At 45.7% G+C, this 72,089-nt stretch overlaps 1 long non-coding RNA gene across 1 annotated transcript; it reads left to right on the top strand.

Annotated features, from left to right (window-relative positions):
* The first annotated feature begins 16,516 nt into the window (after positions 1-16,516).
* On the top strand, positions 16,517-70,406 carry LOC146867017 (uncharacterized). The gene is made up of 3 exons (XR_014961060.1): positions 16,517-16,600; positions 57,601-57,682; positions 68,135-70,406. It is a non-coding gene; the product is annotated as an uncharacterized LOC146867017 (long non-coding RNA).
* The last annotated feature ends 1,683 nt before the right edge of the window (positions 70,407-72,089 follow it).

Genomic DNA, 72,089 nt, shown 5'->3' with positions numbered 1-72,089 from the left:
GGTTCCTCGCTAATACCAAATGATTTGCTGAGTAGAGAACTTGCACTGCCATTGTGGTCAAGCAGCGTGGCCTGAAGAGGAGGCTAGAGTCTGGAGAAGCGTGCCACAGAGCCCTGTACTCCCAGGAGATGGAGGCCCCCTCAACCAGTCTGAGGGGTCAATGGCTATGCTCAAGTTTGAAGAACTCTTTGGGGCTATTAGAGACGTTATGTCTATGCTGGACCCTAAGTTGGTTGCACTAACAGTTGAGATGAATCGGACTGATCAGGCCAAGTTAAGACACAAAGTGGAAATCAACAATGTGGGTTCGTGGGTGAATGTGGGTGTTGTTATGCTGGGGAATCGTTATGAAACCAATCTCCTGACGCCCTTCCAGGATCTACGGGTGAGATATGAGATACATGAGGGTCAATTCCGAACTTATAATGCTTTGGTAGTGGCCATTAGAGCTACGTGGGGATCGGACCATGCTGAACCATCGACGTCCTTGGCCCTACAAATGTTACTGGTGTATGGTTCTAGCTGCCATGCAATTACATTTCTTTATGTTGGATTATTGGAACACTGGGTGCCCACCCTCCAGAATTTAAGAGACAAGTGAACACAGCCCACGGGCTGGGAGTTGACGGACAAGTAGTGGGCATAAGCGTTAGAGGAAGTACGTGGTACCTCTAGGAATGCCTACCTGAAATATACCCAATTTAACTATATCCACCAGACCTCCTTGACCCTGGTGTGCCTGAATCGCATTTTCCTGGGTTTCCCCCTGAGATACCCCCACTGCCCCTACGTGGAGGTCAATTCCGATCATATGGTTGGGGCATGCCCGGTGATTGCCCTCTTCTGGAGGGAATAACTTCAGGCACTATCCGAAGTTATGGACCACCCACTGCAGTGCTTCCGTTTCACTGCCTGCTGGCATTGACTACCCGAACACGCAAGAATAAGTATGTTGTCAGATTCATAGACTTGGCATTCGTTCTACTGAAGTGCTGTATTTCTATGACGTTGAAATTGGCTGCAGTGCCATCGCTCTTTCTGAACGTTCTTCTTACATGGACCTTTGTCGAGATAACGACTTGGCGATCAATGTTATTGACACATAAAGAGGCACCTTCACTGAATGCCTGGGTCACATACATGGTTGAGTTGTTGGCCAAAATGGATGAATGTCCTCCCCGAGGAGCTGTTTTTTTTCCTGCTCAATGGCCACCATGCGGTGGCAGGTGACGTCTATGCTTGGCTTCCTCCCTCGTAGGTTCCAGCTAGGGCCCTTTACCTCCACTGCAGCCCACACACACATTCGACAACACGGGCGGGGGCAGTGGCCTGGCCCCTTTGCGCCTCCCTAGCCCCCTGGATTGGTACATTACATGATTGGGTTGCCAATTTCCTCTTCCCACACCACCTGCTACAGTTGTGCACATACCTGCATGCCCCACTAGGTGCCATCAACTACTTCACAGACATGGACTATTTCTTCTTTTCTTTAGTTATTGTTGCTCCATTAGAGCTCCTGAAGCTGTCGGTTAACACTCAAAGATACCATGCACTTCTTAAAATCCCCTTCAATGGGATGCTATTCATAGTACAAGTAGCGGCCGGCACAGGGTGAGGCGGGTGGCGGGTAAGTTGACATATAACGGGAGAAGTAAAATTAATTAAAAAAATTAATAACACCACTTAGCATGCGCTCGCCACATCGACGAGTCGGCGATGCGACGCACACAGGCAATACTTGGATGTACCGTTGTCTACTGAAGGAATTATATCATTTATCCAAGGTGTGCCATGTGATAACGCTCATGGTGCTGAGAACCTGCTGTCGAATTCTATAAAGAACAAGCAAAGGCATCCTCCCCCTTCACTTTGAAAGGCCCTAATCATTACAATCCTAAACCCTGACAAACCACCTCAGCAGCGTGACGCCTACCACCATTATCAAAGATTAATATAGATTACATAACATATGGATTTGTAAAATGCACGTTCACCCAAGGATATCTTGGCCGTGAATAACAGTTCTTTATTTTTACCCAACTAAATGGTACACATTTTATCGACATCACAAGGATGAAAGGTCAAGTGGACCCACCAGGATTTGAACCTGTGACCTTGAGGTCGAACACAGGCCCCTACAGTGTACGCATTAGTCCAATAAGCCCCACACCCGATAAAAAGACTCTGGCCAAACTTATAGCCAGGAGAATACTCCAACTACTTCCCACAGCTTATCTGACCTGAGCAATCAGCCTTTGCACCTGGACAAGCTACACCCTTCATCCTCTGTACCATTTTTGCATTTCGGTAGCAGTGTTTTAGATGTTACCAAGGCCTTGACTAACTGGAGTGGAGCTATCTTTTTATGCTGGAGAGCCTTGGCTTTTGCAGGATCTTTATTGCATTGATTAAATTACTGTATAGCAAACATAATATGATGATGGACGTAGCGCTGAAACTTTCCAGACACTCACTGCCAGTCACTATGAGATCTGGGTTAAATCCATCATCGTTCTTCTGCTCACTTCGCCACTCCATTTCAGACCCAGCCCTATGCAAATCAGTCTTCACCTTGTTCCACATGGGAACAGTCCAGTGCGAACTGCCAGGCCAGGCCCTGCCCTCCATAGACCAGATCAAGCATCCTGGGACCGGTTTTGGTGTAACATCCCTAATCAGCCAAATTATTGTATAACTAGATAGCTTCACGCATTCAAAAACATGGGATAATGTTGTCCCCTTTTCAGATCTCCACGGGAACCAGACATGGTTTCCCCTTATCCCCTATCTTTTTCCTAATTGCAATGGAATCCATCACTGCCAGGCTTTCGCAACACCATTCTGCAAGAGGCCTAAGATTTATGGCTTGACATCTGATAGTTTTGCTATGCCTAAAGTGTCAATTTATATGTACGTGACCCCAAGACCAGTACCACTCCGATGATTTAAGAGAGGTTCTTAGATTCTGTTATCTCACCGGTATAATAGTTCATTGGTATAAATCCCTTTGACCACCATCACAACTGACTCGTCACATGAATACCCATTAAACTTGAACACATCCTTGAGGAAATACTTAGCAATTTGGGTCAGTAGAGATGTTGAAACTATCCGACGGAAGAAATACAGTATAGCAATGGACAGGCTGGAAGAGCAAGTGAATGCATGGAACAAGTTTCCCTTAACAATACCTGGCAGAATAGCAATAGCAAAAATGATTGTTCTCCTCAGGTTTCTCTCTCTGTTCATAAATATCCCCCGCGGACTCACTAGCTAATTTTTAATGGACTGAAAACATATATGACTAACCATTGGTGTGAGCTGGAAAACAACCTAGACTGAAGTAGCAGATACCGATGCTCCCCTTCGAGAAGGGTGACCTCCTGCCACCTGACTTCGAACTCCACTGTTATTGTGCCCAGGCCCACTACGGACAGTACTGGTATCCTTCCAGCTTCACATGCCTGTGAATCTGACATCCATGTCCATGCAACACTAATTTGTTCCTCCACACAATGCCTTAATGTAGAGATTAACACTGTTAAATGTACAGTCTGGGCATGGGACAAACTCTACCACAGACTGCACTTGGTTCACACATATGCACCAAACATTCCGCTTGCGCAGAACTCCATTCTGTCCCTGAGTCGACCACAGGTTCTGCAGGCAACTTAAACCATCAAAGTTCCAAAAACTCAGTAGCTTATGCTCAGATGATACATTCCTTCCTCTTGCAGCTACTTGAGAAATACCTGACTATCCCTCTCTAGATATATTCTTATATTTCATACATCTGGTCACTTATAGAGAGATTAACAATACATTCCCTACCACCCCACGACCACTTGCCACATAGACAGTGATCCTAGACTCCCCTTACTCAAGGAGACTTGGATTCACATTATGAAATCCTCAGCTCAGTTCTGGTAGTTTGGCAAAGAGCAGTCAGGCTTTACTAGAGGAACATATGTTGAGCATTTCAGAGTACCAACATGAACGATAAGCAATTGACACGACTTAAGAGAAATCCAACACCAATTTACAAAAATAGAGGGTGTTTTTATCTTAATTTAGACAACAAAACAAACAAAATAGCATAAATATAACTGGAATTATAGATTCTTGAAGCAATAGAAAATCAGTGCAAAATAATACAGTAAAAATTTAACATTGCGGTTAATGGGAAATACCTCCAGTGAGAATCATTCACTTGCAGGACGAGTTGCGTTGTACCCATGCAGGGTAAAGGTGATGCGGGTCCCAGCGTCAAGCCATGACAGTCAGTTCAATTTTTACCTGGCCAATGGAGCCCAAGGGCAGAGTTGTTCTGGCTGTCCTTGGTGCTGAATGGGAGCCACAGTAGAGCTGCTTTTACCACTGAAACAGTGCTCTTGGGAAAAAAGATGCAACAACAAAAAAACAACAGTGTGGTTGATGACATCGGTGGAAGGTTGGATGAAATTCTCTCTTAATGCAGTGTTGAGTAAAGGGGTCAGTTGACGAACTGGTGACAAACAAGCCTTGGCATCTGTAAACAGTGCTGAAAGTGACTTTGATGTACGGTGGCCCAGGGTAATGTGGTAGCTGCCTGTAACCTCGTAGAAGGCAGGACTACAGTTCCCATAATGAACTGTCTTTAGACGATCCATCGAAGGGCCCAATGGCGAGCGATTCTTTGGATCTGTTGCATTATTTTATTTGGAGTTTGCAGGCAATTTGTACCACTAGTCAAGGGGATTCTGAGGGTGCTTCAGGCTTCCACAGGGGTCCCTCTGATTGGGGGAACTGAGAGATAGCCTAGGACAAGACTCAATCAGGCAGCTCCAAGAGCGCTGCCGCAGGTGGAGGGTATCTCTTTTTTGCTTTAGGTAAGTCTTGTCCTTGCTGGTGTGGGGCTCTTCTTCTGTCCTCTTTGATGCAGCTTGTTCAGAACTCAGGTTCTGGTGTCGGGGGGGGGGCTCCCTTAATTCCTAGATTTAGCTCTACTAGGGGTGTGGGAGCTAGTAACCAAAGGGAAGCTAGTCCATGCATCTAGTCCGCCCCTGAGGTGGGTCACCTTTTCTACCCAGAACCCTCTATTATGACACTCCTAAAGATGACAAAATCAACTTTTAGTGTACAGACCAGAGTACTAACCCCTGGAGGCGTGGCTAGCCTTTTGAGGGTGCACACCTTCATGCATAACTAATTTCCCACCTGCTCACGTGCTCAAGTGCAAATGTGCCTGGGGCTGTTTGCTCCACTGGAATTCCTCCCTGATGCATATCGGAGACGGTGCAGCCTTTGAAGCTCACCACCTTGATCTGCCACTTCACCAGCCTGTAAATTTGTAGATTTATACAGCGCAGCTAATCACTTGTGAGGGTATCGAGGCATTCTCCATGGGCACAGGGGAGATTAAGTGATGTACTGAGAATGACAGGATGTTGAGCCAACGCCGAGACTAGAACCTGGATCCCCAGCTCCCGAGTCAAAAGCTCTGACAGCTGTGCCACATCCTGTCCCTGCTGGGGAGGAGGGAGGTGAGACATCCTTCCTGCCGAAGGCTTTGTTCCTGACTCTTGAGAGTGATCACACTGCCTAGCAGGAGGTCTGAATCCCTTGCAGCAGCAATCGCAGGAAGTGCTGTCCAGTCAGTCAGAACACAGAGAAACTGGGGCAACCAGGTGTGAAACCTCTATGGTAGCCACCTGGGTGTATGTTCCATTACTTAGGGCATGAGATTTGTGTGGGGTGAGAAGGCACGTTGTTTGATATCAAACATGACATATTTCGATGGTATCATAATAGAGCTGCCAACCTCGAGAATGCCCGGGGGCAGCCCATGATATCCTATGGACCGCTAACACTTATAGTAGTTTCCAATGGGGAACGCCACTATAAGGACATATAGGCTTACACTTATATGTCCTCACCTTTAATATACTGCACCCTGCCTTCTGGGCTTATGAGGCTTTCCTTATGGATGCCTGACATATATTAAAAATAGTGTATTGACTGTGCCACAGAAAGTGGCATATGTACAAGCCCCTGTTGCTACAGGAATGTCACTTTTTCCAAAGTTCCTGTGGCAATAGGGGCTTCGCCTTATTTACAAGGCAGCTTTAAGCCACTTAACATGGTTTGAAGCTGCCTTGCAAATAAGGCCCCCTTTCACTATATTCTTAGCATGAAAGGGGTGGGCAGTGAGTGTTGCAGTGGGCGTTTCACCACAACACCATTGATTTTGACGCTGCTCCCTATTTACAAGGGTGGCGTAAATAGGAGGCAGTGCCAAAATTAAGACCAGGGAAAACCTGGTCTTAACTTGGTAAAACGAGGAGAAATGCTTTATTTATCCTCGTTTGTGCTTTTTACATGTGTGCTGCCTTTTGCAACACATGTAGAAAAAGCAAAAAACACCTTGGATTGTTTATGAGTAGGAAGGTGTCCCTTCCTGCACATAAACAATCTTTATAATAAAATTACATTTTGTAACTTCCATGTGTGCTGCATTTAGCAGCACATAGAAGTTACAAAACGGCATTTAAAGATTGTTTATGTGCAAGAAGGGACACCTTCCTACACATAAACAATCTTCCCCTGCATGCAGACACCCTTGCACTATGGTGCAAGGGTGCCTGCGTTGGCGCTAAGTGGCTACACTTAGCGCCAGCGCAGGGGGAAGCGAAAGGCTGCACCATATTCTTGTACATATGGTGCAGCCTTGCGTTTTTAGAGTGGCGGAGTGAGGCATTAGGCCAAGAAGACCAACACCTCACTCCTCCACTTCTTTGTACATATGGCCCATAGTGAAGGCCCAGCCGAGTTCGAGCAGTTTGCACTGCTCCTGCAGTCTTCAATGACAGGCCTGCTGTCAGTAGTGTACGTGGGTCACTCAGGGTGGCACAAAACCATGCTGCAGCCCTGGGTATCCCTTTACCACCTCTTTTTATGGGGGGAGGGGGGAAGAGGAGTTGGCCTAACGGCTAGGGCGTTCGACCTCGAATCTGGGGAACTGGGTTCGAATCTCGGCAATGACGCTGAACATCCTGTGCTTCTGGGCAAATAACTTAATCTCCCCCTGCCTAACAAAATTGAATGTGTCCTCTTGTAACGCAACTGGTGCTATGTAAATCACTCTGATACCCCTGGTACAATATGCTAGTTACTACCATGTAGAACATAACAGTTTTAGGAGAGAGCACATACTCTGGAGCCTGGATATCAGGCTTCAGTGCTCTGTCAGAGTCGAAAACCAGTATCTAGCAGTCCAAAGAGGGGCAAAAAGGGGAGGGGGTACGTCTGCAAAAGAGCCCAGTTTTTTTACACCACCCTGCACCCTCAGCCAAAACACCCAGGAGACTCAGCCCAACACTGGCTTGTCAGCGAGGAAGAATGTAAAGAAAACTGGCGCCACTCTTGCAGGGCTTACGCTGCCTCACATCCTCCTGTCAAGGTCACTGCCTCTGGGCAGTTGACCCATGTCAACAGTAACAGGACCTATTTTAAATTGAACTTTAACTGCAGCTGTATATTTTTCTTCCTCCCATTTTACCTTCAGAAGTGAAGTGCCCCCCTCTTCTAACCCTATCTTTGCTAGGGCAACACATAGCCTACCCATAGAGTTCACCCAACACTTGAACAACCAACCCCACCATGACTAGCAGGGTCATGGGGCCTACTTTACTTTTGGCTATGGTTGTCTGCCTCCCATGCCAAATGCAGTACTGCCATGAAGGACAGAACCCAACAGAGGCTACTGACAGCTGTCAATATCCAAAACCAAACCCGGAGTTCTCCACTAGCAGATGTGGGCTACCTTGGGGGCAACTGTGGGTTCTTAGAACATCCCTTGCTGTTTAGAGTGGGAGGGGTACCACTTCCTTCTTCCACTCTAGCTTCTGCCACCTCTGGGGTGACACCATGATTCTGAACAGCTGACTGTCTTTTCAGGACTTTTTTAGGGTCTGGAGAGGCCTTACCAGTACCAACTTTGGGGTTCTCTCTTACTGACGTAGAATGCCCTTGGCTTGCTAGATCTCAAGTTAAGAGTGGTTTCTCGTTCCTTTTCTTGCTCTTTTTCCCTTTCTGTAGAGGCCTAAGTCTCCTAACTTTAGGGACAGGATGCACAGGATCCTTGGGTTGGACCGCCCCTTCTGGTATCAGATCACCTCTGGGAGGTAATTGCCTAGGTCAGGACCGACTATCACCCTATGCCAGCTAAGAGTACCCTCCTTTTCTAGGGGCACTAAGGCTACCGATCTGACTGTGACCTCCCCTGGGACTACCTTTACTCCTCTTGCTTCTCCTGGCACATACTGATCTGGAGACACTAACCTGAGAACCACTATGGTATGACTGGCACCTGTCTCTCTCAGGCGAGTGGTAGGGATCCCATTCATCTGAATGTAGTGGAAGTGTTTACTACACCCTCACGGACCACCAGCTTACCGTCTTGACCCTCCTCCTAGTTAAAAGCTAAGAGGATCTCCACATCTGAGGTGTCCTGCTCTTTGGCTACACTAGACAGCCCAATGCTAACCACCCTTTTGGGGGCATGCTGCATCCTCTCTGTAGTGCCCTGCCTGTTAGCAGTCAAAGCACAACCTGTTTTAGTCCTGGGTCCCTTTGCCACTGCTTGCCTGAGTTTTGTGGGTTTTGACTCCTCCTTTTTAGGATTATGGGGTCCTGAGGGAGTCTCTTTAGTGGGCTTACCACCTCATTCCTTTGCTTTTTGTGGGCCTAACTCCACTTTCTATAGTCACCTTATGAGATTTCTTGGGTACTTTTGTCCTTACCCACTCATCAGCTTTCTTTCCCAGCTCTTCGGGGCTAGAAAGATCTTCATCTACCAGATGCTGGTGTTACTTGTCTGAGGTACAGTTTGTTCAAATGTGCTCTTTAATAATTAAATTATACAGCCGATCATAAATGTCCATCTTTATTGCCTTTTATCCAGCCTTATAGTGCTTTGACTGAAGAATCCACAGAGCCGACACATGTGAGTCCAAATCCTTCTGTCAAGGTCTCCTTTACATGCTGATAGGACTCTGGTAGAAAGTTCCACTACTTGTGTGCTGTCCTCCTCATCTTGCAGGCCCTTACAAATGCTTCAAAACATTTGTCAATATAATCCCTGACACTAAACACGGCTAGAGCGGTCCACCTCGAAGCGGGGGAACCGGTTTCGAGTCTCGATTGCGACGCTCAACATCCTGTGATTCTGGACAAAACACTTAATCTCCCTTGCCTAACAAAAATGAATGTGTCCTTCTGTAACGAAACTGGTGCTCATGTAAAGCACTCTGATACCCGATTCGGGTCTAGTTCGCGCAATATAAAAGTCTATAAACTTAGGGACGATCCCTTTGGAGATCTTAGGTTCAAAGGATTCCTCCTTCTCCCTGGTACTATTGTTGCTGCCACCATCTGTGGGCCTAAGGCCCAACTTTAACCCTTCTTTCCTCGGGGTCTAGTCTCTTCTCTTCAAGTTCAAGCTTTTTCTCCTCCAAGGAGAGTAGGTCAAGCTCATCCTCAAGGGTTGATACTACCTTACCATTGGGGTGTCTACTACAGTGACTACTGTTACTTCCAACTAGTAAAGGGGGTCTAGGAAAAGGTGGAGAGCTTTGATCTTCACCTTCTTCCCTATCATCTCCAATCTGGGCCAGACCCTCATCCTCACCTTCCTCAAGGTCATCTTCGGAGGTGTGGATCTCATAGGATCTGAGGAGCATCTCAAGATCTTCCTTTTTAGCTGTTGCCTTGCAGCTAATGCCTCTTGCTTTGCACAAGCCCCCTTAGATCCATGATCCTCAGGACTGGGGTGACTGCCAGGTCGAGATTCTGACCAGCCTCAATTGTGCCTACCTTTCTACTTAGTATTTGGGACCATTTTAAAATGTAGAAAAACGTTTAAAACTTTTCCTAACTCAACTAAGTCTTTTTGATGTACTATTGGAATGGGGGTCTACACACTAACAATCCAATTAGAACAAGCATTTGCAACGCAATAGGTCTCGCATTTATAAGAGTTTGAGCTATTGGCATTGTAAAATTACAATGCCTTTTATTTAAGTTTTGGTTTTAAAACAAAAGGCATTGTCATTTACAATGTCAGCAGCATAAACTCGCATGAAAGCAGTGTGTGGAGTGCAGCAGTGTGCGGCGTGCAGCAGTGTGCGCCGTGCAGCAGTGTGCGGCATGCAGCAGTGTGTAGCGTGCAGCAGTGTGTGGCGTGCAGCAGTGTGAGGCGTGCAGCAGTGTGCGGCGTGCAGCAGTGTGCGGCATGCAGCAGTGTGTGGTGTGCAGCAGTGTGCGGCATGCAGCAATGTGTGGCATGCAGCAGTGTTTCGTGTAGCAGTGTGAGGCATGCAGCACTGTGTGGCGTGCGGCGGCGTGCAGCAATGTGCGGCGTGCAGCAGTGTGCGGCGTGCAGCAGTGTGCGGCGTGCAGCAGTGTTGTGCAGCATGCAGCAGTGAGTAATGCAGCAGTGTGCAGCAGTGTGTGGCGTGCAGCAGTGTGCGGCGTGCAGCAGTGTGTGCCATGCAGCAGTGTGTGGCGTGCAGCAGTGTTTCGTGTAGCATCGTGCGGCGTGCAGCAGTGTGTGGCGTGCAGCAGTGTGTGGCGTGCAGCAGTGTGCGGCGTGCAGCAGTGTGCGGCGTGCAGCAGTGTGTGGTGTGCAGCGGCATGCAGCAGTGTGTGGCGTGCAGCAGTGTGTGGCATGCAGCAGCGTGTGGCGTGTAGCAGTGTGCGGCGTGCAGCAGTGTGCGGTGTGCAGCAGTGTGAGGCGTGCAGCGGCGTGCAGCAATGTGCGGCGTGCAGCAGTGTGCGGCGTGCAGCAGTGTGCGGTGTGCAGCAGTGTCGTGCAGCATGCAGCAGTGAGTAATGCAGCAGTGTGCAGCAGTGTGTGGCGTGCAGCAGTGTGCGGCGTGCAGCAGTGTGTGCCATGCAGCAGTGTGTGGCGTGCAGCAGTGTTTCGTGTAGCATCGTGCGGCGTGCAGCAGTGTGTGGCGTGCAGCAGTGTTTCGTGTAGCAGTGTGAGGCATGCAGCACTGTGTGGCGTGCAGCGGCGTGCAGCAATGTGCGGCGTGCAGCAGTGTGCGGCATGCAGCAGTGTGCGGCGTGCAGCAGTGTCGTGCAGCATGCAGCAGTGAGTAATGCAGCAGTGTGCAGCAGTGTGTGGCGTGCAGCAGTGTGCGGCATGCAGCAGTGTGTGCCATGCAGCAGTGTGTGGCGTGCAGCAGTGTTTCGTGTAGCATCGTGCGGCGTGCAGCAGTGTGTGGCGTGCAGCAGTGTGTGGCGTGCAGCAGTGTGCGGCGTGCAGCAGTGTGCGGCGTGCAGCAGTGTGTGGTGTGCAGCGGCATGCAGCAGTGTGTGGCGTGCAGCAGTGTGTGGCATGCAGCAGCGTGTGGCGTGTAGCAGTGTGCGGCGTGCAGCAGTGTGCGGTGTGCAGCAGTGTGAGGCGTGCAGCAGTGTGTGGCGTGCAGCAGTGTGTGCAGCGTGCAGCAGTGTGTGCCATGCAGCAGTGTGTGGCGTGCAGCAGTGTTTCGTGTAGCATCGTGCAGCGTGCAGCAGTGTGTGGTGTGCAGCAGTGTGTGGCATGCAGCAGTGTGTGGCGTGCAGCAGTGTGTGGCGTGCAGCAGTGTGCGGCGTGCAGCAGTGTGCGGCATGCAGCAGTGTGTGGCGTGCAGCAGTGTGCGGCATGCAGCAATGTGTGGCATGCAGCAGTGTTTCGTGTAGCAGTGTGAGGCATGCAGCACTGTGTGGCGTGCGGCGGCGTGCAGCAATGTGCGGCGTGCAGCAGTGTGCGGCGTGCAGCAGTGTTGTGCAGCATGCAGCAGTGAGTAATGCAGCAGTGTGCAGCAGTGTGTGGCGTGCAGCAGTGCGCGGCGTGCAGCAGTGTGTGCCATGCAGCAGTGTGTGGCGTGCAGCAGTGTTTCGTGTAGCATCGTGCGGCGTGCAGCAGTGTGTGGCGTGCAGCAGTGTGTGGCGTGCAGCAGTGTGCGGCGTGCAGCAGTGTGCGGCGTGCAGCAGTGTGTGGCGTGCAGCAGTGTGTGGCATGCAGCAGCGTGTGGCGTGTAGCAGTGTGCGGCGTGCAGCAGTGTGCGGTGTGCAGCAGTGTGAGGCGTGCAGCGGCGTGCAGCAATGTGCGGCGTGCAGCAGTGTGCGGCGTGCAGCAGTGTGCGGTGTGCAGCAGTGTCGTGCAGCATGCAGCAGTGAGTAATGCAGCAGTGTGCAGCAGTGTGTGGCGTGCAGCAGTGTGCGGCGTGCAGCAGTGTGTGCCATGCAGCAGTGTGTGGCGTGCAGCAGTGTTTCGTGTAGCATCGTGCGGCGTGCAGCAGTGTGTGGCGTGCAGCAGTGTTTCGTGTAGCAGTGTGAGGCATGCAGCACTGTGTGGCGTGCAGCGGCGTGCAGCAATGTGCGGCGTGCAGCAGTGTGCGGCATGCAGCAGTGTGCGGCGTGCAGCAGTGTCGTGCAGCATGCAGCAGTGAGTAATGCAGCAGTGTGCAGCAGTGTGTGGCGTGCAGCAGTGTGTGCCATGCAGCAGTGTGTGGCGTGCAGCAGTGTTTCGTGTAGCATCGTGCGGTGTGCAGCAGTGTGTGGCGTGCAGCAGTGTGTGGCGTGCAGCAGTGTGCGGCGTGCAGCAGTGTGCGGGGTGCAGCAGTGTGTGGTGTGCAGTGGCATGCAGCAGTGTGTGGCGTGCAGCAGTGTGTGGCATGCAGCAGCGTGTGGCGTGTAGCAGTGTGCGGCGTGCAGCAGTGTGCGGTGTGCAGCAGTGTGAGGCGTGCAGCAGTGTGTGGCGTGCAGCAGTGTGTGCAGCGTGCAGCAGTGTGTGCCATGCAGCAGTGTGTGGCGTGCAGCAGTGTTTCGTGTAGCATCGTGCAGCGTGCAGCAGTGTGTGGTGTGCAGCAGTGTGTGGCATGCAGCAGTGTGTGGCGTGCAGCAGTGTGTGGCGTGCAGCAGTGTGCGGCGTGCAGCAGTGTGCGGCGTGCAGCAGTGTGCGGCATGCAGCAGTGTGCTGCGTGCAGCAGTGTGTGGCGTGAAGCAGTGTGGCATGCAGCAGTGTGTGGTGTGCAGCGGCATGCAGCAGTGTGTGGCGTGTAGCAGTGTGTGGCGTGCAGCAGTGTGCGGCATGCAGCAGTGTGCGGCGTGCAGCAGTGTGTGGCATGCAGCAGTGTGTGGCGTGCAGCAGTGTGTGGCGTGCAGCAGTGTGTGGCGTGCAGCAGTGTGTGGCGTGCAGCAGTGTGTGGCATGCAGCAGTGTGAGGCGTGCAGCAGTGTGAGGCGTGCAGCAGTGAGGCGTGCAGCAGTGTTTTGTGTAGCAGTGTGCGGCGTGCAGCAGTGTGCGGCGTGCAGCAGTGTGTAATGCAGCAGTGTGTAATGCAGCAGTGTGCGTAGCAGTGTGTGGTGTGCGGTAGTGTGCGGCATGCAGCAGTGTGCAGCGTGCAGCAGTGTGTGGCATGCAGCAGTGTGTGGCGTGCAGCAGTGTGTGGCGTGGTTTGTAAACAACAAGAAAAGCGGACATCAAAGGAAGGGTGGGAGGGAACGAGCATATGGGGTGTGAGTTATAACGAAAGTTAATTGTTGTAAGAGGGGATGCAGGAAGTGAGGCCGAGCGCGCGCTGGCAAAAGCAGTCTGCTGCTTTCAAGTCCGATGCCAGATGCCAGCTTCGCGCTTGAATGCCTCACATGCACTGGCCATAAACCGCATTCCCAAGGTCTTGTGCCCCTTACTAAATCTCTCTGAATGCGTGAGGCGGCGCATGCGCAGGAAGTAGCTGGTGGCAAATGGAATGCGCGTGGTTGTGCGTGTAACCTCCACCCGATCCACCTGGGAAACCTTTGGGAGCATTTTCTGAAGCCCCTACATAAGTCTCGCTGAGCACTCGCTTACGCGATAGCCAGGCGAGACCTAAAAATTGGTAAAATTCTGAAAAAATATTTTTGATGCTAAAGTCAATTAAGTGGATCGCTCATGCAAGATCACTTACCAAGTTTTAGTGCAAAATACAGGTTCAGTATCCCCACTGTTGTAACACCAATGTAGGAAAGTGGAGTATATAGGGTGTGGGTTTAGTCCTCACCATGTAATACTATCACAATACCCCAAAGATGGTCCTTGGATTCACACTAATAAATTCTTAGCTCAGTCCTGGTAGTGTGCCAACGAGCAATCAGGCTTTATTGGAGGAACATGTGTTAAGCATTTCAGAGCACCAACATAATTTATACTCTCAGAACGTGACTATGCTATGGGACTAAACCACAGCAGTCCACCCTCAACTATCAGCAGGCTAGAAAGAATCCAAAAATCAAAAGAACCCTGTGGAAGCCTGAAGCACCCCCAGACTCCCCTGGATTAGTGTCACTAGTCTCCTGTAAACTACAGGTAAAACAATGCCCTGGATCTGAAGAATAACTGGTCATCGGGCCCTCCGAGGGATCTCCAAAATCAAGGTAGTCTATTGCATTGATGGAACTATAGTCCTGCCTTCCATGAAGTTACAGGCAGCTACCGTGTTCCCCTGGGCCACCGGATGTCGAAGTTACTTTCAGCACTGCTTGCCGCTGCCAAGGCTTGTTGGTCACCAGTCCGGCTACCGACCCCTTTACTCGATGCTGCATTAGGCGAGAATTCCATCTGACCTTCAACCAATGTCAGCAACCACACAGTTGGCTCCAAGAGCCAGGTAAAATTGAATGCCTCCAGTGCTCACCCCTCTCATCAGATCAAAGCTATTCCCTGTGGTGAGCTAATTAGAGCCAGAAGAAATTGCAGTCTTGATCCCGAATTTGAAGCTTGTGCTAAAGATATGATGACACGCTTTAGCAGAAGAGGTTATGACAAGCAAATACCGACATCGGCTAGGTCTCGCATTAGCAAAATCAAGAGACATGAAACCCTGAAAGGAAACACTAAACTCATCACAAATAACAAAGACGATAAGATTACGTTGGTGACTAACTACAGTACATTATCTAAGGTACTTATCAAAAGCCTGAACAAACATTGGCACATCTTAAAGGGTGATGTCTCCCTCAATGATTTTATCAAATCAAGACCAGACATCACGTACAGAAGGGGTGTGTGCCTCCGAAAAATACTGAGCCCGAGCTACAGAACTCTGGCCATGAACAAGGAATGGCTTACCCTTGAAAATGTGGGATTCCACAAATGTGGACATTGTGTAGCATGCAAATGGGCACACAGTGGCAAGAAAGAATTCAAGGGACCAGGAGACAAACAGTATAGAATACGCGATAACATTAATTGCACCACTACTTATGTGGTGTATGTTATAGAATGCAGATGCAACAGAAAATATGTGGGTAGCACCATTCGCACACTGAAAGAGAGAATAAGTGAACACATAAGAGCTGTCAAACAGTGTGACATCAGATACCCTATAGCAGCACACATTGATCTATGTAGATCTCAGGGCAAAAACAAAGACTTTAGATTCTATGGAATTGAACACACACCCAGAAACCCAAGGGGTGGGAATCAGGAACTACAGTTGCGATGGAATGAAGCCACTTGGATCCTTAGATTACGTACTACTGAGCTGGGTCTTAACATTGACCAGGAGTTACATTATTTCCTAGGAACCAAATAAGATGTTATCAATAGACCTGTGCCCTTGGAGTTTTGTAAATTCTTCTCGCATTTGTGGGAATTATTTATACTGAAGTATAATCAATATTATATCCAAACTACAAATAAGAGGGGCTTATGTACAGTTTCTCAGCATACATAGCATTTTTTAACTGTTGGTACATAGGACCATTTATGTAATATGAAAATTTTGTTTGAGGCTACTGTTTTTCTTTCCCCATTCAAGTTGTAAATGTTGGTTGGCAGTACTGTTTGTGGGTTGACACTTAATATTGATCCATGGTGTATCATTTTGTATATATGGTCAGCCATTTGAAAATATGATGGCTATACACTCTTTGAAGTTTGAACTGTGCATATCACAGAATGTATTAACCATATGAATGTGATGCGCGTTACCTAATTTTCATTTTGGCCTTCAATCTAGGGCCCTTCTTTTCTCTATTTTCAATAGTTATGTGCGGTGACAATAATGGTAGAAATTTCAGCACCGCTTTTTAATGTATACCGAATGTCACATATGTTAACGATTGGTCACGCTTCTAATCTGTACTTTCCTGTAATTCTTTTCACTTTTATACTGAATATTAGACAGCGGCGGATTATCGACCTTAATGTATGGGCTTGTGCGGTCTCTCTCCCTATTATCTAATTAGGTGCTTTGTCTATCTGTAGCTCATTATATATTGTGTGCATCACCTATATTGGAGTCTTATAGATTGTTTACTTTACAGACAGACGTAGTTACAGGATACACCGGGACCTGACGAATAGTGGATCTGGTTGCAGTTTCTTTGACCGATTGGGAAAGTAGTCACTTGTCTTTTGAATGAACGAACATGTTCCAAGATGGCGCAGTTAGCGGAGGTGTCGAGGCACCGGATATGCTAGACACGTGATTTCCTTACGTTGTTTTAAATAAACAAGGAAGCGTTAGAGTCGGCCTCGTACTCGAGGGATTCGGCGTGAGACTGACACTTACGTTCCAGATGAGGAAGCGGTAGGAGCTTTTTGTAGAAATTTCTTGGAGCTTGTCACGTTAGTTTCTAACCAGTAACGATCTACCACATTGAGTTTTCAATATAATTGTGCAGTAGTAAAGGGCACATAGTTGTATTATACAGAGGCGGTAGTGCAGATTTGTATGTACGTGACTTCCTTATCCGTTCTACTTAGCGATACTAGTTAACTTTGATGAAGCTTCTCGTGGCCACAGATTCCCATTGATCTAACTATTAGGTTTGACTAGGCACGTCTGATTCATCATTAACATGCTAGGATACTGACTCATATTGTTATGCGCTGTAGTGGGTACATTTACCACTGCGATATTCTGATATCTATGTTTAATAAAAAGATAGTTTATTGACGGATAGCTTAGCTTACTTAGACCTGCTTAGATTCTAGATTCATTACTGGCTTTGGATTATTTTCTTACAGTTATATATGTGATACATGACTGCGTACCCTAACCATATTTACTTAAGCTTGGCTACTCACGCCGCAGGATCGTGTGGGTTGGAATTATCACCACACGTCATGTAAGTGTTCTCTTAGTCTTCTACTTAGACCCTTCTATAGAGGTGTCAGCTCTTTTAGAATTGGAGCCGGATTACTGATATTGTTGTTGTTTGTCTCACTCCACAGCTTTCTGATTTGAAGCCAATACAGGTTGGTGGAATTTGATGCATACACGCGTGGGTGGCAGGGTCCTCACGTGTGTCGGTGGTATTTGGATTCTTGTTGCTAGGATTGTCACTGCACTAATTTTCGTGGTGGCTCACTCTAATGTACACAGGGACTGACCATTGGTTGCCTTTAAAGATTCCTTTCGTTATGCTCTATTATTTACTTGCTGCTTTTCTACGTAGCCACTCTGCACACATTGGATGGGCTCTATCTGAATATTCGCTTGCACTGTTATATTTGTACACGGTGGAGGAACTCTGTTGGTCTTTATTGCTATTGATGATCAGGACCATTATTATCGAGTATTTACTGTGATTCATTATGTTTTATCTAGCCTTGAAAAAGTCGCATGTTAAATTCAAAAGGTGACGAAACACGTGTTGGCATTTGGCATTGGCTTATCTACAGAATCACAGTTCGTGTTATTAAAAAGGACCTACAAGAAAACCGATAAGAACAAGTCTCGCATCAAAAATTCTTTCAGAATTGCTGTTGTTATAATCCTGATATAAAGAAAATCATGTTATTATTATTGTTGTGTGCTAAGGCTTTTGTATCAGATATGTAGATTTGTATATTGACATTTAGAAGGACTCTTGCTGCTGTTTTTTTTTCTAGCATGCTGATAGTTGAGGGTGGACTGCTGTGGTATAGTCCCATAGCGTAATCATGTTTTGATAGTATAAGTGATGTTGGTGTTTGTACCTTTTGAGAAAATCCAAGATAATACTGCATATTTCTTTTACCTGACAGGTTAATTCCTGCCCAGATATTTTTTCTTCATGTTAGCACTTCCTTGACTTGTAACTCCATGGCCAATAACCACTGAGTGTGAAACAACATCCATTTACTACCTTTTTATAGCTCCTTCAATTCAATTTGAACGAACTCTAATAGTGAGTCGCGTTCTGCATGAAGAACGTCCCATAGCCATATTAAGATGTTGCATACCATCTGATTCTTGACACCAGTAAACTCCAATTCCCTCTTAACAGCTATAATAGATGCAGGAATATTCAGCACATCTTCAATTTGCTCCATGGGCTCAGTATTTTACCCTCGCCCCACTGGCACATCAATAATTTGAAATAGGTGGATCCTTTGCTGTGAAAGTTCTGATCAAGAACATAATTGTATTGCCATATTGCCACCGTACTGACTGTTTCAATATATGCAATGGCTACTACTCATGCAGAACACCTATTTTGAGGCTGTTTGGTGAATCTAATATTGGGTGTAAGAGTCTCCAAGATCACAAGATCAGTAACTTGCAAATAAGTAACTGCTTCAGCCCTAGAAGTCTGCCTGTTATCTCTGCTGCTCAGAGCAGCCATCTGCACAAAGGAGCAGCCCCTGTCTTAGAAAACTACCTTGAGTTCAATGAGCAGCCTGGTTTATGATTGAGTGGTGGAATACTGCACAGTCCTTGAGTATTTGTGCATCAATAATGGCCTCAAAAACCATGACACATTACACAGAATGCTTACATGTTTAGATGTACAGAGTTTCGTACATCCTATATAATGTTATTAATGGCACCCTAGCATATTTGAGCTCCACAATATTGTAAATAGCAGCACCCTCAGATATCTGAGCAACACTAACATATCTTTTGAAAGTATCCTGGAATTTAATAGCATTGATTAAAGATATCATGGGACATATTTACAAGCCCCGAACGCCACTGGAGCGTTTCTTTTTCTGTCGCTCCGGTGGCGTTGCTCTCAAACCTATATTTACAAGGTGGCATTAAGCCACTTAAAATTGGCTTAACACCACCCTGTAGATATGCCCCTTACTGCAGCAGTCCGCTGCGGCAAAGGGGCGGGCAATGGGTGTTACATGGGCGTTCCACCATAACACCCATTGCTTTTTGTCGCTGCCCCATATTTACAAGGATGGGGCGGCGCCAAAAACTGAGACCAGGGAATACCTGGTCTTAGGATGGTGATACGAGGTGAAATCATTAATTTCTCCTCGTATTTTGCTCTTTCTATGTGTGCCGCATTTTGCAGCACACATAGAAAGAGCAAATCGCCTTCAAATATTGTTTATGTGCAGGAAGGTGTCCTTCTTGCACATAGACAATCTCCCCTGCAGCGCAGGCACCCTTGCAACATGACGCAAGGGTGCCTGCGCTAGGTAGCTTTTTTAGTGCCAGCGCTAGGGGAAATGCAGGGGTGCGCTTTATTTTTGTAAATACGGCGCATCCCCGTGATGAAAAAATTTCATAGCGCAATGTTAGCAACTTTGGATTAATACCGTACCCCGTCATTTTATTACAAATATACCCCTTTGTGTCCTAGTGCAGTCCTAAAGCAGGTGCTATTTCCCCAACACAATATTTTTGATGGGCTCTTTCCTGGTGGGGCATACTGAACGGCAGGGCTTTTTGTATGGCACAAAGAATACCTGCAGAGCTGTGTTTAATTTGTGCTGGTGTTTGCAGGTGGGGTCTGTCTGCACTCGTTTTTGGGGACCGGCTTTGATCCGGAGAAAGAAAGAGAAAAACACAAATGGACAAAAAAAGGAGGAAGAGCAGGCAGTAAAATAGAGGCAAAGTGAGGTGAAAAAGAACCTTCAAGAGTGTGATAAAGAGACAGGAGTAGTTTGGTGGTGGATGAAAGAGGCATGAGGTGGAATCAAGAGTATGTTGCCTTGGTATTCGATAACGCTGGCTGTGAGCTTCAGAGCCAACCTTTGGCCCCCGGCGCGTATTCTATCACACATTAAGCACTGCTGCAGAGTACCCAGCGTTTATCACTCAGTTCACAATTTTCTTATGACCAAATGCACAAACTGTCACACATGAGAGCAACAAGAGAAGCATCCTCAACGTATATCACACTTGTTTCTCTGAAATACGTTGCACTATTGCACCATGCTTGCTTTTCTAGCTGTCAAATTCAGAAGTACATCTATCATTCCATCTCTGATATTGACGCAGCGCTAGATAAAGGGCAGGTCCTACTTCAGCAAGTAGAAAAGGGTCATTTTCTAAGTTTGGTGAATGTACTCAGCAAAACCGATTTTGGCGGGCAAGGCCCTATGAACAAGGGTGTAGGCTCAGTGCAGAGCTGAATGCCTGTTTCCATGTGTTTGTAATTACAATACAATGTATAACTAGAAATGTCCCTGAGTTAATGCACTCGATGTAAACAGCGCCTCTACTAACAGTGACCAGTGATTTTCGCCATCTGTTCCTGTGCCGGCAGACCCGATTTAGGCAGGAGACTCCCTATTTTTAAAGCAAAAGCATGTCTTTAATTGAGCTTTTTAGGTCTCGGCTAGCGAAGGCTGCGCTTGCGCAGTCTCGCTCGCGAGAGATAATGACTTGGAGAAGAGGGGCTTGAACCCGCCCCTCTTCTCCCCTCTTCTCCATTGGCTGGCCTCTTGAATGCTGGCCAGCCATTGGAGAAGAGGTTCGTCACTCCGAACAGGCCCCGTCCTTTTCGGATTCGGGGGCGTGTTTTTTGCAACTTTTCTAATTATCTCCTCCAGCCAATGGCAAGAGGAGAGAAAAGCAAAACACGCCCCCCAATTCGAAACCGCCGCTGCCTTTCTCCGAGGCATTTCTGCTTTGCCTCGGAGAAAGGCAGTTGTCTCTCTCTGACTCTGTCGTGTTTCTTGTTTGCCTTTATATCGAGGTGGGCACATCGCTGCACTGATTGCGGGGTGCCGCTGGTGCCCAGGGCTCGGCTCTGGAGGCCGATGTGCCCGTTTTACAGCTCCTCTTCCGTGTTTGTCAGCTGCCTGAGACGGAAACGCCGCAAATCATTTAACGTCACAGTGCCTCGTTTTCTCTCAACGACCAGTTTGAGAACATTGTGAAACCGATTGTTTTTGAACGAGTGCTATACCATAACGCCACAACTGCACAGTGCAATAAATAATAGGAGTGGTTTGTGAATAACATTACTATTAACCTTATATAGATCACACAGCAAAACTGATAACATTAAAGGCCGCCTGATGACATACAGCAATGCTTCTAAGCATGGCAAGGATTATTTTCAAATAACATCACTCAATTCACCAATAGAATCTAACATACTCGATTTTAAACAACGTACGTGGAAGAAATTTTATGTTTCTTTATTTAAAAAAAAAAATGTATATTTTTATACGATGTTTGTGATGTGATTTACAAGCCACATCTCGCGAGGACTCGGCTCGACCTTTTGGCGCTTAGGGTCGAGCCAGACCCGTAGCCCGCTTCTCTGTAGTACATTCCAGGCTTAAATGCGCAAAGTAGATAATATTAGTGCAGACAGAGTCACTTATGTGCCGGACTCAACTCTTAAAGGCGGGGGTTGGGGGGCAAGGACGGTCAGTTGCAGGACTAGACTATTTTAGCGAGACCTCCGAGCTCTTCCGTCTCTGCCAGCCCATATTCACTCCGCATTACTGTATTTGCTGAAGCATGGCGCCTCTTCTTGTGTTTGCGCTGACACGTTGGCCGGTTCTGCTTACTCAGAAGTCAGGAGTTTGTTTTTCGTAGAGTCAAGGTATGGGTTTTGTATTTTTTGACTAAGCACAAACATTGGCCGGTTCTACACAGTCACAAGTCGGATTTCGTTTTTCGCTGAGTTACGCTACAGCGCGAGTCTGCACAAACATCGGTCGGTTTGGCTCTGATTTTCGCTGAGTCACGAAACCTTCTGATTTCCCAGTGAGTAATGCTTCCCGTAACTACCCACCACCCCCCAACTGGATTCTTGCCGAGTCATGGTGGGCTAAATTGGAGAGGTGAATTTACCTGCACTATACATACCAACCTTTTACAACAGGAAAGTGGAAGTTTAAAAAAAACATAATCGGAGAATGTACTTCCCGCATGAACTTCTATTGAAGCAGATGCGATTTTAGCAGGGAGACGGCCGAAATAAAGCAATTTGGGGCTCAAACAATCTCGAGTCTCCCGTCTGAATCAGGTCCAGTGGCATGTATGCAGTGCACCACAATGTACTGGCCCCCTAAAAAAGGTTTCTTATTCTTTCTCACTACATAACTCTCTCTACCTCACTACTCCACTCTATCTCACTACCTCACTATCTCACAACTTCTCTCTCTCAAAACATCACTACCTCACTCTCTAGCTCACAACCTCACAACTTCCCTCTCTCTCACTCACTACCTCAATCACTCTCTATCTCACTACCTCACTCTTTCTATCTCACTAACTCACTTTCACTCTCTCTTTCACTACCTCTCTCTCTATCTCACTACATCACAACATCACTCTATGCTTATATATCACTACCTCACAACATCCCTCTCCCTCACTACCTCACTCTTTCACTACCTCACTCTCTATCTACCTCACTCTCTATCTACCTCACTCTCTATCTCACTACCTCACTCTCTGTCTACCTCACTCTCTCTCACTACCTCACTCTCTATTTCAATACCTCACTCTCTCTCTCTATCTCACTACCTCACTCTCTCTCTGCTAATGCAATAGGTATCACATATGCAAAAAAAGCTAATGCCAATAGAAATGACAATGCCATTTATTTAGGGATACAAAAATAATAAAAAAATAATGAGCAATACCAATAGCTCTACCTATAATATTGCCGAGACCATTGCATTGTAAATGCTTGTTCCCACTTGAAATTGTTCCCAGTTCAATACAGTTCAACAGGGAAAATAAGCCCATCCCGATTATTTTATTTTTATACCCTCCCTCTTTCTGCTTTCCAAATGTTGGCATGCATGATTGTGCTATCTGTGTTTAATGTTTGGATACCTAGTTTAGTCGGTGAAAATGCAAAATAAAAAGGCACTGGGCTCAGCGCTCAGCCAGCGGTCCTGTTCCTAGGATCCCCGCAGACCTTGCTGGCCAGGCCAGCCCGCCCTGGCGTGGTAGAGAGGCCGGGTTTCCTCTCTCATAGATCGAGGCCCACAGGGTCAGTCCCAGGGTGCAGCGCGCCAGCTCACCTTTCATCCGCTGACATCACGCAGGAAAGGGTCAATAGCCTGGTGTGGAGTCAGTTTCAATGGCAGGTTACAAAAGGACCAGATGCAGTCACGCGGGGCACAGGAGTGACCGGAAATAATTAATAAGAGTCATCGGAGACGTCGGTCGTGGAAGTGTTTTGAAAGTCTTCAGAAACTGACTCATTTGTACCAAGCAAAATAAGATGGCATGATTATCTGTGTGAAAGTTCGTGACGCTAACGAATGCAGCTCATGATGCCAGCTAGCTGTAAGCAAGATAGGTTGTCTTGCACTGTCAGTCAGCACAAGCAAAGTTTAAAGTCACCAGAAATTGAATCTTACCAAAATTCCCCAGAGCTGAAGCAGTCTCTTGGAGTGACCCTCTTTGGGAGGGCTTAGATCTTCTAAACTGATGACTTTTTGTAGACACTCATTACTCTAAGTTTGAAGTTTTGTCTTTGCTTTTGGAGTAGACATTGATTGAAAAGACCAGAGAGGCAGCTGTAGGAAAGGCACACAGGAGAGGTGGAACACATTCATCTGTGGGAAATGGGGAATGGAGTCAAAAAAGGTCGGCGAGAGAGAGAGGGGTAAAGTTGCCTGCTGAAAGAGTGTATGGCACTGGTGTGGTGCAAGAGTCAAAGATAAGACTGTTTAGAGTGTGAGATAGATGCTTGTGCTGAGGTTGAACTGAGGGGATGGGGCATGGATGGTGGATTGGTTTTGCTCAAACAATGTCATTTGTAATTACATTAAAGTCCTCCATATAGATTACCAGGAGCTTAAAGTAAGGAACTGCTTGCGGTCTGGAGCTTGGGAATGCGGTAGAAGGAGTGAAGGGCTGGAAGGGATAGTGAAAATATACTGACTAAAATATGTCATTGAAGTATCGCATGGAGTTCATGAGAGGCATGTGTTTGTAGCGGGTTTCTTCATGGTGGAGGGTACTGAATATGTTTGAATTTTAAGGGCCATGGTCAGCACCACTTATGAAACTAGGACAACCAATTACAATTGTTGTATTTGCATTCAGAGGAGGCTACACCGGCACTTCTTTGAAGGGGAGAGATGGTAATGGTACATTCCCAACAAAAGCATACTCACCACCCAATCACAGATGGCTGCTGGGATACAGTGGCCCAGGGTTGTTGAAATAAATTTGAAACACAAAGAGCACTTGCCATCTAAAAATTATATGATCAGCCCAGAATATTGGCAAATTGCTCAGGCAATATTTATGGGTCATTAAAAGAAATTAATGTCAGAAAGGGAGAGAAAACTCCAGTCCAAAGATTACTTTGCATGGCAGATGGGATACTCATGCATATTAATAATAATAGTTAAAAAAAAATATAGATATTCGTTAGCTCTGCTTAACAAATGTACATATTACTGATAGTTACATTATTCTATGTTTTAACATGTATATAAGTGGCTGCATAAAGTAAATCTTTTATCATAACTATTTATCTACATTTGCTTCCCCTTTGAATTACAAAAACTACAAATAAATAAATAAACTTAATTTAAAGTACAACAACACTTGAAAGGCAGAGTTTATTTAATGCATCTTTAATCTACATATACTACCTTCCTTTATGCATCTATATATCTTTCATGTACTTATGGATCTATATATTTAATACTTTTCTTCTAATTCAGCCCATCCAATGCACTACCCTATTTCTCACCCTTTACCACTCTCAGTATATCCTCTACCTCCACTCTCCCATTCATCCCAAACCCCATAGCACTACTATGATCCCCAAAATAACCCCTTCTAGACACTTCCCTACTCTACCCCTCCTTTCATAATCTCATACCTCTTTTACTATTCCAATCCCCCAAAAAAGCCTTTGTTGGACTTGGCCCTTTTTGGCTAAAGTTCCCTAAACTTTTTGCCTTCTCCCTAGACCTTTTTTCTGACATGATGTTGCCAACTTAAATGCTTTGGGCACTTTGCCACTGCTGATCAGTGTCAAAGTGCAAGTGCTTCCTGTATAAAGTGTAATGGTAATTGGTTGTCCATGATTGGTATGTTTGCCTTACTAGTAAAGTCCCAATTAAAGTGCACTATGTGTGCCAGGGCTAGTAATGCAAATGCTACTAGTGGGCCTGCAGCACTAATTGTGCCACCCACACAAGTAGCCCTAAAAAGAGAACTCAGGCCTGCCACTGCAGTGCTTGTGCGCAGTTTGTTAAACTGCCCTGTTGTCCTGACAAGTGCATCCATTCTTGGTTAAAGATAAAACACCAACAGCAACCCCAGAAAGTGTACTATCAACATCAGCCACCGTCCCAAATACTGAAGAGGCTCCTTTTTTAGATGTAGGCCACACAGAACAAGACGACCCAGGAGGAGCCATAGGAAAAACCAAGGAAAAGGACAAGGATCAGCCGCAAACACGCACCACCACGGCCAAGAAGGATCGGTCAAAGAAAGGGAATTAACGGACAATCTTGTTATCAACATCTCGGATTACCATTTCAATGACATTGAATTAAAAGTACTACAGAAAGGTACATCCTTCGTACCCACCTCAGATAGCAACATCCTTGAACTTCACATCAGTTTTTTTAAACTCATGAGGAAACTTAGATTACGCCATTTTTTTGACAACATCATAGTACCCACAAGAGAACAAGAAGAGGACTCCCTAATGGGCTTACATTTGAGAAGCACATTTATGGCACCAGTCAGTCACAAATGTCTCGATCTGTTCGAATCCGCAGTGAAAAACGACTTAACAAAACTCAACTACAACAAAAAAAGATTGAAACACAACAATCTCACCAACAAAGAGATTGGTATCTTAAAGACTATTGCACACAAGTCTGACATAACCTGTACCAAAGCAGACAAAGGCGGAGCATTAGTGATTCTCAACACCAGCTACTACAACTCTCAAATATCAGCTCACGTTCAAGACCCCAATACATACATGAGACTGGAAACCAACCCCACCACACAATATAAAGAGATTCTACAAGCCATAGTCCAATCAGCTGTGGATAACGGCACCATCAACGAGAAAGTCCAAAAGTTTCTCATTCAACCAAACCCTAAAAGCCCAACTATATTCATGGTACCTAAAATTCACAAAAACCCCATCAAACCTCCTTGTCGACCAATTGTTACCACCCGAGGAAGTCTACATGAACCGGTTGGCAAATATTTAGATCGTCACCTACAACCTAGCGTTAACTCCATGAGATCTTTTCTTAAAGATACCACTGATTTCCTTATCAAACTTAACCAAACGACCATTGCAGAAGACGAAAACATCACCTTATGTACAGTGGACGTCAATTCATTATATACTTCCATTCCCCATCCACTGGGTCTGGAAGCCATCGAACAAGCTCTATTACACTCCAAATATCAGCACAACCTACAAGTTTTCTTAATGGAATTAATGCAATTCACTCTTCTACACAGCTATTTCCAACATAATAACGAGTGGTACCAACAACTAACGGGTACATCTATGGGAAACTGTGCCGCCCCAGCTTACGCAAACATCTTTATGAATCAATTTGAAGAAGACCACATCCTTACCATACCGACATGGACCAATCACCTAAAACTGTATCTCAGATTCATCGATGACATTTTTATCGTATGGAAAGGTCCAGTTCACATTCTCAAAAATCAGCTTGACAATCTCAACCACATCGACCAACGACTACAGTTCACTTCAAATATCCATTCAGACACCATCACTTTTTTGGACGTCAACATTACTAAAACATCCACAGGATTTGAAACTGACCTTTACAGGAAAACCACAGATAGAAACAACACCCTTCATTACCAAAGTTTTCATCCTCTGCCTCTCAAACAACATCTTCCATACTCCCAAATGCTTCGAATAAAGAGAATCGTATCTAATCCCAACAAAGCAACCGACCAACTCAACACCCTTACACAAAGATTCAAGTCTCGCGGTTATCCTGATCAGGTACTAAAAAAAGCGGAAGAGCGATCAACCATCAAAAACCGCAACGAACTCCTTACTGTTCAAATTAAACCGGTCAAAAACCAAATTACAGTAGTATCCAAGTATTCCACCATCAGTGCAAGTTACAAACGGATTATCAAAAAACACTGGCAACTACTCAAACTGGAACAGGATTTCAACCACATCTTCGACGAGGAACCAATCTTTGCCTACACAAGGAACAAAAATCTAGGCGAAATTCTTAAACAACAAGAACAACCGTACTCCAGCTCAACATACAAAGGAACCATCCCATGTTTAAACTGTAATAACTGTAACAACATCATAAAAGGCGACCATATCACGCATCCTATGAAAGGACACAAAATCAAAATTAAAGCTACTGCAACCTGTGACACTTCCAACGTCATATATATGCTCAAATGCCCTTGCGGCAAAATCTACATTGGGCAGACTGAGAGAAAAATCAAAGTTAGACTTAACGAACACAAATCCAATATCAGGACCAAACAAATGAAATCATCGGTTGCCCAGCATTTTGTTGAAGCCGGACACAATGTCAGCCAATTGAAATTTTGTATCCTCGAAACCGTAGCCAAAAAAGAAGGGAGAGACAATCATAACTTCCTACTCAAGAGAGAAAACCACTGGATTTATTTTCTAAACTCCATGAAACCGCATGGTCTAAATGATCGGACAGAATTCATATGTTATTTGTAATCTCTTATTTAACCATGTTTTTCTAGCGTTTCATTATTAGTTAGCATTTACCATTATATTATCTGTGGCTGAATGACTGCATAACATTTATCCGCTATTAATCATAATTCACCATCTTCTGGTTATTTTCGTTTGAACCAATAGCGCTAACTTCTTTTTCTGATGTTTCTGTTCTCAGCGTGTTACATCACCCTTATTCAGTCTCACACCCGTCTTCACATTTTATATCCACACGGTTTTTTCACCCACTTACTACCCGTGATGATATCTGAACCACTTTTTCACTAATATCACACCAAGTTTTTATACTATTTCACACCCATATCAATAATATGGCGGAAGTCTCTCTCGTTTTTTTATCACACCAAAAGCATCACAACCGTCTTCTTTCTATGTTCATTACCCCATCACGTCACACGCTCTACGCGTCCTTTTAACTTCCGGATCTAAATCCCTATCAACACTACCTTCACGATAACGACCACACATGGGTTCACACGGCGATGCTTCCTGCACTCGGTAAGCTTTTATTTAATCATATCCTGTTCATTCATTTCTTTGCACGGTAATGACCAGTCAACCACTTTTAATAAATTCTCACTTGTTCGCACAACCAGTTACGGGATAGACAACTCAGGAACCACTCTTCACCTAACTCTTATATCACTCCGATATGACTCTAATTGATAATACCATCATTTCACCGATTCATTAATCATTCACGATACCGTCACTTCATCTTATTTTACAGCCATAAACCACGCATCTCGTTTTTTCTTCTTATCACGTCACACCGCATGGGTGATTACAATTTCCTCGTATATAGCATTCATTATCCTCCTTATCATTCGTAGATTTCCCCTGATGAAGGCTTTACAGCCGAAATGCATTGGGAGTGCATAACAGAAGCCTTGATTATCGCAATGGACCGAAAGTACACATTCAAGATGAAATTGAATGATCAATAAAGTTTTTTCAAAAAACAATGAATCGAGCATAATCCTTTGACAAATGTTTGAAACCCCTTCGGGAGGACTACACTGTCGCCTGGGGGACACACCCCAAAGTTTGGGGGTGCACTTTGACGAAGTGCACCCATTTGCCAGGCCTTACCCTTCTCTTTTTATGCAAATCAGACACCCCTATGGTAGGCCAAAAGTACCCCCTGGGCAGGGTGCAGTGTTTGTGAAAGGTAGGACATGTACTGAGATGTGTACCATGTCCTGACAGTGAAATACTCCCTATTTCGTTTTTTACTGTTGAAAGGCCACCTTGCCCATAGAACAGAATGGGGAGGCTGTGTAATATGTTTCCAGCCTATCTTCCCATTGGCTTAAGATGGAGAGGTGAAGTTCAGTGTGCCTGAAGTCACAATTTAATAACACAACTTTTTGTGAAGGTGGTTTTTGCAGTGGCTGGGTTTTTGTGTTCTCGCATTTCTGAGTGCCTGGTTGTGGATTGACTGTCTGGATTTGAATGTGACAGGCTCTGGGGAATGTCTTGACCCAGGTGAGGAGGTGAGACAGAAACAGGCTGACCTGCATCTGGAGTGTAGGGGGAGGAGTAGCCCCTGGAGGTGAAGAGGCCTGGGTTGCTGCCATAAAACATTGGCTCCATCTCCTGCTGAGTGATTGAGGATCCAGACCCCCACTATCAAAGGAAGGTGTCACTGGCAGGGAGACACCTGTTGCAGGGATTCTGCGTATGTACAGAACTATGCGCAGGAAACCAGGACCTCAGAGAATTGTGGTGTACCAGAAACTCCCCTCAGAACCAAGAACCCCATATCCGACTAGCTTAGTGTCCCATTCGTTAGCCTAGATCTAGCTAGGCGGTCCCAATGTATAGACAACCCAGAACATGCGACTTAGATATTTCTCAGGAGTGGTGGGAATCCGAAATACCTGTTTGTACTTATTTAGCAGTCCACAACAAAATAATACAGACACGGTAAAGTTTAAAGAGTTTATTTTATAAACCTCGTGTCCTAAGATGCAGTACTTTGGCTAACACTAGTAGACAAATGGTTAAGATCAGAACCATCAGCATTGTTACAATACCATACACAACGAAAGGAGCAATCATAATAATAATGACAGTGGTAAACAGCCACACTCCTTTCTCTAGTAACTAATAAGTTTATTATACTAATAGAAGGTCTCTTAGGCTAACAGGGGGAACCCCATACCGTATAGATCAGCTTAGTAGAATCACATCACAGGATCAGCTAGGCTCTCTCATGCATCAGCTCTTCTGTTCGAATGAATCTAAAACATTCTGTCCTGCATTATTAAAGGCACATGTCCTTCAGATATTGGCAGCTGCATGTATGATATGTCTAAAAAGTGGTACGATCAATCTGAACACAACACTCTGCACCGTCTAGTGTCCTAGACTTGTTCTTTACATGATGTACAGACGAAGGTCGCAGCACACTGTTAAGAATGTTAAACAACAAACTGTTATCCTGTAAGGCAAAGTTGAGTAAGCATTTCTAAAATGAATAACATATAACAACAGTGTCACGTGCAAAGCAGCAGAAACGGCAAGCTGGCTTTCTAACAGTTGGCTCGGTTATGCTAACTTAGTGTTGTAAATAGGGAGTGGCTAACCCATATCACACCCCCCCTTGATCGGACTACTAACCACTAGGGGCGCAAATATCAAGAACGCAGAGTTCAAGTGAAATAGAACAGAACTAAGGGCATGAACTATAAGTTCATATAAGGTAAGTGTAAAGTTCGATAAAAAAAAGAAGAAAAAAAAATTCGTGTAAAAAATAAAAACGATGTCCCAGAGAAAAAAACGATAAAAAAACTGACATCAATGGATGCATCCAGTCTTGACTATGTGAAACAGTCAATCCATCAAGGTATATGCACCATAAGTTGCAACAGCTTCCAAGAGGAAATCATTGGAGCGTTTAAGGAATTCAATAGCGGCCTCTCCGATATCCCAGTTACCAAGGACTCCTTGTGTAGCACCCAAAGCCATAAACCCAATTCCAGAACAAGCGAACTCATGATCCAGTAATGGACACATTAGTTCATCAAAATCCGGGTCAGGTGACACCAAGTTTGACAGATACAAGTCCAGAGCCCATTGGAAGGGACAATCTAGGCAATGAAAGACAGGCTGCACACAGGTAAAATAAGCAAACCGGAATGACAATCCATACTTGACGCTTAAGGTCGCCAGCGGTAAAGTGCCGTAGTAATCTAGCATCCGGCTACGAAGAAGGAGCAGGCGGAGCATTCTGTCTTGTAACCCCAGGCGTGCAGCCATAACGAAATGCGCAGATCAACAAGAGGATCCCGGCCCCAAGAGCAAGGAGCAAGGGAAACCCTCCGAAAACACTCGAAAAAATAGAATGTAAAAACGCGGGGATCACACCAAAAATAGTTTGGAAAGATGTCACGAGGCCTGAGCCGACAATTTAAAAAAAATGAACAAGGCCAGTCGTAGACGAAGCATTAAAGATAGTCTGTATCAACGTTCCAAAATGTAGTGGGAGGTCAGTATTTAAAAGAGCTTGTACTTCAGTACGTGTGTTTGCTATGTGAAGAAGATATGTTTCACGGGACGAAGTCAAAGGCACTTCTTTCTGAGACAAAACAGCTCTTATTCTACTCATCCTGTTGAACTCTGCGTTCAAGGTTGGAATCGCCGGCCAGATGGATATATCGAGCCTGCCGTGCGGTGGTGGGAAAAGGACGTTATTACAGAAAACCACCCTTTGTGAAACGGTGACTATGTAAGGAATACCCACTAGCATCCTACAGCAAGCTTCATTATTTAAAAGCAAATAACTACCGTTGGCAAGCAGCTTAAATGAAGACGTTATAACTGGCATCGGAATACCGTTTAGGACACAAGCTAAATTAGGAGCGTGTATATTGCAAGCGCCATGTAATTGTATATGTCTACAAACCACAGAATGATCAGGAGCTGAAGTGCACTCTTCACCTTTTAAGTAAACTTCCTTGCCATCCCTCACGCATCTATATGTGAAAGGAAGTGACCAAACTTCGTGCAGGAAGGCATTACCAAGCTGTTCATATCTGCCTATGGCATAATGCTTCATGCACGAAGTGAACTTAAACCGAGAAAAAGGCAACGTGATCAATCTGTGTACAAGCCACACAGCCGAATTCAACTCAGCAATAGAAAAAGGTAAAGGTTCTAGTTTTTCAATGTGCAGTAATGCGTAAGTTGCGTCTTTCATGGACATGAACTGCTGTTTATCGGTCAAATTAAAAGGAAGGAATAACGAAGACGTATTCATGTAATCCCAAGGGACTTTCCCTGCTTTTAACGTTTGCAAGGTCCATGCAAGCTGCATAATTGAACGCAACTGATTTTGACCATGATATAACACAGACACATCATCTTGCACAATGTCTACGACAGATGACACAATATTATCTAATGTATAAATTCTAGAAGACAAGGTGTTAATACTATTATCTATAACAGCCAATACTTTCTCCATATTGGCCTGGTCAATAGCACGTAGCCTGGAAGCAGCTTCAATTTGCGATAACTTCCAAACTTCATTGTAAATAGCATAAACCCATCTCTTGGACCTGCCAGTCGCAGGACCCTTAATAAAATCATTTAAATCTATTTTGTCATTTAACCGTGATAAATGAAGCTTAACTGAAGCTAATGTGGAATGTTGCAACCATGACTGGCATAACTTACCTACCGAGTAGGTAGTTACCGTGTGTGACGATGGAAAACGAGGGTCTACTCTAAGTTGTGTATACCCTGGTGTCAAATCCAGAAACCGACGTTGACAGGAATCTGAACCCGTCTGCCATACTAACCATCCCTCGGGGTCTAGTGCTGAAATATTGAAGGTGGTGTTGGAGACGAGGGACTGCAACATAGAAAGGGACAGATCTGTGTGATTCGCCCAATTAGGATAAGCACCCAGATCCGGGATTGTGGGGGAATTCAATTTTTTAGATGTAGCCAATCCAAAACAGGTGGTCTGAAAAATAGTTGAATTTAAAAATAACATATGATTTGGGATAAGACAGGCACGATGCAAAGCTTCTGTTCCTTGTACCTGCCACGGTTTAGTTCCCCAAACCGATTTAAGATCGACAGTAGCTTTCCAGAGGTCATAACCTCCAATAGCCAATTCATCCATAAAGGATTTGGAATATAATAATTTGGTGTGTGTCAGTCTAACCTTAGAAGCTGGTTCTACCGCCACCTTAAAATAAAAAGCTGCAGGGTGAGACACACTAAAATCCGAAAAGTATGTGAATTTCTTCACTAAAGTGGCAGAACTGCCAGGCATAGGGACAGGACAATGTTCCCACTGAGTGAAATTTACAAAATTCCGAAAGGTATTTGCCCTGTGTAGGAAATGTGTGCCATAATGTTGATAGCAAAATTGTTCATCATAATTTGCATTATTTAAATACAAATCTTCAGCATCAAATGCAGCATAATATTTCAAATCAGAAAACAGTGCTTCTATTGCGTGCACATCCCAATCATCTGATCGGATGTTCTGTTTAACTACATCACCCATAGAAACACGAAAAACAGTTGGTACATTAATCACTTCGGTGGGACCATGAATTTGAAAGTTCACAGCATCCCAAGCAATTCCATCACGTACAGGCCAGGCGGTGATGTTCACAAAAGTCTGGTCCCTTTTCATGATGTGTGATGAGGAATGGGGGGCTAAAGTTCCATCAATTAAGCGAATTGTAGATCGTTCATTCAGGTAGTGTCCATTGATCAATTTAAAAAACACTACCACAAAGCCAATGGTCATGAACAAAAAAATACTTATTAGCACCAGCCAGATGTAAGTCCAAGGTGCAACCAAAAAATGTCTCTTGAACCAGGCAAAAAATTTAGAAATTTTGGATGGGGCAGTGGAAGTCAATGATTCAGTTTCAAAGGAAGAATGTGACTGGGCAATTGTTGTTGAATGTAATAGAGGCAAAGGTACTTCTGTTGGATAAACATACTCAGGATCATCAGGTAAACCACCAGCATTAGATGACATAGAAGGACCAGTAACTGCAAGCATCTCAATGGAAACTTCAGGCAAGATGTTAGAGGGTGGCACCACAACAGAGTTTCTCAGCATTGAAGGGCAAGAAACTGAAGGTGTCATACTATGGAGAATCGGCCACCCGCTGTAGCTTGACATTGTCAATTGAGATGTACCTGTTATCCTTGCGACCAGGAAGTGGAGGTAAAACAACTGTACGCGTACCCAGGACTCCAAGCACCGGGACCGGTGCATGATAAGAGGGGCCGAACTCCTTCTTGTTCTCCACCTTCTCATGGACCAGATCACCAACTCGAGGTAGCCAGCCTACTACCGGAATCTGGAGCGCAGCTTCGGATGTAGAGGGTACGTGTCCTTTCGCTAGAGTGTCTCTGGCTTCTTGTAGAGTCTGCAATACAGCACAGTGGTCATCTAGGTCAAAAGGGGCGGCTGCTGCCGCCATGTCTAGACCATCAAGGTCCGGGACAAACATTCTTACTCCAAAGAGCATCATGTACGGGGTCCTCCCACCCAGAGACCTTCTAGGGAGATTATTAAGTGCACGTTGTACGTCATACAAGTGGGAGAGCCAGTTCCGGCCTGTACCTAATACCCTCGCTGTCAAAGATTGCTTTAGGTCACGGTTCATCCGCTCCACAACACTATTGCCCTCAGGCCGGTATGGAGACGAACATTTGACTTGGACCCCCAGTTCTCTCATGGCCTCCTTGTACGCCCTTGAGGCGAACGCAGGACCCTGATCAGAATGAAGGGTACCACATGCAAAACTCCCTATAAAGACACGCAAATCCTTGATGACAGTTCTGGCATCAGCACTCCTTTGTGGCCATACTCACAGGAAACGTGTGCACGAATCAACTGCAACCAAGATATATTTGTACGCAGTATCAGAGGTAATAGGACCGCAGTGATCTAAATAAACGCACGCAAGTGGTTGATTAGATATATGCAACTGTGTTTGTGGTGGTCACGCTGCAGAAGAAGGTTTAATCTGTTGGCAAATGTCACAATTAAGAACGTATGCCTGCGCTTGTTTGTACAAACCGTACCACCAGTAACGTTGTTGCAAAAGAGATATAGTTGCCGACACTCCGGCATGCGCAGACGCAACACCCTCGTGGGCAGCTGATATCAAAGATGGTCTGCAGTCCGCGTTGGGAATCAATCTGTCACCAACGTCATTAATCCTCACTAACGGGACGTTATCAGGACTTAAGCGATAATGGTAGCGAGAAGGGAAACCCTTCGGAAAGTTTTTCCCGGTCTCTGAAGCAGCAATAGCTGCCAAGATTTCATCATCGATCTTACTTTTTGATCTTGTAACTGCTGCTACTACATATGTCGCCACTGCTGTTTTTGCTGCCTCGTCAGCCAAACTGTTACCGACAGCATGGACGCCAACTCGTTGGTGGCCAAGAGTGTGAATTACATTCACGAGTGGCAGCAGTTCTTTAAGTGCTGCCACTCGAACCCAAAGCGTTTTATGCTTTATTGTGCTACCTTTGGAATCATGAAATTCAATCTGAATCCAAAAATGTAGATTGTCATTGTAAGATTGACCACAATAGAACGAGTCACACACCACGAGAGTGGGGACTCTAAGATCAGCATAGTCCAGTGCAAGCACTAGAGCACGAACTTCAGCCAACTGCGCGGTACAATCACCCAATGTCTGTGTATGCACAGCTTCAGATTGGAATTCTCCATTCACGAAAGTACCCACAACAATTGCGCAGACAGCTGAATAGGCGTGCTTCGATCCAGTAGCGGGTTGCGCCAACCCATCAGTGTAAATGACACAACGGTACTCCTCAAGTGGGCGCAACGTCGAAGGAGTCGGATGAACGAATTCATAATCCAAGAACTCCTGAGACTGCAATGCTGCATCAAAGATATATGTGACGTCTTGCGAAGCCAAGGAAGTTGCCCATTGTATCCACCTTGTATGCAAAGCCTTAGAATTTGGTACACTAGCTTTAGTGACTGCCTCGAGGGCAGGGTACGGTGTTATCACCAGCATGTGCTTTCCTTGTGATAGCGCTCGTTCTTTCAGGATCGCCATCTGAACTGCTGTCAGTACTTTTTCGACAGCGGAAAACTGCAGCTCAGCTGAAGTGTACAGATGAGATTTGTAAGCAATGGGGACGGTGTCGCCCTCATTGAACGTTAAGTACGTGAAACCCACTGCGCCTGGCACAATTCTAATGACCAGGTTAGTGTGGTTATCACAAGTTTGTAAGTATTTTGAAGCAAGAAGATCAGACTGCAAAGTTTGCAATGCAGCTGTATGCTCTGGCAGCCAGCATGATTTGGTAAAAGTAGGTTGTACCAAGGCATAAAGCGTCTTGATACGCTGGGTATAATCAGGAATGTAGGTACGACCGAAATTCAGAAAACCCAGCAATGATTGCAATTTCTTCAGCGTTGTAGGAGTACAAAGGCGTGCGCACTTCTCAAGGAAGTGCGGAGCCAAGCCGCTACCCTCACTGTTGAGTTCGTACCCCAAGAACAACACTGTGAGCTCGGCAATGTGGCACTTCGCAAAATTGAATTTGTAACCGAAGTCTGCAAACATAGTAATTATGTTATCCACGCGAGCAAGGTGTGGAAGCAACTCGTAGTCTGTTAGATAGATGTCATCAACATACGAGTATGCATCTGGGTCCATATACTCTAGGAGCGAGACCACTCGAGCAGCAAAGACTCCAGGGCTGTTCTTATAGCCCATCGGAAGCCTTTTAAACTTTCTTTGTTTACCGCCCGAGGTAAAAGCCGTCCACTCACTACTCTGAGGGGACAGGTTATGGCTGTAAAAGCCATTGGAAATGTCAAGTGTGGTTTTAAACCGTTTCCTCACAAGACTATCTACGAGAGCCGACCCGTGAGTATTCTGTACCGCGCACGTCCGGCAGTGAGAGTTTAAGTGCCGGTAATCCAAAACTAGGCGGTACGAACCATCAGGCTTCGTCATAGGGAATAAAGGGTTATTCATAGGTGACACACAAGTTTCAATTACTCCCTGATATTCCAATTGTTCAAGGATAGTCGCGACGTGAGATCTAGCCTCGCGACGCATGGGATATTGGGGTTGAGGCTGGGGATCGGACCGCAACGGAATCGTATGGTCGGGAGAAATTTTATCCCAGCCCACTTGATTGCGATACAACGCAGGCGCTTGCGCCTGCGCCCACTCTCCGGCCAACCTGTTAGCGTGTTCCATAGGCACTGTGTGCCCAAAGGCGGGGAGGATCACCACCTCCCCTCTAGGAGCATCTAAAATGAAAGTCGGAGGCCAATCTTCCTCCGCTAACAGAATGTCATAAGTGGAGGACAAATTATCCCAAAAGACTACTCTAATTCTACGATGTATGTCACCCTCTATTTTAAGGATTATGTCAAACATCCGTTCAGGGGGAGCTACGCGAGTATCAGCAGTTTCAACACTCACATATGTATCAGTTGCTGTCACCTCCAGATACGGACGCAGTGCTTGCCGCACTACTGTAACTTCCGCCGCGCTGTCTAACACCGTTAGAGCCCATGTCCGGTTCTGAAGCAGTGTCCGTACCATCTGAGGCATATCTCGCGGTCAGGGCAGCAACCTTCTTTTTCTGAAACGGAGGTCTTTGACTCGCAGCATCGTCCTGCTTGCCTTTTACGTCAGTCTGTCGGGGTTGCTCACGACCTTGAGCACCCCTTCCTCTTCCACGGTCTCCGCCACCGGATTGTGAAGCCGATGTTTCCTGTGAAGAATGAGGAGAGCGTTCAGAAACCTGAAATCTATCAGGTGACTTAATATTAGAACGATCGCGCAAATCATATTTACGTTCAGTAGACGACTGAACTGGCGAAGCAGAACGCGACCTACGCTTCTGTTGCTGTTTCCCCTGTTTTTTGGTTCGCCAACTTTCCTTCAGAAACTTGGGCTTCTCGTCTTTTGTAGACGAACTCACCTTAGTTTGCTGTACTACATCAGGAATCTTGACGGTGGGTTTCACGCCTAGGGCGCTACGTCCCACCATCCTGTAGGCTTTTGCAATAATTTTTGCAAATTCCCTGGGCCTGTTGGCAGGATCCACAAGTTCCAGCATATTGCCTACTTGGAACTGCATGGCATCTCCTTTTAGGTTCCCCATCACCATGGAACTAACCACATCGAAGCTGTCGACAAGCCTCATTCCCAATTCAATGGCCGCCTCTGCACCATGATTTTCCTGAACTTTCTTGATGACAGAGGGTAGTACAGACATAGACGGAGTGCCATAGCACTTCGAATAGGTCGCAGCAAAGACCTTGCCCCAATTGTTACAATCAACAATATCAGGTACTAGATCTTTCGGCAAAGTAATGGTGAGTATCCTGTGTTTATCCACAGGAGAAGTGTTTGGAAACACGGCTTCCAGTTGATCAAACTTTTCAGCAGCCAGTAAGGAAGTTCATCCTTACTTTGGGGGCGCTTGCCTACAACCGCATTAACCATCACAGGACTAATGACCACGGCTCGGTGTTCATTCGTGTGACCCGCAACCGCAGGTGCCCCCACCTGCACGTTGCGAGACACGTACTGCACTAAAGCCCTATGGACCGTAATCAGGGCAGTGTGCAGTACCCGTAAGTCTGCCACCCCAACCGTCAAGTAGTTGGGATGGGGTGTAAAACCGGCCAGCACCGGCCAATCAGCCCCTGCAATTGACAAAGGGCCCAGTCTTGGCGGTGCCACCGTATGGGGAAGGGCGCCATTAAACCAAATGGTATGCTGCCAGGCAGAAATAGGTATTTATAGCGTCCTATACGGAGCATAAGCTGCAGGTACTTGTGTGGCAGTGTAGGTGTGGAACGTATCATCGTCCGCATTCACCTCTGGAAAAGTCACCCAAGCGTAGAACAACTCATAAGGGTGTGCTGCGTCAGCAGCAATCACAAAGACCACAGCCAGCCCGTCATCAGGCACTCCATACGTCCTCAAATGGTGACGTAGAGGAACCCGACTATGCGCGGCTATATCGACCGCCATTAGGACACACTAAAGAATAACGACAAGTTCTACAGTAGCACTTGGGTTCAGTAAAAACTAATCTTTTTAATTTTCAAGCTTGAACGAACCTTTAGTCGAAACCTAGGTAGATTAAGCCGTCACTCCCGTTATCCGGAAACCAGAGTGAGGGCGTTGTGGACTAATAAAAGTACTAATAAGGCGTATTAGATCATAACCACGTTGGGCGCCATGTTGCAGGGATTTTGCGTATGCACAGAACTATGCGCAGGAAACCAGGACCTCAGAGAATTGTGGTGTACCAGAAACTCCCCTCAGAACCAAGAACCCCATATCCGACTAGCTTAGTGTCCCATTCGTTAGCCTAGATCTAGCTAGGCGGTCCCAATGTATATACAACCCAGAACATGCGACTTAGATATTTCTCAGGAGTGGTGGGAATCCGAAATACCTGTTTGTACTTATTTAGCAGTCCACAACAAAATAATACAGACACGGTAAAGTTTAAAGAGTTTATTTTATAAACCTCGTGTCCTAAGATGCAGTACTTTGGCTAACACTAGTAGACAAATGGTTAAGATCAGAACCATCAGCATTGTTACAATACCATACACAATGAAAGGAGCAATCATAATAATAATGACAGTGGTAAACAGCCACACTCCTTTCTCTAGTAACTAATAAGTTTATTATACTAATAGAAGGTCTCTTAGGCTAACAGGGGGAACCCCATACCGTATAGATCAGCTTAGTAGAATCACATCACAGGATCAGCTAGGCTCTCTCATGCATCAGCTCTTCTGTTTGAATGAATCTAAAACATTCTGTCCTGCATTATTAAAGGCACTTGTCCTTCAGATATTGGCAGCTGCATGTATGATATGTCTAAAAAGTGGTACGATCAATCTGAACACAACACTCTGCACCGTCTAGTGTCCTAGACTTGTTCTTTACATTATGTACAGACGAAGGTCGCAGCACACTGTTAAGAATGTTAAACAACAAACTGTTATCCTGTAAGGCAAAGTCGAGTAAGCATTTCTAAAATGAATAACATATAACAACAGTGTCGCGTGCAAAGCAGCAGAAACGGCAAGCTGGCTTTCTAACAGTTGGCTCGGTTATGCTAACTTAGTGTTGTAAATAGGGAGTGGCTAACCCATATCACACACACAGAACTGGTTTGGACAGGGGTCAGTGCCCCCCTGAACACAAGGACTTCAAAGACATTTAGGGTTATAACTATGAGAGCTGAAACCCCTGAACGATGGAATGGAACTGTTCAAGACTGTACAGGATTGAAACTACTTCGTGGTCAAGAGAAACCTCTGCCAAGGAAGAAACAGCTGAAGAGACTGAAGGAAAGGACTGACCCTTGCTGTGTGTTCTGGGACTGGCCTCCAGTTTGCTACTTTAACCAAGGAGAGGCTAAAGGGACTTTACTTTACTTTAAGGGAGAGGAGTTGGCCTAACAGCTAGGGCGGTCGACCTTGAATCTGGGGAACTGGGTTTGAGTCTCGGCAATGACGCTGAACATCCTGTGATTCTGGGCAAATCACTTAATCTCCCCGTGCCTAACAAAAACAAATTAATGTGTCCTCATGTAATGCAACTGGTGCTATATAAAGCGCTCTGATGCCGATTCGGGTCAAGTTCGCGCTATATAAAACTCTGTAAAATAAAAAAAATAAAAAATACTGTGTGCTGTGTCCCCCTGCTTGAAAGGACTTTGCTGTGTGCTGTGTCCTGAAGTAACTTATCCCCAAGGGCCCGAGGAGAGCTGGCTGCCTGTTGTGGAAACTCCGGAACACAAACGTTTCCATGTGTGTTTCAGAGACACTGTGTGCGTGTACTTTTTGCAGCCTGAGACCCTCGTAAGAATTGCCCTGTGATCGTGGGCACCTGGAGTCCAAGTGAGTCTCAGCGACGCTGTGTGCGTGTGCTTTGTGCAGCCTGAGACCTTCGTGAGGATTGTCCTGTGATCGTGTGCACCCGGAATCCAATTGAGTCTCAGCGATTCTGTATGCATGTGCTTCGTGCAGCCTGAGACCTTCTAGAGGATTGCCCCATGATCGTGTGCACCTGGAGTCCAAGTGAGTTTCACCGACGCTGTGTGCGTGTGCTTCGTGCAGCCTGAGACCTTCATGAGGATTGCCCTGTGACCGTGCACCCCCGGAGCTCAAGTGAGTCTCAGCAATGCTGTGTGCGTTTGCCCTGTTGCAGCCTGAGACCTTCGTCATTGCCATCCCCAGAGTAGCTGTGCCGCTGGCCCGAGCCTGTCGTTGCCAAGGATGGACCTCGAACCATCCCCGTTGGGGGGGTGGCAGAGATCCACTGCCCAAAATCACCGAAGTCGCATCGGAGGCCAAAGTCGCAAGGAGAGGAGAGCGAGGTCGCACCCCCTAGGTAATGCTCAGCGAGCGGGGTGCGGGCTCCAAGAGAAACGCTCTCGGCCTTTCCCATTCTCGCAGCGCGAGCCTCCACTCAAGCTCGTATCGCGGTCCGTACATGCCGAGGAGTGGCAGTACTGGGGCCGGAGTGTGGAGATGCGCTTTGTTTTCCACCATCACACCATTTTGGCAGTAGCTGACCACGAGTCAATAAGAGTGACATAGAGACCGTCCAGAGCACCGTGATCGGTGCCGGAGTACATTATTTTTGCATTACAAACTGCCGGATTGTTGCATTATGCATTGCATTATTTTTGCATAACGAACTGCCTGATTGTTGCATTACGAATTGCATTATTTTGGCATTACGAAGTGCCTGATTGTTGCATAGCGAACTGCATTATTTTTACATTACGAAGTGCCTGATTCTTGCATTACGAACTGCATAGAATTGCATTAGGACTGCATTGGATCATCGAGAACTGCTCATTAGTACTGCAAGAACCTACAATGGCTTGCTGGCCTAATAACTGGCCAGGTGAAATATTACAAATGCGCATATGTTGGATTTTTATTGTGTGGTCTCATTGTATATCCTTTTTTTTATTAACATGTAATTGCTTTTCTCATGAAACTCAAGTCTATTTGTGGTATCATCATTGGGTTACTATGAGCGTGATTGCAAATACTTTACACATTTGCCTTGGAGATAAGCCTGACTGCTCCTGCCAAGCTACCGAGGGGGTGAGCAGGGGCTATCTGAGAAGGTGTCCTTCCTTTCCCTGGCTTAAAAGCAAGGGTCTCTATTTTGACTAAGTTACCTACCCCAGCCAACTAGGGACCCCCAGTTCTAACAGCCTTTCTAAACTCTTCCCTCTGACTCTTCCCCCACCTCCCTTTTACCCATCCCAAGCCTCCTCCTACTGCTATGAGCTCCAAAACATCCCTCTACTATCCTTTTCAATCCAAATAACTGACTAACATGTCCACCACTCAAATTTCCTTCGTTTTTTACTATACTAATTCACCGCTAGTTCTTTATGGGTTCCGGAGTAGCATGCTACTTGCCGAAAAAGCCCTTTGACGCCTCCTCAGAGGGAATAAGCACAATATAAATGCAATTACAATACAATACAATACAGTTAAATCCCTTAACAAATCTGCCAGAATGCAAAAACTCAAAAGGGCAGCTCTTCAGGGTGCAATTTTGTAGGTGCGGGAATTCACCTCTATGACTGCAATACATGATTTATCTTTGAGGCTCACAGGGTCCCACGCCACAGGATGCATGGCAGCCACGTTCCCCAAAATACTGGTGGAGCCTATGCCATGTAGTATTAGCTATATATTAATGGCCAGATGCCTTATACAGCCCATATGATGCCCTAGCCCATGGGCCTGACTTCCAAATGAAAAGACCCACACATAACCACACTCTCCCAGTTACAAGAATCATGCATAAACCAGTAGCTTCTTAATTTTGAACAGTACTAAACAACTAGAACTGGACACCCACACTGTCCTACCTTAAACGTCGAAAGTAGAGAACAAGCCCTAAAAATTGATAGGGGTAATGAGCCGGAACAATATGCAATGATATCAATTCATCGTAGGAAGAAGTATCACAGCCCACAACCATAGCTTTACTTTGATTGGGATTGAGTTTATTTTCCAGTAAATACTAGTGTGCAAACATCACTAAATATGTACCATATAACTATGCAAATATACCAATAATACACAAAAAGCCCCCTCACATACATACAACACATTCCTGCCTAAGAGCCTTTTTAGGTTGAGCCTGGGCAGCACATGCGCTGCTCTGTGAGGCATGCTGTATTCAGGTAAGGAATGGGATCTCTGCCCACTCTCCGCCCATATTTTTTAGTGGCTTGTGTCCCTGTCCTTTGTAAACTGTAGTTTTTCATTGGTCAATAGGCTTAGTAGTCCCTGTTTAGTACTGCCTTGTCTCATCATGTAACCTTGCATAATGACTGGCCCTCTTACATGAGTTGTTACTCGTTAGGCTTTAATTACAGCCTCCAAGCACAATTTCCTAAAATTGTTTTCCCCTGCCTGCTGTTGCTGGCAAGACACGATCTCTCCTAATGCTTTGTTATTTTTTAATATAGCACGGCACACCACAGTGGCGGCCCACACCTTTGGTTTATTTGCGGCGTCGAACGCACCACATGTTCTTTTTCTCCATATATGCACTTTGTTGTTTTGTTTTCAAGCACCCCATGACATGCTTTCATGTTGGGGTGCTTCAGGCGAGCCGAATCTAAGGAAATGACCGATGCTGCTATTAAAGTGAAACAGTGGCATTCAGCTCTTTTACAAAAAACAGCGTTTGTTTGTCAACTTGACAAAAAATGCTTTTTTTGTAAAAGACCGCACTTCCGCTTTATTGGTGGCCGTGCCCCCTTTTTTAGACACGGGTCGTCTAAATAAGGGGGTGGCCCTCTATTAACTTGAAAGCGCGGTATGGGTAGCTTGAAAACAACAACAAAAATGTGCAATGCAATAGGTCTCGCATTTGTGAGAATTTAATCTATTAGCTCAAACTGTCGTAAATGCAAGATCTATTGCATTGCAAATACTTGTTTTGTCTGTCACTGCAAAACAGACTTGTATGTTTGGGACGATGCACAACTCATCATTTAAAACAAGCATTTGCAATGCAATAGGTCTCGCATTTACAGGAGTTTGGTCTATTAGCATTGTAAATGACAATGCCTTTTATTTTATATTTTGGTTTTTAAAACGTAAATAAAAGGCATCGTCATTTCCAATGCCAATAGCTTAAACCACCCACCTTACTGCCAACCATAAACCGCATACCCACCTTACTGCCAACCTTAAACCGCACACCCACCTTACTGCCAATCATACACTGCATACCCACCTTACTGCCAACCCATAAACCGCACACCCACCTTACTGCCAATCATACACTGCCAACCATAAACGGCGCACCCACCTTACTGCCAAAAATACACTGCACACCCACCTTACTGCCAACCATACACTGCATACCTATCGCTCACACTTCCTGGTGTGTCCCATAACATGATAAATACACCTCAGTGCTCATCATGCTCGATATAGAACCACTTTCTACATAGGTTCAAAACAAAGATAAAACATTTGCAACCACACACCCTACAAGGGCAGCGTGCTCCATTGCGAGCAAGCACTTCACCGCCTCACAGGGGTAGTAAGCGCTATGTAAATGTTACAATACTGTGCGCCTCTGTCCTACGTTGTTGCGTTACTTCTAACCCATTCTATTCGCTTCTGCACTGTGATGTATCCTGCCTCACTTGATGTATCCTACGTTCACCCTATATGATGCACTGTCCCGTGAGGAATGCCCCTAGAGCAGCAGTGGGGGGTGGGAGGGATGGGAGAGGCGGGTCGGGCCAGAGAACAGAGATTGCGGCGGGGGGCTGGCTAGGTTGTAAGGGGGTGGATGGGAGGCGAACCCGTCCTGCAGCTGGAGCACATCTGGACCCAATCCTTGGAGCCCCGCCGCGGACAAGCAGAAGCAGAGAAACGGGACCTTACAAGCAGAGAGGCACGAGCCTGAGCAGGCAGAGAGGTAAGAAGCAACAGCAGGAGCCGGAGCAAGCAGAAAGATAAAGCGAGAGAAAGCAGGTCAGGATCAGGCAGATAGGTAAGAAGAGGGAAGCTGGAGCAGGCAAGGAGATACAGGAGCAGAGCAGGCAGAGGGACAGAGGAGACAACAGGCAGATAGGAGTGTTGGAACAAGCAAAAGTAACGATGAAGTAAGGGAGATGTAGGCGCTCTGGAGCAGGTAGATGAAAGGGGCACAGAGGAGCCCGGGGGCAGGTATATTTGTGAGGAATGCAAACACATCTCCCGCGGTTGGAGAGGCAGGGTGCAGCAGGTGTGAGGTCAGGAAACAGGGCAGGCAGGAGTTGAATTCCCTGAGGCAGGAGAGTCCGCGGGGAGGGAGCGTGGGAGGAGATAGATTAAATGTGGCTAGAGCGGCCGACTTTGAGGCTGGGGAGTCAGGTTCGAGTCTGGCAGGAGACTCAAACATCCTATGAGTCTGGGCAAATCACTTAATCTCCCGAGCCTAAAAAAATGAATGAGTCCATCCGTAATGCAACTAGTGCTCATGTAAAGCGCTCTGATCCCCTCGGGTCGAGTTCGCGCCATTTAAAACTGCAAAAAAAGAAGGAAGAAAACAAAAGAGGGGCACGTAGAAAGATGGACCAGCATGTAACAAAGTGAAAGAACCGTAGAGGGAAAATAAAAGGGTAGATAATGAAGGCAATTAGAGAGAGGGAGAGAAATTGAGAATTGTAGAAAGGTTGTGCAAAAGCGCGAGACACTGACGTGGCGAGAGAGAGGAGGGGAAGAGGGTAAGGATCACAATTAGATGGCAAAGTAACAAAGAGCGAAGACTGAGAGGGAAGAAAGGGAAAAAAACAGAAACACGGAAAAAGGATCGTGGGACCGGACAGATAATAATACATTGGAAGACATCAAGCTGGAATAGGAAGAACAGAAGTGTACAAAGAAATCGTGTACATTTTAGAGTAGACAAGAAAGACGAAAGAGAAAGTAGAACAGGAGATGGTAAACAAGACAAGCCCGGCGGAGCGTGGCGCGAGCGCGCGCGCTTGGGGGCGGGGGAGCGCATTCCAGGCGGGGGAGCGGACCCTTTGAAGTGCTCCCAAAAGGCGGATTGCATGGCGGCACGATGCGCGTGATTGTGCGCGTGCTAGCCATGCAATCCGCTTTTTGGGAGCACTTTTAAAAGCCCCTATAGTCTCGCTTTTCGATCGCTTACGCGATAGCAAGGCGAGACCTAAAAAAGCATGCTCAATATTCAAACATGCAATAAAACAGACAGCAAGGAAAGCAAAGATTGTGTCAACAAACAATCCTATCTTATCAAATTAGTACCAATAATGATATTATCACATTATTATAATTGATGATCAGAAAAAATATCACTTAAATGCACGTCATTTGCGATACTTTAAAGATAGCATACCACGGGATCAGTTTCCGCACAGAGGTTTGTGGACATGTCCTGCTTTTATGAGCGATCTGATGAGGCCTCTGGATTGTCTGAGCACTGCTCAAAATCCACAAACAAATGAGTAGAAATGTGAAAGGATCTTTCAAGAGTGAGTTGGCGGGTGGCGGCCTTGCAACAGTGAGAGGTGGTGAAAGAGTTTTATTTGGTCTTCCTAAGTTCTCCCATCTCCCATTTTGTCCTTTCCAGCTTATAATACCGAGGGGCGGCATCACGGTCCCTCTAACAGGTCAAACTAGATTTAATAAGTTAACTTAAGTGAATTATCAGAGTTTTCGGAGACCAGGCCCCCATACACCATCATACCCCGAGGTCTATGACAGGATGGTGCACGGCAAAAGGTTGGCAGCGGGAATTGTGGGAGTTTCTTTGAATAGCGCTGAGTATCTTTCACCTTCTAGTTCTACCTGTACCGTGAGGCGCTGTTTCCCTTTCTGCAGACGATACTTATTGAACAGGAATAGGTTCAGAAACAGACAGGAGCATAGGGAGATTGACTCACTAGTGCTATCATGTTCAAAATGCCAACAACGAACGGAAACAGTCATTTTTCACTTTATACAAAGAATAATAAACACCAGCAAGGTCATATGAAATGTAAAATACTGAGGGGGAAAGAGGTCATTCAGCCAAGAACACAACTATAGGAGTCTATGCTGAGGTGTGCTTTACATTTCGGTGGCCAAATCTGATGAATACAACACAATGCAGCCTCTAATAGATGTGTCCAGCGAACCGTGCGACAAATCCCAGGCACAGCATCAGGCGCCTTAAGATATATTTAAACACTTACCAAAGTGTAAGGGGAGGGAGAAGAAAGTAAGGGGGAACCGGCAAAATAGTCTACAAGTCGTAAGGCTGAGACACATGAGGTTAGGTTTAGTTTATAAGTTATGGGACATTTAGTTACTCAGCGCCTTGATACCCTTGGGTGATACATGCGCTTTACAAATACACATTATGTGATGTTAGTTGAAGGGTTTTTAATCTAGATAGGGCCACCAGATCTTGTCATAGATGTCCAATTCGTCATTTAATATATAGTTCTCACTTGTTGCCTTGCGCTCCAGTTCATGCGTTCTATTCATTCTTCCAGAATTGGTCTGTAGATAACCTCTCTTGATGGCGGTTGCATACTTTGGCACTTGCACGTGAAGTGGAGATCGGTTGTCTCCACTTGGAAAGCTCCAAGAACATCTGTTGATGGTGACATACAGCTAATTTGGTTGTAGGGTAACATTTATACTGCTAACAGTAGACATAGTTCTCAAGAACAAAGAGTTCACACAATGCAGTGCAAGTAAAGTTGTGTGAACGAGAGAGAGCAGAACTGTACCATATCTACTTAGAAGTTCTGCAGTTCTGCTGTCTGAATTTATGACTGCGGTGCGCCAATGGAGGTACCCTTCCAGCATAGTGTAAAGGGTCCCTTCTGGCTCCAAAACTATGCGTTCAGGCACTTTCTTCTTTGTATGTGTGCTGCAGAATTCAGAAAAGATGCAAAGAGTTAAAAATAAGAAGAAATGAAAATTATTTTCCTTATTACACCTGCCTCAGGGAGGCGCAGCATTTTATCAAAAATCCATGCCTACAATTCATTATAGCTAGGCATTTGCATCAAAACCCATAGGTGGTTGCATGTGAATACCCATGCACCAGCCGTGGAATGCCCCCTTGATGATTTGCGTTGGTGTGTAAATCGCAGCAGAAGACTTTGCATTGGGTTATGTTAAAACAGCAATGCAAACCGGACACTAACTCTGTGTAAATCTGGGGCCTCGTTTAGGGTACGTTTGTAATAGGGGCATCTCCAAGACATGCCAACACTAAGCTTTTCCCAAACAAATTTTGAGGAAGTTGAGTACCAATTCTGAAATATTTTAAATTAATTAAATGTATGTCTGGACTCCCGTAAGCCTTTGTAACATTGCTCTAAAAGGTTGGACCATTCATTTTAGTATAATCATGGAAAGCATTCTGTTGCCAATATAGGTTTAAATTCTGCTCTAATGTGGCAGATACAAAATGCTATACAAAGGCTTGATGGATTTTAGAAATTATGCCTCAATGTTGACCGCAAGTCTGCATATATATCAGTATCAGGGAAGTAGGGTGTGTATTTGGATTTGAGCCCAATCTCTTCTGTAGTCAATAACATAATGGCACGGATAGGCGGAGCTTGGTTGATGATCTTTGCATATTTCTTGAAACAGTTTCAAGCACACCTTGGATACTAATGGGCTGGTTTATATATATCTCGGCAGACAGAGTAATTACCGTTGCCATAACGGAGTACTTTACTCCTGCCATGGTGATGGTACTCTGCCCGCCGTACTTACAGATGCCCTGCAGACATCTCCTGCATATTCTGAAGCCGCCATCAACATGACAGAGCTGTACGTCAAACTTACTACTTTTGTTTATTTTCACAAAGCAGGATTTTCTTCTTGAAAACAAAAAAACACAATGCCCCCTCACTATGGGAGTTTCCTCCTATAGCAAGAAGGGAATGAGCACTTTTCAGCACCCCTTAATGCCAGTTTTTTCCTGGCAGTAAAGGTCATTGAATATGGACTGTATGTCCGCTTACATAAATTAGGTGGGCGGACACATAGCCAAACCCTTGACGGCCTTTACTTCCTCAAGCCGTCGGAGAGTTTGATCAGCGGAGATGGAGTACTCTCCACCGACGTCAAACCTGTAGTCTGCCCGATTCTAAATCGGATGGGGGGACCATCATGTTGGCGGGGAGGGTTTGGACATGGTATCACATACAGATGAGCATTAACACCTTTACTTTGATGGAACTCTGTGAAGATGGAGAGCAAGTAAACGTAAACACAGGGTCCTGCTAGCAGCTTCGTTAACCTTACAAGACTGTAGTCCTGGCTTGTGAATGTTTGCTCAATACTGCTATGTATTACACAAACCAAGCAACATCCTAAACCTTTTTGACTTGTATTTGCTGCCTATTTAATTTCCTCCATATTATTGCTTGATCTCCTCAGATGTGTCCCTAAAATTAATCTTTTGCTCTGAGTTTTGACTCTTCGCCCTCAGTTTTTACAGACACGCACCAGAATTTGCCTCCATGCCAGGTGGGCACCTTTCAGCCTGTTGACACATGCTGTTCATATTACCTCCATAACGAAAGGCATTTTGGGGTATTGTATCTCAAATCCTGACTTGTGGGAACTTGCAAGTTGGGCACATGGAGGCCTGACGAAGATCAGCGGTCGATTCTTTGATACTAAGGACGCCCTCTCTGGTCCTGGGTTTTGCAACGCACTGCATTCTGGAAGTGGGGGCCCTGGCTCGCCTCTGTTGATCCAAGTGAACGAATCCACCTGAAAGGGATTACTTAATAAAGAAAAGCACAGAAATGGAACCCTGTGTCCTTGATGACACGGAGGCATGGGGGAGTTGAGTAATCTCTGTTTCCGGTTTTGGCAGGTGCTTCGGGTGTATACACCAGATAATATCCAAAGCTCACGGCTCTTCCCAGGCTCCCATTCGCCCTCCTCGCTGCTGCCTGTTGACACTTCAGCACGCACAGAAGAGGCCTTTATACCCATCTGCTCACCGAGCAGCAGCAGACCAAAGGGAAGCCGCAGCGCCCCTGAAAGTCAAAGGCTGAATAGAATCACCCTGTCATCGTGAGATGTTTTTAATGCCCACTGACTGAAACCTGCTCTGAAACTCCCACACAGGTGAACTGCGGGAGCAGTCATTAGAGCTAAATGGGTGGGAAAGTGGCCTTCCCATCCGTCTTCCTCCCTCTCTCTCTCCATCACTCTCTGTCACACGGAGTGCCTCGCCAATTATTTCACTCCCCGGGGACAGACAAAAGAAAATCGTTCTGTTCTTCTCATCATCGCTGTTCGCCATTTGGTAATACCACGAGGGCCTCTAAACCGCGCGCCTCATGTTTCTGTTTCTCATCTTTTCTTAGATTAATACCTCTTTTCAGCTGGGCTTCTGTTGTATTTTTTTTTCTTTTTTCGAATGCTGCCATATGGCCTTGTTGCTGTAACGTCCCTAAGATTCACTAGAATGTAGACATATAATGAGATGCCGAGGATCACTTATAAAGCGCATCTGTTAAGAATTCCCACAGCAAAGCAGGAACATAAAAGGGGTTTCTGGTATCTACTGCATTGCTCTCCTAGAGAAAGATGACAATTTAAAATAATTATTTTTTCTATAATGATGATTTTTTTTTTAATGATATAGAGGATTGAGAAAAGTTTGCTTAATTTCGGGAACGCACACACACACACACACACACACACACATATCTATATCTATATCTATATTCACTTAAAAAACCATAGGTTTCACACATGTTATAGTTAGCTGGACATTTCCCTCGTAAAAAACCAATGAAATTCCCCCGTTATAGTTAGTGCAGGCAACTATAACTCACGCGACCGCAATCCTCTGCTGATGACGTCAGATATTACATCACTGTATTTAGACACCTATTTACCCATGTCTTCTTCCATTAATCTTTAGCTATACATATATTACAAATATTTATTTTTCAGAAAGACACATATGTAATCAGTGATGTAATATCTGACGTCATCAGCAGAGGATTGCGGTCGCGTGAGTTATAGTTGCCTGCACTAACTATAACGGGGGAATTTCATTGTTTTTTTATGAGGGAAATGTCCAGCTAACTATAACGTGTGAAACCTATGGTTTTTTAAGTGAATTTGCAAGGTTTTTTACATGCTAATTCCTAACTATAACGTGTGTGAAACCTATGGTTTTTTAAGTGAATTTGTACGTTTTTTTAAATGCTAAGTTATGTATTTATTAATATTTTTTTTTCAGGTTTTTCACCGTGCGCGCACCGTGCGCGCACCGTGCGCTTCGCTCACCCTGCGCACGCTGTGGGCACTCGGTCGCACACTGAGCGCCCACGAAGCGTTGTGCGTGCCGTGCGGGCACCGTGCGCTCACCCTACGCGCACCCCGCGCATTTTCGTCAAAAAAAGAAAAAAAAATTCACCCTTGGGGGTCCTTCAGTGACCCCCTGACAAAGGCTAGGGGGTCAGGAACTGTCCACCCTGCCCCCTTTTCACGTTCTCCACCTTTGTTTTTCACTGCCTCAGACTGCGAGAGACAAAATGGCGGCTGCCACTTCCTGATTTCGACCGATTCGAATGTTTACTGACATCTAACAACCAATCAGAATTACGCTCGCACGGTGCGCGCTTATAGATATATATGTACTTTTAACTGAAATTTTCTCAGGAACTACTGAACAGATTGACTCCAGATATTCAAAAGGCACATCCCTGACCTGAGGACTCCCTCTCTGCCAAATTTTAAGTAATTCTGTTCAGCCGTTCGGGCTGTACCTTGGACTAAAGGTCCCTATGGAAAAATGCATGGGAAAAACGCATTTTGGGGCCCCCCCTTTTTTCTCGGCCCCCGCTTGACTAATCACCCCGAGACTTTCAGGGTAGGAGCGGAGCGGAGCGCCCCACCTATTTTGAAAAATTTGCAAGGATTCGTCAACCGGCGCCAAAGTTATTCAAAATAGAATTTTCAGATTTCCTATGGAAACAAGGTCCTAACTATAACTATCTACTGGCGACCGCCAGTAGATAATATATATATATATACTTATATATATATATATCAAACACATACAGTTGCCTGTTAGGAGAGGACCACACCAGGTAAATTTTCAATCTTGCAGCTTTTTATTAAGCGACGGCAGGACAAGAGCAGACGTAGTTGCAGCAAAATTAATCCATCCCGACGAGTTTCGTGCAAAGAACGCACTTCTTCATGGGGTACTGGGCTTTCGGCAACGAATGAAATCAGCAGTCTTTCGGCACTCATTTTGAATAGGAGTAACTCCGCCCATGTGGGCGTGGCCACTGCTGTGGCCAGATGGTCATCGTAGTGCTGAATATTCTTCAAGTGAATCGCCGTATTACATTCTGTATCTTTAAATAATTTCCCAAGTGGGTGCGCAAACAAACTGTCCGTTTCTTGAGCTGCCACTTACTTCGCTCAATTGCACTTCACCGTCTTCAGCATGTTTGATGTTAAGGCGGCCTTGCCCGAGCCGCGAGAGTTACCCCGCTGCGCTATGCGCAGTCCTGCAGAGGTGCCAACTGGCATTTCTGCTGAAGACGGTGAAGTGCAATTGAGCGAAGTAAGTGGCAGCTCAAGAAACGGACAGTTTGTTTGCGCCATAACTTCCCAGGTTTCATCATCATTAGGTTGAAAAGATATATTCATGTATCAACCTTGAGATCCTCCACAACCAGTCTTGTTATAAGACAAATTTAAAAACTAAGATCGGGCGGACACACTTTTCTTATGCTGCACCGAGGTTCTCAATCAATCAATCAATCAGAACATTTGTAAAGCGCACTGCTCACCGTGAGGGTCTCAAGTAAGGGTGGGCGTAGTGGGCGTTGTGGGGCTACGTGAAGCAGCACGTAGTGTGCCCAAATCTACGCACACTACGTGCTTCGCGTAGCCCCACTACGCGCCACCCGCCTCCCGCCCGCCCTCCTTTTAAATCAAACCCCCGCATTTACAATAAATACAAAATTAAAGAAACTTACCTGAAACGCGGCGTCTCCGGGGCTCCCTCTTCCATTCCCAACTTCTTCTGACAAATGCGCATGCGCGGAAGTCCGTGCATGCGCATTTCTTGCGAGAAATGCGCATGCGCGGGCGTCCGCGCATGCCCATTTGTCAGAAGAAGTTTGAAATGGAAGGGGGAGCCCCGGAGACGCCGCGTTTCAGGTAAGTTTCTTTAATTTTGTATCTATTGTAAATGCGGGGGTTTGATTTAAAAGGAGGGCGGGCGGGAGGCGGGTGGCAGCGGCAGGCAGCTACGCTTCGCCCTGGGTGTGCGTAGCGCTAGCCTGCTTCGCCTACATCGAAAACTGCGAAGCAGGCAGCGCTACGTACACTACGTGGGCGAAGCGTAGTGTCTCGCCCAGGGTTAGTCTCAAGGCGCTGGGGGGGAGGGGTGCTGCTACTGCTCGAATAGCCAGGTCTTGAGTAGCCTCCTGAAGGTTAGTAGGTCCTGGGTCTGCCGTAGGAGGATGGGGAGGGTGTTCCAGGTCTTGGCTGCGAGGTGGGAGAACGATCTGCCGCCAGTGGTCGTTCTTCGGATGCGGGGGACGGTATCGAGGGTGAGGTCGGTGGAGCGGAGCTGGCGGTTCAGGGTGGAGAAGGTGAGTCGTCTGTTGAGGTATGCCGGTCCGGTGTTGTGGAGTACTTTGTGTGCGTGGTGAGGAGGTTGAAGGTGAACCTCTTGTTGACGGGAAGCCAGTGCAGGTCTCTCAGGTGTGGTGTGATGTGGCTGCGGCGAGGGATGTCGAGGATCAAGTGCGCAGAGGCGTTCTGTATGCATTGTAGTCGTCTCAGGAGTTTGGCCGATGTTCCTGCTTAGAGGGCGTTTCCGTAGTCTAGCCTGCTGCTGACGAGGGCCTGGGTGACCGTTCTTCTTGTTTCGGTGGGGATTCACCTGTCGATCTTGCATAGCATGTGGAGGGTGTTGAAGCAGGAGTGCGAGACGGCGTTGACTTGCTTGGTCATGGAGAGTGTTGAGTCGAGGATGAACCCTAGGTTGCGTGCATGGTCGGTGGGTGTTGGTGCTGCTCCCAGTGCGGTCGGCCACCAGGAGTCATCCCAGGCTGAGGGGGTGGATCCGAGGATGAGGACTTCCGTCTTGTCCGAGTTCAGCTTCAGACGACTGTTCTTCATCCACTCGGCGATGGCTTTCATTCCTTCATGGAGGTTGGTTTTGGCGGTGAGGGTGTCATTGGTGAGGGAGAGGATGGAGAGGATCAGTTGGGTGTCGTCAGCATAGGAGATGATGTTGAGGTCGTGCAGTCAGGCGACGTGAGCGAGCGGTGCCATGTAGATGTTGAACAATATCGGACTGAGGGATGAACCTTGGGGTACGCCGCAGATGATCTCGGTGGCTTCGGATCGGAAAGGGGGGAGGTGTACACTCTGGGTTCTGCCGGAGAGGAAGGAGGTGGTCCATTCCAGTGCCTTGTCTTGGATCCCTGCATTGTGGAGGCGTGTGCGTAGGGTGCGGCGGCAGACAGTGTCGAAGGCGGCTGACAGGTCCAGGAGGATGAGGGCCGCGGTTTCGCCGTTGTCCAGCAGGGCCCTGATGTCATCGGTGGCGGCGATGAGGGCAGTTTTGGTGCTGTGGTTGCTGCGGAACCCGGACTGGGATGGGTCCAGGATGCTGTTCTCCTCAAGGTAGCGGGTCAGTTGTCTGTTGACGGTCTTCTCGATGACCTTCGTCGGGAACGGGAGCAGGGAGATGGGTCGGAAGTTCTTGAAGTCCTTTGGGTCAGCCTTGGGTTTTTTGAGTAAGGCGTTGATCTCGGTGTGCTTCCAGCTCTCCGGGAAGGTCGCGGTCTTGAAGGAGATGTTGATGGCCGTGCAGAGATGCGGTGCGATGGTGGCGCTGGCTTTGTTGAAGATGTGGTGTGGGCATGGGACTGACGGAGAGCCGGAGTGGATGGTGTTCATGATTTTGATGGTGTCCTCATCGTTTATGTTGGTCCAGGTGAGCAGGGGATAGGTGTGGATGGTGGCCGTTAGGTTGGAGGTCTCGGTGGCGGTCGGGCGGTCAGGGTGTTGAAGCTGTCGTGAATGTCTGCGATCTTGCTATGGAAGAAGGTGGCAAGGAAGTCGCACAGGTCTTGCGAACGTGGGATGTCCTTGGTGTTGGAGCTGGAGCTGGGGTTGGAGAGTTCCTTCACGATGTTGAAGAGCTCTTTCCTGTTGTGTGCGTTGTTGTCTAGGTGGTCTTTGAAGGAGGTCCTTTTGGCGGATCTGATGAGGTGGTGGTGTCTGCGGATGGCGTTCTTGTGGGCTGTGTGGCTGTCTAGTGTCTGTTTGCGGTGCCATTTCTTCTCTAGTTTTTGGCAGGTTGGCTTGGAGGCCTGGAGGTCTGCGGTGAACCAGCTGGCTTTCATGTTGGTGTGTCTGTTGGAGGCTTTCTTGATCGGGGCGAGAGTGTTGGCGCAGTCGTCGATCCACTGTCTGAGGTTGTGGGCGGAGGTATTGGGGTCGGTGGGGTTGGCGGGTGGGCTACGGGCGAGGGTGGTGTTTAGCTGGTCTTCGGTGACTTTGCTCCTGCAGCGGCGGGGGATCTGTTGAGTGCGATGGTGTGTGGTGGGTTTCCGGAAGGTGAAGTGGATGCAGCAATGGTCAGTCCAGTGGAGTTCGGTGGTGTGGCTGAAGGAGACGTGGGAGCTTGCGGAGAAGATGGGGTCAAGCGGGTGGCCGGCAGAGTGGGTGGGTGTTGTGACGAGCTGTCTGAGTCCAAGGTTGGCGAGGTTGTCAATCAGGGTGGTGGAGTTGGTGTTGTTGTTGTTCTCAAGGTGGAAGTTCAGGTCTCCGAGGAGGATGTAGTCTGTGGAGGCGAGGGTGTGCGTACTGACGAAGTCGGTGATGGAGTCGCTGAACTGTGGCCGGGGTCCAGGGGGTCTGTAGACGAGGGTTCCTCTGAGGGTGGTGTTGGGATCAGTGTGGATCTGGAAGTGCAGGTGTTCGGCTGTGCTGAGGGTGTCGTCGGTGCTGGTCGAGACTCTGAGAGTGTTCCTGTGGACGATGGCGACTCCTCCTCCTGTTCCGTTGGTGAGGTCCCTGCGGGTGATCTTGTAGCCGTCAGGGATGGCTATGGCAATGTCGGGTGCCAAGGAGGGGTTCATCCAGGTCTCCGTCAGGAAGGCGACGTCTGGGGAGGTGGAGTCGAGTAGGTCCCAGAGTTCGATGGCGTGTTTGCGGGCGGAGCGGGTGTTGAGTAGGATGCATCTGAGGTGGTTGCGTCCTTTCTCGGTGGGTAGATTGGCGGATCAGATGCTGGTGAAGCTGCAGTTCCGGCAGGAGAAGGGTCCTTGGGTGCATTTCGGGGCGGCCAGGAAGCAGGTGTGTGATCGTCCGGTGTTGAGTGCGTGGAGGGTGCTGGCATCGTAGCGGAGACGGGCGTCGTGGCGGTTGCGGGGGCCAAGGGGTCTGGCGCGGTCCAGACGCGGACGGGCGCAGACGGGTTTGCCTTTGGCGCGCCTTCGGCGTGTCCGCTGCGCGCGGCTGCCATATAAGGGGAGGTGGGAGGGAGAAGCAGCTGGGAGGCAGGGGCAGTGAATGGGCGAGCAGGGGGGCGGGGCCACAGGGGAAGCAGCGACGGGAGCGGGCGGGGGTACAGAAGGCAAAAGGGGGACATCAATAACAGTGAAAAACAGAAAATAAAGCAAATAAGGCAAAAAACAACTAAACAGAAATGCAACTAACAATATTACAGGAGTAGGCACAAATTACAAAGGCTGAAGCAAGGAGAGGCGGCGAATTTACAGCAGCGGCAGCAGCGGGCAGAAAGGCATGGACACAAATGTGGTGCTGTGCGGCGTGGGGAGGGGCCTACCTGAAACCAGGGTCAAGGGTCGCGGGGTCAAGGGTTCTGGTATTCTCTTCATGTTGATCTGAGATCAGAACTCCCCTTTGCCTCATTTTGCACAGGCCTCAAAACTTGTTTATTTTGCTAAGATTTTGAAGTTAAAGCATAGCAATCACTTCTGTATGAATTTTCTCTGATTCTATGGTACAGTCACGCACCTAGGGTGTTAGTGCACGTAATGAATTACAATTAATATTACATAACATGTTTTGCACAATGCTATGATGCATATAGAGTGAACATTTGCATATGTGTAGAAATTAAATGTTTCAATCAAAATAAGTTAGCAATGTTAGCATAACAAGTTAACAAGCTAGCATCAAACCCCGCCTAGTCAAAGACAATTCATAATTAATTTATCAATCACAATTGGCGTTTTGAAGTACCTAAAGTAGTAGTCATTTATTTACACCTGCATGACTTTGAGAAATAGCTGCAAAACCTCTAAAATGGTTATAAAATGGAAACATTCAGCAAATGTTCACATTCAATTAGTACAAATGGTAAGGACTGTGCCCTCTTTGTACTTTTACTAATGGAGAGATGGAAACTTCTTGTAGATTAACAAAGACATGCAAAATACTCCTGTAGTACTACTTCCTGTACTCATAAATGCTTTTGTGAATTAGTGCCACTGTGTCTGGCTTCCTTTATAGTCAGTCTGGTTTATTTCCTGTACTACATTTGTCCTTTTCTGTCCTTTTCATTTTCTTTCTTAGGGATAAAGGATCCACTGTAATCTAGCGCCCACTGTCTTTCTGGGCCAAACTAATGTCATTCAGTGGAGCAGTGCCTCTTGAAGTAAGTGCCTGTAATCTGTGAGCTCCTCTTGTTCGACAAAAGTGCTTATCACTTCCCTCTATGTGATGCCTCACATTTCTATTGAAAAAAACTGCCTTTGTTCCGGAAGAATTTTAATTTTATGCAGTTATGAGAGTAGAATATTTGTTAGAGGGGATTATGTGGTACTCTTAAATCATATTATATGACACAGCAGCTGCTGCTCTTTCACCAAACCATAATATCATCAGTAAATTCAGTGCCTTCAGCGCCTAGATGTCATCTGCCCAAGGAGTTTAAATCTCCAGTAAAGACCACTCTTTTAAAGACCAATGTCCGCCTTGGAATGAAGTTAAGGAAACCTTCCTTAAATCTACATTTTGACCTAGAAGGCAGCAGCTGCTAGTTGAGTTGAGATGGTAATCACAACATATAATCAAAAGAACTATCACAGCCTCAAAAAGACTACCTCTGAATGTCCACAACACACATAAATCATCTTTATACATGACAGGAATGTCTTCTGTCTTTTCCTGTGCTGGCTCTGACATCACTGATGTCAGTAGTGCAATAAATGCACATTGCACGGTCGTAGCCTGGATGAGCAACAGCTGCCTAAAGCTCAACTCGGAGAAGACAGAGGTCCTCATCCATGGACCCTCACCAACTGCTTGGGACAACACCTGGTGGCCCTCCACCCTCGGAAACCCACCCACCCCAATGGACAACGCCCGGAACCTCGGCATCACTGTAGACTCCTCCCTCACCATGACTCGCCAGATCAACGTTGTCGCCTCCACCTGTTTCAACTCCCTCCACATCCTCCGCAAGACCTTCAAGTGGATTTCCCCCCCGAAGCCAGAAAGACGTCACCCATGCATTCATAACTAGCAGACTGGGCTACGGAAAAGCCCTCTATGCTGGAATCAACAAAACCCTGCTACACAAACTCCAGACCATCCAGAACACCGCAGCCAGACTCGTCCTCGGCACCCCCTGGCATGAGCACATGACCCAACATCTGCGTGACCTCCACTGGCTCCCCGTCGAGAAGAGAGTAACGTTCAAGCTACTCACCTACGCCTTCAAATCCCTCCACAACATCGGACCCAAATACCTCAACAAAAGAGTCTCTTTCCACGTACCCAAAAGAAACCTCTGCTCTGTCGACCTCGCCGTAGCAGGAACAGAGCAGTTGGAAGAGCCTGCTCCTACATCGCAGCCAAGGCCTGGAACGAGCTCCCAGTCAACATCAGACGCCCCCATACCTTGCACACCTTCAAGAAGAGCCTCCAGACCTGGCTTTTCGTCTGACCCAGAGCTGCACCAGCCAGCACCTTGAGAACCTCAGGGGTGAGTAGCACGCTTTAGAGGCCCCTGATTGATTGAATGTTGTGCCGTCAAGCAGGGCCCGATTCACAGAACTAACTTAAGACAAAATGCTAAACTTACTACCATTTTGGTATTCACAGAAGGCACTTATTCATTTTGGTATTCACAGAAGGCACTTACTCATTTTGGTGTTCACAGAAGGCACTTACTCATAAATGAGTCAATGGGTCAAATTCACAGAAGGCACTTACTCATTCATGAGTAAGTGCCTTCTGTGAATACTTAAAGGAGTAAGTGCCTTCTGTGAATACCAAAATGGTAGTAAGTTTAGGAATTTGTCTTAAGTTAGTTCTGTGAATCTGGACCTCTGTGTTTCAGAAAAAGTATAAAGAATGAATGAATTGATGGTGTTCCTGAAACATACCGAATAACATTTTATTTTACCTGAAATGCAATGTACATATTCTCATGGTAGAAATAAGGAAATTATACTAATGTATGAAATGTGTAATAGACTGGCATTCATTTTTATCATTCATACATCTGTTTGCTGCTTTTGACACACTCAACCATGCAGTACTGATAGATCAACTGGAGGTGGTGGTGGTAGCAGGCATGTTCAGGAGAGGTTTGTATTATCTTGGACGACCTAGAATTTGATTGATGTCCTGTTATCTGGGGTATTTCTTGTCCCCAAAGGTTTATAATGTGTAAGTTCAAGTACTGTATCAGTTACTATTAGATCAAGCTCTGTAATTTTACACACTCCATTTCAAAGGTCCGCAGTGGTATGCTTTGGTATGGAAAAAGACAGTGCCACCTCAACTGATCTACCTGGCTCTAGATCAGAATACAATCGACCAGTCTTTGGCTGGGCAGCAAGGTTTTTTTTATTTTTTTTTATTTCTTTCTCTCTTTCTCTCTCGTCTTAAAATGCACCCCAAAGCTCAATGGGGGATACCTGGTACATTCCCTACCACCCTCAAAGGATCTGATTGGTGCCTCCACCGTGCATGGATCATAACAGAAGAACAAGCAACAGTGGAAGCTTAGATTTCCTATTTGCTTAGACTTCCTCGTCTGCATAGGAATTTTTCTTCCATGAAGGTGCTGCAGAAAGCAGTCGGTATCACAGAATGGGTCCAGAATTTCCTTCTGCAAAGGCAAATATGCACTCGGTGCGCAGAGACTGGAAATAAGGCAGATTGCAATTTGAACAGTCAATCACAATTTTTACATGGCATATTTACAGATGCCAGATGACTATCTGTTGCTGGAACTCCCCTTTTCCAGTCGTGAGCTTTCCTTTTACAAACAATTATTATTCCAACTGAACTCCCAGAATTCCGCAATTTTCTACATGACACCCAGGACTGGCAACTGGCTCTCTGTGGGCCATGGATTAACTGAAAAGCGTGGTTTCTCCCTAATAATGCTTAAGAGTGATGTACGACTGCAGTAGGGACACGGGTAATATTTGCAGAAATGATTGTCGAACTCAGACAGCACATTTGCAGAAGATGTCTGTTGTGAACAGTATTTATTTTGTGCAAAAAGCACCCGAGTCCGGCGTGTTCGAAATAAACTGCAGAACACATGGATTTCCTTTTGAACATGTCTAAACAAATTTTTTAAGCTATGTAGCAAATTTATATGCACCATAATCAAGCCCAGCACCACGCTTGGCAGAGTCTTGTAGATTCTGATTTAGAGGTCTGTACGGGGTTTCCCATGGCACTGCCCAGCGTTATCACAAAGTGCCCCCAGGCCTGGTCAGTTACGAAGCAGGCAGTGCTCCCACATGGGTGTCCTTGCATACTTAAGCCTCAATCACAGACCCGCCCCTGGTGCTTGTTTCCTCAATGTTACCCCAGGCCTCAATATACTCCTGCACTCTGACAAGCAGCCACTGGCTGAGATGCATACAACGCCGCGGGCCCCATGAGGCCTCTCTAATCTAATGCTTCTCACTATCCTGTTCCATTTCCTGTGCCCGGTGGACACCACTTGCTTCCCATCACCTCCTAGTGTAATTTAACTCTTCGGGGAAGGGGCGGTGATTCAGTATTGTGCATTTTTAGCCTACAAGTGCAGAGTGCTGACAGGACATTCGACTCTCTGTTGGAGCATTAGTTAGGAGGCTAAGAACCCGACTTTGCAATGGCACCTCCTGACTACTTCTTAGTTCATCCCTGTGCCTTCACTTTTCGTTCTGTCCGTAATTCATTTTATTTCATAATTTGCTTTGTTGTTTTTTGCACATCCCTAGCAGTAGCGGTCCGTGGAGGGGGGAGGGGCAGGGTGGGGAAATGTAAACACCGGAATATGGATGAACGGAGGTAAGTACACATTTAAATAAATAAAACGAATTCCGTTGCGCGTGCTGCATCGCTACTGATCCCTAGCATAGCTTGTTAGTAGCTTCAGAGCAAATCTTTGAGATGGTGTAGGGCTCGGATGACAGCGCAACAATCCGCAGACATATGATGAGTTTCACTCTTTCACATGCTTAAGTAGTTGCACTTGAAGTCGTTCACGCGGGATAAATTCATGGATTACGTTAAAAATGGTGAGGCTTGGACACTGTAAGGCCCTTATCGGGAACTGCTCATATGTATCTTGATTAGTGCAAGGGCAAGTGGTTATAGAGGAGTTGGCCTAACGGCTAGAGCGCTGGACCTGGGGAACTGGGTTTGAGTCTCGGTAATGACACTGAACATCCTGTGATTGTGGTGGGCAAATCACTTAATCTCCCCGTGCCTAACAAAACAAGCATTGGTATAGCTAATAAGTCTCGCTTTTGGGACCTTCTAAGTATTTAGTTATGCAGCACAATATCCTTGGTGCAACCACATCAACTGTTGCGTGGCTAAACACTTATAAGGACCCAAAGGCGAGACCTATTGGCTATGCCAATGCTTGGTGTGGTTATGTGTGTGGTTGTGTGTGTGTGTGTGGTTGTGTGTGTGTGGTTGTGTGTGTGTATGTGGTTGTGTGGTTGTGTGGTTGTGTTGTGTTTGTGGTTGTGTGTGTGGTTGTGTGTGTGGGTGTGTGTGTGTGTGTGTGTGTGTGGGTGGGTGTGGTTGTGGGTGTGGTTGTGGGTGTGGTTGTGGGTGTGGGTGGGTGATTGTGTGTGTGGTTGTGTGTGTGTGGTTGTGTGTGTGTGTGGTTGTGTGTGTGGTTGTGTGTGTGTGGTTGTATGTGTGTGGTTGTGTGTGTGTGGTTGTGTGTGTGTGTGTGTGTGTGGTTGTGTGTGTGATTGTGTGTGTTTGTGGTTGTGGTTGTGTGTGGTTGTGTGTGTGTGTGGTTGTGTGTGTGTGGGTGTGTGTGGTTGTGTGTATGGTTGTGGTTGTGTGTGTGGTTGTGGTTGTGTGTGGTTGTGTGTGTGTGGTTGTGGTTGTGTGTGTGTGGTTGTGTGTGTGTGGTTGTGTGTGTGTGTGGTTGTGGGTGTGGTTGTGTGTGGTTGTGGTTGTGGGTGTGGTTGTGTGTGGTTGTGGTTGTGTGTGTGGTTGTGGGTGTGGTTGTGTGTGGTTGTTTGTGTGGTTGTGTGTGTGTGGTTGTGTGTGTGTGTGTGTGTGTGTTTGTGGTTGGGTGTGGTTTTGTGTGGTTGTGTGTGTGGTTGTGTGTGTGTGGTTGTGGTTGGGGTTGTGTGTATGTGTGTGGTTGTGTGGGCGTGGTTGTGTGTGTGGTTGTGTGGTTGTACGTGTGTGTGTGGTTGTGTGTGTGTGTGGTTGTGTGTGTGGTTGTGCGTGTGGTTGTGGTTGTGGTTGTGTGTGTGGTTGTGGTTGTGTGTGTGACAGTAATACTAAAAGCATCTCAAAATAAAGGAACACAAACATCGAGTTTGTGGAAAGAGAAAGCACGTTGTAAGTCAAACGGGTGCAGCAAAGCATTGTTGTACGTGTGTGTGTGGTTGTGTGTGTGTGGCTGTGTGTGTGGTTGTGTGTGTGGTTGTGCGTGTGGTTGTGGTTGTGGTTGTGTGTGTGGTTGTGGTTGTGTGTGTGACAGTAATACTAAAAGCATCTCAAAATAAAGGAACACAAACATCGAGTTTGTGGAAAGAGAAAGCACGTTGTAAGTCAAACGGGTGCAGCAAAGCATTGTTGTGTGTATGTGTGTGGTTGTGTGTGTGTGGTTGTGGTTGTGTGTGTGTGGTTGTGTGTGTGGTTGTGTGGTTGTGGGTGTAGTTGTGTGTGTGGGGGTGGTTGTGTGTGTGTGTGTTTGTGTGTATGTGTCTGGTTGTGTGTGCGTGGTTGTGTGTGGTTGTGTGTGTGTGGTTGTATGTGTGGTTGTGTGTGTGGTTGTGGTTGTGTGTGTGTGGTTGTGTGTGTGTGTGGTTGTGTGGTTGTGTGTGTGGTTGTGCATGTGGTTGTGGTTGTGTGTGTGGTTGTGGTTGTGTATGTGGTTGGGTGTGTAGTTGTGTGTGTGGTTGTGTGTGTGTGGTTGTGTGTGTGGTTGTGTGTGGTTGTGTGTGTGGTTGGGGTTGTGTGTATGTGTGTGTTTGGTTGTGTGTGTGGTTGTGTGGTTGTACGTGTGTGTGTGTGTGTGTGGCTGTGTGTGGTTGTGTGTGTGTGGTTGTGTGTGTGGTTGTTGTGTGGTTGTTGTGTGTGTGTGGTTGTGTGTGTGGTTGTGTGTGTCTGTGGGTGTGGTTGTGGGCGTGGTTGTGTGTGTGTGTGGTTGTGTGTGTGGTTGTGTGTGTGGTTGTGTGTGTGTGGTTGTATGTGTGGTTGTGTGTGTGGTTGTGGTTGTGTGTGGTTGTGTGTGGTTTCGTGGTTGTGTGTGGTTGTGCATGTGGTTGTGGTTGTGTGTGTGGTTGTGGTTGTGTGTGTGGTTGTGTATGTGACAGTAATACTAAAAGCATCTCAAAATAAAGGAACACAAACATCGAGTTTGTGGAAAGAGAAAGCACGTTGTAAGTCAAACGGGCGCAGCAAAGCATTAACACAACAACATCACTTAGCGAAGGCTGAGTGCTGATAATGGATACACAGAGCCCATCATCTTAAGAGTTCTATTTCAGCCAATGTGCACTCAAACCTGCCCCCTCCTTGTGAGTTGCACCCCTTATTTCATGAGTTGTAACTGCTGCACCCACCATAGCGCTTTGAGATCTAAAGCGCTACATAGGTCTAATCGATGAACCAGTCGCCAATATGCTGTGCTTTTAAAGAGAATGTGCCAAAAGTTTCCAGCTTCCTCATCATGTCCTCATGAAAGCGCCAACGAAAGGACTCCCTGAATGGTGCAACGGACATGAAGCAGCCGCTGCGATCAGAAATAAACACTGTGAACGTTGTCCAGTTTCACAGTAACATTTCCTTAATGTTCTTTAAGTCACAAAACAGTAATACTAAAAGCATCTCAAAATAAAGGAACACAAACATCTAGTTTGTGGAAAGAGAAAGCACATTGTAAGTCAAACGGGCGCAGCAAAGCATTAACACAACATGTTCTTTGATGTTCTTTGAACGAGAACATCAAAGGGGCGCCGCGAAAGTGATCGCGGCAAAAGTGAAAGTGATCGCGGGCGCTTAATGAGCATGACGAGGTTTGCCAGCCTCTGCTCCTAAGCGCGCGCCCACGCACATGCACTGTAGCTCTGGGCTGGCCATGGGAGCATTTTTTTGAGCCCTCACAAAAAGTCTCGTCATACCAGCGCATGCGCTGGGTCAGGCAAGACCTACAAATAAATGTGTGTCCTCATGTAACGTAACTGGTGCTATGTAAAGCGCTCTGATTTCGGATTCGGGTCAAGTTCGCGCTGTATAAAACTCTGCAAAAAAAAAAAGGTGACCCTAGGCACCTGTTCATCTTATTAGGCTTATTGGTTTAGTTTTCCCTTTGTAATTCCTGGGAATTGCCCTCATAATTACTACTCTTCCATACGTGCCAAGCCAACCACCTGAACTGTTAATGGAAACTTGCCACAGTAAACTCTCTGTCACCATTATTCTCTCCTCTTCTAATAGTGCAAGAACCTCACAATAAACCTACCTAGTACAATACCCCAACAATAACCCTATGATAACCTAGAATAAACTCACCAAAACATTAGACCTACTAGCATTTTTCAAATTAGTTTTAATAAAGGTTGTTAAACTGCTTCTATCAAACGGCTGACCTCCTGACTTGCAAAGGCTAGAAGGTTAAATTGGCAATTTGAATGCATCGTGATAAAATTATTCTCCACTAGCTAAATCATTTTAATCTCCATTTTAAATATTTACATGTATTGGTTTTAAAATTCAGAACGCATATTTTATGGTAGGTTCTTTTCAGCCCAAATTGGGCTTAGTGTGTAATAATCAGCCACAACGTCAGCCTTTAAGATACCCCATCCATGACTTAATTTAATTCCATTTTATTAAACTTTTGTACTGCTTTTGTCAAAGGTCTAGACAAAGAAACACAACAGGAAGAGGACTGGAGATGGTGTTTCTGAAGAAGAGCAAGAAAACGAGTTAGTGGCAGAGTGAACTGAAAGTGGCAAAGGGTTCCTGTTATTGGGGGCAGTAGCCAGATGGAGTGAAACATGTTTGGTTACATTGAAGATGGCGAAACAAGCAGAAATTGGAAGACAGAAAGTAGACTATAACAAGGAAAACACCAAGAGAAAGGGGATGAGACATGGATGGCAGAAAGCCTTCGCAAGTTCTAAAGAAAAGTTAAAGAAAGATTTGAAAGGATAAGGCAATGAAAGGGGAGAGAGTGAAGGGAAGACATTGATGAGGCAATAACAGAGGTGTAATGTTAAAGACATATTTCTGGGGAGCAAGAAAGTATGGAGGAATTTCAAATAGAAAATAAGAGCAGTGTTTCAGGTGGGTGAATTATATTTTACTAGCAGAAAATTTAAGAAACGACAAATTTTGCCGAGATCATAGAGATGAAAGAAACAAGCACAATCAGTAGAATAATACACTTTGTGAGAGACTCTGTAGCTATTTATTTGCCACTCTGTTTAATCTCGACCAATATATTCTAGCAAAACCTTTCACCTCTCAATCAATTTCGCAAATTAAAGTATCTACCCACACACAGATGGTCCCTCTACCATCAAGCCAAAAAAGTCCCACACTGCGTAACCATTCACTCTTCAGTGACGAGGAGATACTGTCTGGGATGTCATACACCCTCATGCTTTGCCACTGAAGCTTCACTCACATCATTCAGCGATAATTTAACAAGACCAACAATTGTTAAATGCCACAGTAATTTAACCCACAGGTAGTGAAATCAGTTATAATCTTCTCACATCATCTCTACCACCCAATATCCTTTTCCCATCTACATGCTATGCACTTACGATCAATGCTCTGTATGCAGCCTTTTGTGTCCCTTCGCCCCCCCCCCCCCTCTTTTTCCCGTAGGAAACCTATTCTTCTTTCACTTTGTAGATACAACAATAAACCCCAAAACAGAACTTAAATGAGTAATGAAGCTAACAAATCACAACATTACATCATATAAGAAATTACAGTAATTCATATCTGCTGCTTATTATATTAACGTTACTGAGAAGGGCATATGTTATTACATCTGTTCAGTCAGTTTGGAGACCTGTACAAGTTCACCTCCCATTCTAAGTGTATGTTGCATCACCGACCCGTGAAATCTGTAGCTACCTTGTTACTCCACATTTGGGCAAACAATTTTTTCAATGACTACTATAAAGATATAGGGGTAATGCTCCTCCAAACCGGTAGGGTGTCGGTCAAAAATCATAAATTTTAAACAAGAAATAATCCCTGCTTTCAGACTATCAAATTTGTCCGCAAAAACTGTTTTACAATTTAGCACCACATGAATCAGAGAAACTTGCTCGCTACATCTAATACACACTAAAATTAATTTATGGAACTTGGAAACATACTGACGTCTAACACAATCAATGCATCAGGTAACACTGGTCTGTGGGAGATCAGTAGGAACAGAATATGTTAGCTGCCAATGCAATGCATTTTCGTGATTTTATTACCAAAATCTAATACTTTTTTCCACGTCTGAATCAACCCTCCATCAGATATGTCCTTTCATAATGTTAGAATTTAATAAGTCTGCTAACCTGGTGGTTTGGTAAACTACTTAAAATATCAGCTATGAAATAAGCTATCTCTAGAGAGAACCCTGGCTATCTTGCATTAGTTTCCTGATCAAATATGTGCATAAAGCATCGCTGCACAAAATTGCTTCCAACTCACAAACTCCCAAGCTTAAGGTCACCATTTTTTCCACTTTAAACTACAAATATGTTCATCTATAATTTTTAACAAAGCAAAAATTAACTTTGAGATGCCCTGTATAGAAAATGTTACATTTTTCGAAAGACATCCACACACAAATTTTTGTTCTCACAAAATTAGGATTGGTCAAATATTTTACGGGCAAAAAGTGTTTGCGCCTACAGACATGCTGCGAGAATGGTGGGATTTTCACATCTTCAAATTTAGCAGTATGGTTGGCGTTTTGGGTGTTTTTATATAGTCAACCGCCCCCCCACCCACCCCCCTGCAAAGTAGTGAACCTTCAGAGATATCTAAGCTTCTGGGTATTCATGTTCCTTTTGCAGGTAGTTCCACACTTTGGAAAAACACTAATTTAGCAAAATGAGAACATTCCTATATTTAAGTGGCGTGCAGAGTAAATAGAATCTCCATGGGAAAACAACTAATGTTTAATGTGCAAATACACATATACCTGATATTTCTGCATGCAGTTTTTCTACTAAGTGTAAAATACAGATGGGTACATTTTATACATGTGCGCTTGTGGAAAGTTACAAATGTCATTGGTGCACAGGAGAACCCCTTAGATGTGTTGTGAAACCTGTGACAGTTGGACATTTTCTACCAACAATGGTCCTGTACCATGAGAAACATTACTTAATCAATTTTCCTCGTCCCAGACTTCCCCAAGTAAGCAATAGTCTCCACCTCCACAGTCATCTCCTATATTGATAAAAAATAATTTGTGCCTACCAACATGGCCGACAAAGTACTTCCTGTGTCAAGCCGATATGGGTGGGGTAAAGCATTGCGCTTCCTCTTTATTTCTATGTAGCAGCAGTACTATTGGTAAGTACAAGTCTTTCATTATTTTTACTTATTCAATTATAATTAATGTATTTTCTTTCTTTTTCAGGAAAATAGAGATACGCCTGCTTTAGCGGCCTTCCTCTTCAACCGACGTCAAGTTTGCTTAATTCACGGATCGATCATGCCTCCCTCCCGCTGGGTAATTGAGGGTGTGCATGCGTAGCTGCCTTCTTAGGTTACTGTTTAGAAGCTCACAGCGGGAGCACGACACCTGACTTGGTCATGGGCGGCATTGGTTATCCTTGTATTTGATTAATTAGCAATAAAAGCAGGAAGTGCAGTGCCTCAGTTCTCTGATTATGCTCCTCACAGATACATTGTATTTGTGTACATTATTATTGGGGCACAGAGAGAAAGTGAGGGTAAAAGAGAATGCATTCGAAGCAGGATTGCTCTGGTAATGACTGTTTGCAAGGCTTCAACAGCTACTGTTAGCCATGTTCTGCAGCAGATAAACATGTTGCAAGATATCATTATCAAATCTATTGCAGCAGCTTTTAAGGCCAGCGAGAGTCCCTGTCCTCCAAATAAGAAGCCCTCACCTAAGGCCCCTGACAGCAATATATCTGAGGAGAAGTTAGACCAAAGTGGCAGATATGTGCATGTCACAGACCTTACGGAAGTTATGAAGCACTTTCAGTCCAATCTAGCTTTGCCTGAGTCTTCCAATGTGCCAATGATGAGGACCTGTTTGTGCAGTGCAGGCGGAAAGACCCAGACACCCTGCCTACTCGTTTCTATTGCTTTTTGTAAATTGTAAAAAGGGTATGGCTACCCAAGCAGGGTTTCCCAGCGCTACTTGGACCAGAATGGTATCTCATTAGCTTCAAGAAAACTTTTTTTAAAGCCATGTTTTAAATTACCTATGGAAACAGCCCTTCATCTGGGAACTTCATAACTGTAAAGGAAGTCAGTTTCACAGTTTAGGAGCCAGGAATTTGAACGAGGGCCTGCCCAACCCGATCTGTTAAAAACGCAGAACCTGAGCCAGGAGGAGATGGGAAAAGCGAAGCATCTAGTAAGGTGGTAGGGTGAAAGCAGATGTCAAGATATACTGGCCCGAGTCAGAGAGGTCTCTAAAAGGTGATCAAAATGCCTTAAACTGAGTGCGCTTTCCATAGGGAGCCAATGGTGTTCTCCTAAATTGGGCTCAAATGCAGCATTTCACAAAGCTTTTCATAACATCCCCAATCATAAAAAAATGTCCTCTAATTTTATATCAGTTTGTGAATCATCAGAGAGAGATAGGGACTGATTTAGACCCTGGTCAGTGTCCCACCATCTGCCAGGTGGCAGAAGTCCTCTTCTCCACCACCCAGGCTGGACTGCTGCCCGTCAAATTAAGAGATTACCGCAGTGATCTCTTAATTTCTGCAGTCATCTCTCACAAAAAGTTTGATACACCTTCGCCATGTTTCTTATTTCCCAACGACAAACTTTTTTGTTTTTCAGAAATAAACTCCCAAAGCGAGAGTTTGTTTCTGGAAAACAAGAAAAGGAATAACTCCAAACCCTCAGAGTTTGTGGCCACCCTGTTTTACCTGGACAGACAAAAATGGTCCTAAAACCATTCACTCTAGTTGGGGGGGGAGGGTATCTGCTTCCTTTTCTCTGATGGTCCCTAGTCCGTTAGGCCATCATAGTACGTTTTCTGATAGCAAAGACAGCAGTGTCACAGCCATCCAAAAACTGATGTCCCGATTGACTCACAATTGTGCATGTGGACTGAAGGTTTGGTTGAGAGGGTACTCCGTCACGTTTGTGAATGAGTACCCTGTCCACCAAACTATACATCAGACCCAAAGTCTTGATCACAAAGGGAAAGAACAGTCAAGGTTCTTGGTTCAAATTCCATATAATTTAGTAGAACAAATAATTACACATCATTAGCAAAACAAAACACAATATATTCCAAGTCATAAAATCATCCATATGATGGTTGTGAATATTTTTATTCAAGAAAATTAGAGGAAAAGGAAGTAGCTTCCTGCTTCGGTATATTTTAGCCTTATTGTTATATCACTAGAAGGTGTACATGAACTATATTTAGTTTTTATCAACAGTTTGACAAAGTATTGCCCACATATCATTTACTTTGTAGAGTAAAGTTGAACATTTCAGGTGCTAATTACTTGTATAGTGCTCTTGGTATGTCTTACATGGAGTGCCGTTAATGAACTGATATTAAAAGCTCATGGTTTATTTTAAAATGCTTCCAGTGGCATATTTGAAACAAATTGTTTCATAATGATGTAACATTATGATTAAATTATGTTCATTTTTGTATCCAATAAAGTGCTAGAATATTTCCAGAAAAATTATTTTCTCAAGTGTTGTTCTGAACACCAATAAATGCTTGTGCAAAGGATTGAATGACATGTCCCCTTCCCACCGTCCAAAACAAGATCTATATATGGTTTCTTGTATCCTGTTAATTAATAGCGTCACGTTCTGCCTTTAAATTTTCAATTTTGAATTGCATTTTAAAAAATGACCGTACAATGTATCACTGATGCTGTGCAACATGGCTAAAGAGTAAACATGTCTGCTCGCCTTATTTTGTAGACACATCCAACTTGCATATGGGGCGATACAAAATGATGTGGGCGTTTTTTTTTATTAGGGTGCGGGTGGGGCCAGAAGCAAGAAGGGGCTTACCAGTAACTAACACGCCCATTACCTCCTCATTCATATTCTTTGTCCCAGTCCTTACAATATGGGCCAAACACAAGCTATATATATATTTTCTGAGGGTAGGAAAAAAGAAATGGAACAACAAGGGGGCGCTAGCAACATGGACGGCGCGGGTGGGAGAAGCAATATGGAGTGCGAGAAAGCAACATGCGAAACGAGAGAAATGTGGTGAGCACAGCACAGAGAGGGGGAAGCACACAATCAAGAAGGCAAAACAGAGTGTGGAAGAGGGAAGAAGAGCCTTTTTGTGGATGCTTCAACAAAAAGGAAATAGTAGTGCTTCAAAAGTGAGACACAAGAAGAGGAAGTAAAGCCCACACAAACTGAAAAATAAAAAAAACAAGCAAACGAGAGTGACAAAGAAACCAACCAATGGTAAGCAGCGGGTGGGCTCTATGTCCACTAAAAGCTGACAATATATGTATTTTCGCGAATAGACAGCTTGGACTGCCTTGTAGGTGAGGCCTTTATATGCCAAGCTCATCGACTCTGCTTATGTCCTAACTCTAGCCTACTTCTACCTCATGTCCCTGATAGGGCAATAGAGGAAACATAGGTCACAATACAAAATACAAAAGCATAAACAGAAAATAAATGAATCCAACAATGAGATACATGCAAAAGTCGTCAAGCCACTATTTGCTTTATGCTTAAGCCCCTCATATACATCTGTGTGGAGGCACTGCCACAGGTTCCCACCCAGATCAGAAGCCCCTAGGATGTGGTGGACATCATACTGATCACTAGTATCACTAAGGGGCCATGCAGGGCTATGTAGCAGACATGGGGTGGCAATCCACAGCCTCGGCATTGTGACCTGCGGCTCCATAGTCCTGTCCATTAAGGTGTTAGCATCCAGATTACTTCTTGAGATGTAATCCTGGTCCTTCGCCCTTCAAGAATGCCAGTTCGAACCCTTACAGTCAGTAGACCTGTGGTTCTTGTCAGGCAAAGTATTCTTTTTAGATTTTGCACAGGGTGGGGAGTGGGAGAATTGGGAACTCTTCTCACTAAAGAACCTAAGATTTTTTCCTGATGAATTGGTCTTAAGTACACCTCATATATTTCTCTCAAAACTACCTTTAGTTTTTCACTGCTCTCAGGATATTGTTTTCTCCGTTTTCTTCCCTCTCCCTTCCTCCTAGGATTAGTTTGCGGGATGTACATAGAGCTCTCTCTATCTACATTAAGAGATTGTGCATTGTTCCACAATTCTATCTACTTATTTGTCACATTTGCTCTATCAGGCAAGGAAAACGTCTCCCTTAGCTGTCTTGAGTTAACCCCTTCATTGATCCCGTCGGCCA

Source organism: Triturus cristatus, chromosome 1_2, assembly GCF_964204655.1.
Source record: "Triturus cristatus chromosome 1_2, aTriCri1.1, whole genome shotgun sequence".
NCBI classification, from domain to species: domain Eukaryota; kingdom Metazoa; phylum Chordata; class Amphibia; order Caudata; family Salamandridae; genus Triturus; species Triturus cristatus.
This window is presented reverse-complemented; position numbering and strand designations above follow the sequence as displayed.